The sequence below is a fragment of the Mastigoproctus giganteus genome, chromosome 6 (genome assembly GCF_048544385.1).
Source record: "Mastigoproctus giganteus isolate SK-2022 chromosome 6, ASM4854438v1, whole genome shotgun sequence".
NCBI classification, from domain to species: domain Eukaryota; kingdom Metazoa; phylum Arthropoda; class Arachnida; order Uropygi; family Thelyphonidae; genus Mastigoproctus; species Mastigoproctus giganteus.
Window position 1 is genome coordinate 2291259 of NC_143580.1, and position 60948 is coordinate 2352206.

The following is a 60948-nucleotide window of genomic DNA, read 5'->3' on the forward strand; positions in this document are numbered from 1 at the left end:
AATAATAAAAAAAAATAAAATAAATAAAAAAGTAAATAGATTAAAAAAAAAAGAGAGAGAGGGGCATAGAAAAGAGAGGATTTGAGGGGGAATGAATTTGGGTGGGTTGACAGGGGAGAATAAATCCACCCTAATTTAGGCGAAGTATAGGAAAGAGTGTGCGTTTAAAAGTCACAGAGGACAAGTGCCCCTGTGTAATTGCCAATGGCACAGTGCCTGTAGATCCCGCACTGAGGTCAGTGCCAGCAATCCCGCACCTAGATCGGTGCCAGCAGTATATCCTACCCATTTCGGGTTTGCGATGACTTTTAAATCCCGCACTCACTCTGAGGAGTGCCAGCATCCCGCACCATGGATGGTGCCTGCAATAGATCCTACCCTATTAGGGTTTGCATGATTATGTCTGCATTTTTCCGGGGGAATGGAGAGTTATCCCACGCCGGTCCGATTTAGTTCTTGGGCTCTGAGTTCTGCAATCCTAGCTCGCCTAAGTGCAAAAAGTTTCTTGCGCGTAGGTGGTTAATGCCTTATAGGTATGTTCCTCGAGTAGAAGAGTGGATTCTTGATTGCTAGGGTTTCTCTGTATTGTGGTGAGGAATTTAAGCCTAATGTTGTCGTAGCTGGGGCACTCATACATGAGGTGCCCCCAGGACTCCTCTTCACCACAGTGGCAACGTGGATCATTCTCGATTCCCATGGTGGTCAGTTTTTGTTGGAAGGATCCATGGCCGGTGATGATAAAGGTCACATGGAGGCCAGGCGAAAACCAGGGTGGAGGTTCTGGGTGAGTTGAACTTATGGATGGAAGGAATCGTTTTGTGATGGCCCCTTTGGTTGTAGTGTCCCAGTCATGTTGCCATATCTCTTGTAGATGTTGGGTTATCCGTTGTCTTTCCTGCCTGGTGCCGTTTGTGGTGTCAAGTTGAAAATTTAGCAGTTGGGTTGGAACTCCCTTCCTTAAGTGATAAAAAAGCCCTCTTTTAACTACTTCTAAGTATAGTGGCTGACATCCAGTTAATACCTGCAGAGCAGAGGTGCTGACGGTGCGGCACGCCCTGCAAGTTGAAAGGAGCATGAATCTCTGGATTGAATCCAGCTTACGTTTATTTCTTGCTAGGATGGCTTTTCGGTACCAGATGGAGGCACCATAACACACAATTGGCACCTATGCCGCTTGGTATATCAGAGTAAGAGCTTTGTGCTCCAGCCCCCAGTCTGCCCTGCTGACCCGCCTTATCATAGCACTGTACCTTTGAATTTTTGTTGGCTAGATACTTTAGGTGGTGGTGGAAGGTAAGCCCCGAGTCTAAGAAGATACCTAGGAGCTTGACTTCAGTGTGCAGCCGTATGGGCATAAAGTTTAATTTTATTGTAGGTGGTCTTGTGATTTGTAGCCTACCTTTAAGGAGTATGGACTTTGTTTTCTCTCCTGAAATGGTAAGGTTGTGCAGGGCTGCCCAGTTCTGAAGTTTTACCAGTGCTCCATTTGCCATTTTCTCCAGGTTCATCCTGGTGTTAGCACATACCAAAAGGACAAGATCATCTGCGAAGGCCAAGGACTCAACATCTCCCAGGTCCATGCCCAGGAACTCATCCAGGACAATAGACCAGAGAATAGGGCCAAGCACAGAGCCCTGCGGACAGCCTCGATCGATGTACCTACTCACTGTCTGGAATCTGTTGGTAACTTGGACTTTTCTACCAGTTAAATATGACCTTAAACTGTTGTATAGGTTTTTGGAAACATCTGATTGCCGAAGCCTCCGAAGAACACTGGGCCATTATAGTCGATCAAAGGCCCCAGCGAAGTCTACCATGATTGCAAGAGAGTACTTTAGGTCTGTGTAAGTTGCTTGAGTGATTAATCTGTTAATGGCATCTTCTGTGCTGCTACCTGCTTTGAATCCAAATTGCTTGTCACTTGGAAGCTTTTGTTCTTCATATCTGGCGGTTAAGCGAAATAGGAGCATGCGTTCTTGTAGCTTGGCCATTACAGAGAGCAAGGCAATTGGGCGGGAGAAGGTTGGAATTTGTAGTGGCTTGTCGGGATTTTTCAATATAAATTTCAGGGTTGCCGTTTTCCAGGATGTTGGAAAGATACCTTCTGTCAGGCACCTATTTAGAAGGCTTAGGAGAGTAACAGGATAGCATTTTGCAAATTTTTTAACCACATCCACTTCCAGCAGATCAGCACCAGGTGTTTTTCCTACTTTCATTTTGTTTATTGCCAAGTCCATCTCAATGTTAGTGAAGAGGGATTCCACAGAGGCAGGATGATAGTTGTGATTTTCACCTACTATTTCTTGTTGTTGTTGAGTCATAGCTGCAGCTTCAATGGGATAAATGGTGTCTAGAATATTGTTAATGCTATCCTTCCAGGTGTAAGTAGAGGAGCCATCCATCTTTAGTGTCGTACCGAATACCTCTCCTCGCGGCAGCTTGTTTGTTACGATCTTGAAAACGATGCCCCAGGGATCCTTATTCCCAGAAGTGGATACCAGGGTTTGCCACGTTTGCTTTTTACTTTTACGAATTAGCTTTGTGTATTCATTTCTGACAATGCGGTAAGCCTCCCTGGAGGCATCTACCTCATGGGGAGGTAGCCTTGATCGAGCCTGCTGGAACACTTTTCTTGCATGGTGGACTCTTCTTCTGAGATCCTGCAGCTGGGGATTCCACCAGGGAACTGCATACCGGTAGGGCCTTCTGCATGGGATGGAGAGATCACATGCAGATCTTATGGCAGTGGTAATAATCTGTACGCAATCGTCTGAAGGGAGTGCTTCAGGGAGTGGAGTGTCTTCAGGGAGTCTTCTTGTTAGCTCAGTCCGAAAACGTTGCCAGTCTGCCTTTTTTGAATTGTACCGTATCACATCTCGTGGGATCGGAGGGGTCCGTTCCACAGAGCGAACCAGAGGAAATGATACCGCTCTGTGGTCAGACGTGGTCCAGGCTTCTTGAACAGTCCATTTGGCTAGTTTGTTGGCAATGTCTGGGGTGGCTGCTGTAACATCTGTGGTGCTCTCCCAAAGGGGGCCGCTGTAAGTTGGAAGTTCACTGAATTATGATCACCCCTAGGGAAACTGAATGCGACCCATTGACCACGTGAAGTACGAGAGTGCGTAGTTAGCCGACCAAAGTAGCATAGATAAGGTGTCAGTGGTTCAGCAGTAAAATTCCGAGTGTGATGGGCAAAAGGAAAGATATATTGGACCGGAAATGTGTGATGAGAAATAGATGAGGTTTCAAAAGAAGCAAGTTTCTGTTCGTCAAGGTCCAGAAGAATGGAAGAGTCAAAAGCATTCCAGTCAATATTTCTGATGGAAAATCTTGTTAATTCTGGCCGTGAGAAAATGTGTGAAGATGGAACGGGAGAATCAGGAGAAAGCATATAATAGAAGACTTTATGGTCACTGGTGCATCAGTGCGTATACACAGTCCAGTCAATAAGCCGCAAATCGAAGTGAGAGTTTGTCATCGTTATATCTATATTAGATTCTCCAGCATAACTTGAGAAATGAGGGTGATTAGGCTTGTTGTGAATTTAAACAACACAATGATCAATTATGAAGTCCTCCAAGAGAAGGCCACCTGCAGCTGTAGAAGAGCCGTGCCAAAAGTTTGATTTTGCGTTGACGTCCAATGAGATCAATATATTGCTATTCGGTCCCAAAGTATTTATCACAGTCTCGAGGTAAGCAAGATAGTTATTAAAGTCCTCCGATGGAGGGCAGTAGAGAGAAATTAAGTAAAAATTCATTAAAAATTAAAAATCACAGTCCCATCTACAGTTGTCCAGCCTGACTATGAAAACCCTTCAGATGTCCTAGGGACTATCCAGATCACGAAAGAGGAGCTCATACGTGCCATCAATTCCCTTCCCACAATAGCCACTGTTGGAGAGGATGGAATTCCGCAATTTATGATCAAATGCTTGAGCGCATTCATCATAGACCCTCTTCTCTCGATCTACAACAGATGCCTCGCTGAGCATTATTTCCTACCCCAGTGGAATAAGTACAGAGTGTACCCTGTACCTAAAAACCAATGTGTCACAAACGTCAGCCAGTTCAGACCCATATCAGTTGCCTCTTGTCTGTTAAAAACGCTTGAAAAGGCTTTGCTACCCACAATCACTCAACAAATCCTCCAGACGAAACCACCTGAAATCCACTATGGCATCGCAGGAAAATCATCAATCACTAACTTGGCAGCCACCACAGAACGCATCCTCTCAGCATTCGAACAAAGAGCTGAGCTAGCAACCACTTATCTCGACATAAGCGCAGCCTTTGATGCCGTGTCGATCCCGGCCTTGCTCCTCCTACTTAAGGAGAAATTTCACATTCGAAGTGATATGCTGTGCTTTTTGGAAACTCTTCTCTGTCACAGAATACTTATTCTCCATCGGCAACAACACACCCTATCTTGCGACATTACTGCTGGAGTTCCGCAGGGGGGTGTCCTATCTGGTGTCCTGTTCACAGCTATCACCGTGCCCATTATTGCCTCAACGAATGGTCTCCTATGCTATGCCGATTACCTCAAACTGCTGACTCAAATTAACCCTAGCGACAATCCCGTTCAGCTCAGCAACAGGATCAATTCCCAACTTAAGGATCTAGAATTGTACCTGGCAAACTTCAATCTAAAAATCAACCCAGTGAAGTCTGCTCAGGTGATATTCTCCCTTAAATCCATGCCGACAGTACTCAACGTTTCACTCGCAGGGGTACGAATACCAAACGTACCCTCGCACACAGACCTTGGCGTTCTGTTTGACCAAAAGTTGTCCTTTGTCAACCAGATCAACAAAATCAGTACCAAATTCTCTCGTCTACGGTGGATCTCAAAGCAGCAGCTGCTACACGTCCGACATCCTGTCACTGTTAAAAGGTTCATCACCTCCACCGTCTACTCCGCCATTCTCTATAGTGCAGAAATATGGGCCTCTGCTGCACCTACAAACCTCAAGGTGTACGCCGCTGAATACTGGTTACTGAAATGGGCCAATAACAAGCTTTGGCTACCTCCCGCTACCACACCCACCATGATGGCACAAGCGCTCGACATCCCGAGGATGAAGTTCCTGATCGTGGAAAAGAGGCTGGTCTTCACAGCCAAACTCATCACGGGCCAGGTATCATCTCTAAATATTTGGAACGCTTGCTCTTGGAGGATTCCACAGCCAAGCCTAAGGTCGGTACCATCACTCGTGGTACCATCACCCGTGGCTTGTACTCACTGAGAGATTTCTTCCCAAGCAGATTCTCGCTGCCCTCAACCGTGTGGACATCGACAGCATAATAAGTAAGAAGAAGGACAGACACAACTTTCTCAAAGCCCTTGAACCCTGATATATTGCCAAGTTGTATTTATTTCTATATTTGTGTCTAGCTCTGCGTTTTTGTACTGTATTTGTATTTATTTTGCAATTGTGATCGGTATTTTGTAGCATTTTTCGTTGTTCGCTGTATTTTGTAGCCATTTGTATTTGTACGCCGTACTTATCTTTTCCCTAACTGCTTTTTTGTGAACCCCTGGCGCTCGTCGCCGTGATGGGATATTGTGCTGTAACTCTACTTCACAATAAAGATTTATTTATTTATTTATTACGGAGTGTGTGACAAGAACGCAGGTAGAGAACTGAGTGCAAAATCCATGAAGAACCGTGATGTCTAAAGAGTCATTAAGAATTAATATACAAGATTTGGGATTCTGGTCAACGGGCTGTATTATTCTCATTTTCAACGAGTAACCCAGGATTTTAGACTGTGGTCCAGACTGGACGCGTGCAAAATAAGGCTCTTGTATAGCGACAATGTCAATACAATTTGTCTGGGCAGAAAGCCTAATCTCGTCAGCTACTGCCCGAGATCGCTGCACGTTTATCTGCATAATCCTCAGACGGCCTTTCTCCCTCACAGACGAAACTGGCGTACAACCGTTCAGATAAGTAGTGTTGTTTACATTATGTGCAGAGTGATGATCCAAATTACTCTGTAGTATCTCACAGACCTCTGTAGGTTTGTGAAGGATCGGAGGTACCCACCGAAGACAGATCCTTAGGAGCCTGACCTTGGCCAGGCAAAGTGCACATTGATAAGGGCAGCATAATAACAATGCCCAATATATTGTAAATAATGTTGAAAGCACGATGTCTTTATGAATGTGTTGTAAATAAAGTGAAGAATATCTTATCTTTATGAATATAAATATTAATATAAGATAATGTAAATATGAATATCTTTATTATTTCATTGTAAATACTGTGAAAAGCATAAAATGTCCTGTAAATAACCTGACACTCATTTCATTTTATTGTTGGCTCTGGGGGATGAGCCCGAACTTCGATGTGGGCCCCGTCTCCCCAAGGCTATTATTGTCCACCAGCCAATGTAAAACCCCTGGCATTGCTGCTGTGAAGGGCCTATTGTATATACCATGTTTGTAAACAATAAAGATTATATAAATATATATATATATACTCATAAGCGGTCCTTATTTTTGCGGTTTCTAATGCTCTTTTATATTCAGGACATTCACTGTCCTTTACAGGATGGCTGTACTCCCGATTACGTCGCTTGCAGTTTGCGCAGCAAGCCGCCTCTCCCTTATGAGGGCACTCAGAGAAAACATGACCACTGCGGGCACAGTGACCGCCCGAAAGGGATTGGTGGGAACAAAACTGTGCAGTGTGCCCATATCCTAAGCAGAGGTAACACTTTGTTACAGTTATAAACCGAAAGGGGCCCGAGGGCCAATGAATCAGATGAACAATGGGCACAACAGACTACACTATACACGATCCACACACTTTAAATCTCTGGCTTGGCAGGGTACGTTCACTCGATACAAAGACCACCGCGGAGATGGGAGAAATCCCAGGAGCCGCAAGACCCTCAACATACCAAATACGAAATACCAAAATTGTAAACCGACAAGAAGAAACTTGGGAGCACCTGCTCTACGAATGTAATATATATGAAGACCTCCGTGGCCTGCTGTTTACCAAACTACGCTCCATCCTTAGAAATCAGGACATAGTGCAGCACGAAGAAGAAAACTATAAGGCTTTCACGCTTTTCACTCAAAATCTCTTCGCGAGGCAAAGAGCACTTCCACCACCATGAAACAAACTTCAGACTTTGGACCACCGATGAACACAAAAGAACACAACTGGCCATTGACGACCAGCTGAGTGACTACAGAACTTGAATTCGAGTGGTGGAGACAACCTACAGCAACTGAAAGACAACTGAGTCCTAACCGGATGCGACCAAACACTGGGACCTAGATGTAGCTGGCCTGTCACGTGCAGGTGACGCATCCCTCATCTGCCGAGACTAAGTCCACCACCTGGAGAGTCAAAGTGAACGATTTAGATTGCAGCCTTGGTGCCAACTAGCCAAATGGCGACCCAGGTCCGACACCTTTCCGGGCCTGCTTTATCTCCTTTTCCCAGCGGGGGGGGGACACTCCTGTCCCCACCTCTCACTGCAAAACCCACTTTCCCTCTGGTGTGGCATGGAAATGCGCACTGAACATTTGGGGGCCACCTTCTCTATCGGTCCCTTTCTTCTTTTTCTGCCCTCCAGCCTTCCTTCTCCCCTCCCAAATCTGTCTACCTTCACAGTGCACAGCCCCACATGTCAAAATTGTAACCACACAAAAATTGCTTGCCCGACCTTTTTCGGCCAAAAATAAAACTCATCCAGCGTACAATCCCTTCTCGCTCTTAAGGCAAATCTCTATGACCAAACAAAAGCACCAACAGCGATTAAAGCAATGTTTTTTTTTTTTTATAGGCCCTAGCCACTGAAATCTGAGGAAAGTAGGTGGCAGGACCTGCCAGAGTACTGATTCCTTACTGGTAACACCTGGCTAAGCTCCACGTGGCGCGGTATGGGCAATGTCGGGTCCCTTCAGGCGCCCGATGGCCAATAAGCCAGATGAACAATGGGCACAACAGACTACACTATACACGATCCACACACTTTAAATCTCTGGCTTGGCAGGGTACTGTCACTCGATACAGAGAACACCGCGGAGATGGGAGAAATCCCAGGAGCCGCTACATACCAAATACTCAAAATGTAAGCCGACCGAATTCGTGAGAACTCCAAGATAAGAAAATCCTTTCTTGTGACAGAAGACGTTTGTACATTCTTGGCGAGAAGCTTATTACCCAGTTCACAAGTGACGACGATCTTGCACGGGTAGTAAATCTGAGAGCAATTTCCTGTTTACATTCCTTCAAGGAAAATCCATTGTCAGCCAAGTTTTTCACATGAAGCTTTTCGATTATTTCTCTTTAGTTAAATCCACCAATTTTAAACACACACACCAACCGTTTATGACTGATTGAATAATGAAATAAAATAAAATAAAATGATAGAAAAGACTGTAAAATAATATTTACAAAAAAACTTTTAATTATTTACAAAAAACTAAACTATAACAAAAATAAAATAAGTAAATAAGTTAAAATGCATTAAAAGTTAAATCCTTTGGAACGTCGTAAAGAAGCAAAGGAGAGTTTCCCATGCGAGGGCGTCCGGGAGAGACGCCAACCGAAGTAAGAGACTCAGAAGCAGATAAATTTTCTAAGTCTGTCTTGGTAGCAGTTTCTACAATAACTCCTTTATTTCGTATCATGCGTAGGGACTTAATTTTAACAGTCTTAAGATCAGACTTGAGGGTCTTAGTAACGAGATTTTTAACTTCGCCACTTGTTTTGCACCCACTGGTGTCTGAAGCTCGAAGAATAATAACATTATCAGTTTTAACTTTCGGTTGTCCAGTCTTTTGTACCGATATTCGAACAGTGTCTGCATATGATCTAGGAACAGGAGAAGCAGGTAGTAACTCAGAATGATTAGGTTCTGGACATGACAGGTGTGGCTCCCTTATCAGCTGAGAATCAATAACCTCGGATCCCATCAGATCCTTTGATTTCTCTTGTCTGACCGTATCTGAATTCATCACGAATGCCGGGCAGGTATTTATAATTCTATCAAGCAGATCTGTTCTGTTTTGTACCTCCTGATTAAGCGCCTTTAGTTTTTCGTTTTCAATGAGAAGTGACATTGTCAGGGTTTCCAAATTGTGCCACTTTTCTCTTAGGATGTTACCAGCTGTTTTAGTAATCTTGTTTCCCTCTTGGGAGAGAAACCCAGAAAAATCATTATGCAGTTCAAATATGGTTCCCAGAATGACAGGTGCGTACCATTTCATTTAGCTTTATTTGTAAGTTCAATTCAACTTCGGAGCCTGTATCCAACTTGTCATTCGTTGCCTCCCCCTTGAGATATCACTATCCAACTCTGATTGTATAATTTTAGCCAGTGTTTTTTGCGATTCAGAGTTCTGCAATGAGCGATCCAGTTCCATCTGTTCAGTGGAAAGAGATTTATGACGAAAAGTTTCATCTTGCGAAGACTCAGAATCATCCGATCCCTAGAGGGCAATTTGTAGATTTCAGAACTTTCAGCCGTAGATACTGACGGAAGAAACTCCTCAGTATTAGTAAGGTGTTTGTCATCCATGTGTAGGTTTAAGCGGGTTAAAGAAAACGCACGAACTAAATCCAGTTTAGTTATGTCCTCTTCAGATGTCTTCCAGCTATAAAGTTTGTCCCTTAAGGCACACAAAAGGCCACAGATTCCTAAAATATCTCACAGCAAAGCAACCTCCTGCCTGTGAGAATAATAGAAGAAAGGTACAGTTGGGATGGGCAGGATTTAATCCCTAACTTTGTCACCACGTGACGTTGTCCTTTCCTTTCAGTTATTACACAATCATCTAGATCACTTCCAGAGTTTAAGTCACCTATGGTATTCCTCTCCCTGAATAACTCCAAATGGGTGAATGTAGATGCAAAATACTCGTTTAGTTTGTTAGCCACCTGAGCTGGATCATCATCAGTTGAACTAAGGAAATCAAGTGGACCAATCTGATTCATCCCTTTCCTTCTAGAGTTTACATAAATAAAGAACTGTTTGTTGTTTTTCTTTGCATCCTTTGCCAAGGATTTCTCATAATCTGCCTTTGCCTGCTTAATCTCCTTTGTGACTTGGTTGCATACTAGCTTATATCTATCGTAGGCTTCCATGTGACCCATTAATTTATATGTATCCCATGCATTTTTCTTCTCTGCCATATGTCTCATTAGTTCATCTGACAGCAATTGAGGCCTAAACCTTGAACAGTATTTCTTAGTTGGTATGTAAAGCCTAGTAGCTTCCAAGATAAGTTCTTTGAATGCTTCCCATTTTGAATTTGCTGTTGGTAACATCATCAGTTGGTCCCACTGTATAGAATTCAAATACTGTCTCAGACCATCGAAGTCACCTTTACGAAAGCAAAAACCCTTCGCTTTACCCCTGATGGTAGTTACCTCTTTGAGTAAATCCCACTTCAGCACACTGTGATCACTGCCACCTAGTGGTTCATTTATCTGCAGATTCTTAATGCATGAAGAATCACTGCTGATAATCAAATCAAGAGTATTACTCCCTCTAGTTGCCTCCCGAACATGCTGATGTAGAAAACAATCATCCAATAAATCCACAAAAGCCCTGCTAGTGTGTGAGTAACCAGCCCCCAAATTCCAGTCAATATCTGGGAAATTAAAATCTCCCATTATAAGACTCTCTGATTTACTGGCCCACTCTATTTCTCTGTACAGTTTCTTATTATACTCATCAGTGTCATGAGGCCCATAGCACACTCCTACTCTCAAATTTGATCTCCCAATGTTGATGTCACACCAAACTGACTCGACACTGCACTGTCCAGCGATGTCGACTGGCATCACTTCCTTGAATTTTATGTGTTTCTTACCTAATAGAATAATTCCTCCTCACTATCCTATCTATCCTCCATGTACACATTGTACTCCCCAAATTCCAGTTCTGCATTCCTTATATCTGTGTGACACCACGTCTCTGATATCTCAACAATATCTGCCTTTGACGTTTTGAGCAATACCTCAAATTCATCAAATTTATTTACCAAACTCGTAGCATTGGTGTACACGCAAGTATACATGCACCTGTTCCTATTCTCAGCTACCCTAACACAACCCATGTGTTTACTTGTACCACAATGATGCCCAGCAGTCTCTGAAATACCCTGCATCTTGTTTTCCAGGCTGCTGCTCATTCATTAGTTATTATTAATTCATTATTATTATGGTTTTTTGCCATGCCACTCCCAGACGACACACCCTGTCTCCTGTGCATTATGCAGTAGCCATTGACAATCTCAGCATCAAAAACACCTTGTTGAAACCTTGTCTCAGTGAGGTGGATAGTTTTTTAAGAGAAGCAGTTATTTATTATCTGAGTAGTTATTTCAATAATAACTACTTAGCTAATGAATTTGCCTCTTTCTTAAAAGTCGTTCATCAACTTACTCGTAGTAGAAAAAAGTATTGGTGCATCATCCTACTTCTGCTGGAACCATGATCTAACAACTTTACTTTCGGAAGGCTTCAGAAAGCTCGTTTTCCTGAACGGGACAGGAGCTTGCCCACTGCAGATGTAGAGGAGTGATTCCCTGAAAACTAGTGAGTTCGCATTAATTTTTAGTTGAAGATAAAAATCTATGATTATGTGTTCCTTTCTAAATATCGATAATTTGAATTTATTTTATCGTTTTCCTAGGCTTATAGGGTGAATGCATCCAGGAGGTACAACCCACGAAATTTGTTCTGCTTTGAACTCGAATTAACGCTTGCAATGAAAACTGAGTGGTACTGATGCTAAGAAACATGGAATTTTGTATTTTTTCTGGTTTAAATTATTTACAGAATGCCCCCACATGTTCTATGACATTAATAATTTTGACAGTTGTAAATGTGGTATTTTTGAAAGATTCGTTAGTTTGAATCACAAACAAGCAACCACAGAAGGCGCTGGAATCAGCAACACTCAGAATATCAAATTTCACCCATTTCACTGAGACATAAATTTTATTTGGAGATGGAAATAGTTGAAAATGAAGTGAATAATAGCTGCTAATACGTACATATTTTTAATTTTTGTTTAATATTTAGACATACAATAAACATAAATGTATGTGCATTCTCATCTTTTATATTTCACGCCTTTAGTATTAGCGCTTCTTAAACTGGAAACGGAACAGTTTTTTTTCTGTAGAATTAATTCTTTTTTTTGCTTTTATCAGAAAAAGAGTATGAAATAGAATTTCTTAAATATTTCAGTTAATTTTATTAAAACTTAAAAAAATACACGCAATGTGTGTTACAGTCATTAAGAAAAGATGAAATACAGGTATTATACTCCCAAAATTTGGACACCTGTCAGGTGCAGCCCAACATTTTACAAACTTACGGAAACAACTTTTCTTCTTCCTCATTTATTCCTTCAACTTCCGTTTTTTGTAACAGCCTACCTTCGTTCGTATTTCCTAAAAGTTTAAAGGAAATGGACCTTTTTCACAACCTGGCTGAGTTAGTCGATCTCAGGTGGGGGTATCGTGGTTTTTTCTCTCGAAAATTCTGATATTTCGTCCAGAACATCGACCGCAGAACACACGCAATTTACAGACAGTATACACGGAGCAATACTACCTTAACACACTTAACACAACACTAACACACTGTGGTTGATAGTGGACTCAAGGAAAATAAAAGCTGTTTTCCAAAAGGCTGGAAATCAGCTCCCTTAAAATTCATACCCAAACCATCCAGTACATCAATCAAGTTTTACCGGCTTATCGCACTTTCGTTCCATTTGGGGAAACATTGGGAAAATTAATTTCTTTAAAAATATCTCATATTTTCCGAAATTTCTCATTAACATCTTTTGATGAGTTTGGCTTCGGCCCGTTTGGGAAATTTAGGAGGATCTTGGGACAGGAACTGAGGCGGATTTATCTCTAGCATACATTACAACCAATAGAACTACGTTGCTGTGTTTTTACACCGTGCCTTTGGACGGCCTCCTGAAATGGTTTCTAAATCTTTGTTCAAATAACAAATTATAAATTACTTTAAAAACGCTGTTGTTATCATCCTTTCTAGGTTATATTCTATTTCAGGTTTTGGGCCGACCTCAAGGCTCTGTACTTAGAATCACTTGTCAATGTTTCTAAACTAGTCTGTAATAATGATTTGGACGTTGCTGTTGAGGGAAATTCCGATCCTCAATCGGATTTTCTGCTAATTCTGTTATGTGCGACCTTTGTACGTGGTCAAATACAAACAACTTGATAATCTTCACTTCTAGATCGTAGATGATGACGTCTATTTCTCCGCCTTATTAAGGGTAAGTTACTGAATAATTCTTTAACCACCAATTTTACTGTTTATGAATTAAATACTTTGTGAAAATAAACTGATTTTCAACTAACATTTAGGTCACCTGCTTGTCAGGATGAGGAATTGCACTTCAATGCTGCTCGTAATGACATCCAAACAATTCTGGGAGGTAAATTATTTGAACGTCCACAGAAAGACGTGCTGAAGCCAGTTGCGGTCAACCATGTTCAATTGTTCGCGCAGTTATAATGCCGAAGCACCATGGGAGCTTGCCACACGAAGGATATGCCTCGATAAGCGGAGTTTTTTGCAAACGAATGTAGGTTAGCATCCAATTCTTGGAATCTTTTGAACATCTGATTGAGTGGCAATCGGTATGATAACGAACCAGCTGGTTAGAATCCATAATGGGCTTTGGATCCACTTTAAATTAATATTCAAATAAATGTTCATACTTAATGTTAATGTTGATGCCACTTAGAGCTTACTCGTCTTTGGGATCATTGTCTTTGGTGTACGCAGGCTCAATAGTTATTATTACAAAAGGAGTAATTACACAATTTCTTTTACCACAGTGTAACTCTGTCATTCAAAAATAATTTCGAAAATGATTCTTCACAGGACTGTGTACAATCGTTTCGTAATCAATCCTTAACCTGCTGCAAGCTAATCAATTTTAAAACAGTGGACTTCTAGATTGCAGGAAAAATGCCTTCAATGAAAACATTCAATAAATATTCATGAAATTTTTTTAAGATTTCTTCATCAATGTCAGATACAGAAGCGGTGGAATTTTTCATCTTAATAACAATCTAATCAACTTCGATTTGATTTGTGAGCGAATGGGTCAGAAGTAACCGAAGAGCAGTAGTTGTTATTATAACGCATTCCATGATGTTCTGGAAGATCGTCCTGTGGATTGCCATGATGTAGAAGGATAACAAGAATAGAACTGACTGTTTCTTTACAGTTTGTTTCACAGTCAACAAAAAAGGCGTTATAAAGAGTGGGGAGAGGAACAAGGTTCCATGGACCATGTCAAATGGTAGACAAGGCACAATGGATTATAATTGCGTAACATCCTGACAAGAGTTTCCCGTGCTTGGAGTTTGTGATCAGAAATGGGTTCAACATAACGACACCTTAGATCTTGATGCCTTTTCTACTTTCTCACGTTCGAAAGTCTGCCATACTTGATGTCCTTGTCGTAAAACAACCAGTTAATGATTCCATAGGGAAGGGGGATGTAGGCTGCTTCAGTAAAACCTTCTTTCGTAGCAGACGGAAGAGAGGTGGAATGATAAAAGAAGCGAGCTCCATTAAATGGACTGGCTCGGAAGTTGTAGTAGAGTTTTTTAACGGCATCATCGACTAAGGCCATATCGTTCCGCATATGCTGTTTATAATTTGTGTGTGTTCTGTATTTTCTGTTTCCTGGACGAAAAACTCGAGTTTTCGGAAGAAAAAAATATTGCTGCCCGCGCCTGAGACCAATTAACTCAGCCACGTTGTTGAAAGGTCTCCCATAGATCTCCTCACGTCATCGACAAGACTTGAACTTAGGTCTTTTACACCCGGTGTGGGGACGACGATTTTACCAACTGTGCAACCCAAGAGGGCCTCGAATGAAAGCTAAAAATCGTGAGATCATTACACGCAAATCGGAAAATGCCCATTTCCGACTTTTCCCCACACTCTGCAGCCAGGTCAATTCCTGCAAGCGAATAACGAGCATTTTCCAAAACTGTCATCGCGCTGCTTGTTGGCTCGTCTTCCGAAATGACGTGTCGCGTCACGTCACGATGTTATCTGGAGGAAGCCGCACACTCCCCATTCATTTTCCACCGAGAACTCACTGGAAGACAGAAGCTGTATTAGAACGCAGACACTCCGGATAAACCTTCACTGAAGATTAGAGGTATATTTATATATCATCCTTGGATCCTCTTCAAAAGGAAGATCCAATGCAGTTTAGAAATAATAATTTTGAATCAAAATTGCAATGAGAAGAAATAGTATACATTTTTGGAATTTGAAAGTTTGTTCAAAAAGTGGTGTGTTTTTCTGTTTATTTTCGTTACTGACTTGCAACAGAAAATAGACAGAAAAGAGTCGAATCGCGTAGTTTTACATTTATTTTCTTTTTTTAAAAGTTTTCATTCTGTTCTGGTCTCGGTTAGCAGATGATGTAGATCCCAAGAACTGGCCAAAAATGTAGCGCTGAATCCTTGTATGAATCCATCGATTTAACGTAAACGATACCAAAATTCCGTAATTAGATACGTGCATCTAATTACGGAAGCCTTGTAATTTTTGGAATTTAAAATCTTATCTTTGTTGTGTCTTATAAAGAGAAATATCGTATATCCATTTCCCTGTTAGGTGGGATGGAAAAGTAGAAAACTGAGAATTTTTGAAAGCGAGCCCAAAAAACCACTAACTCTCGGGAAAGACGTTCTAACTGGACCACGCCATAAAAGTCCGCCCCTTGCAGAATGAATTTATTTTTCAACTTTGGCTGAAGATGAACCAATCCTGTTCCAGGCCATGTGAAAGGACCGCAAGCTGGCTATCCAAGACCAGTGCATCTGAATATGTGCAAATAGCAGTTTATGGTCTGCATTAAAGTTGATTTTATTCTGTGATGAAAAGTAAAGTAACGTTTGTTTATTTTCAGAACTGTGTCGCTGACAATGCGAGTAAAATTATTCTTGCTGGTTGCTGTTCTACTTGTGGAATACCACCGAGTGTCGTCAGAAGGTAAGAATCTCTTTGGTGAAATTAACGTAAATTAAAACCAGTCATTCTAGCTTTTTTTATTTAAATTAAGTTCAAAATAAAGGATGTTAGACTTTTATTAGTTGGCCTCAGTTCTTATCAGAAATGATTATGTTTTGCTTCGTTAGTGAAGATAATCCGCTAGGATAATTCTACCTTCCCATTCTGCATTTATAAACCTTTTTTCCTTTAAAATTTTACATTTTCCGAAGATATGTTTTGATAATTAAATAGAAGAAGACATTCAAAACAACATTTAATGTCGATAAAAGTTTGTCTTCCTCTTTTACTCCGTACTGGACATCAACTACGAATTATTAACCTTCTTATGCAAATCAGGACGCAGCTGACTGCGCATACGCGAGAAGAGATGCAAAATATTATTAGATTGCTGAGGCCAAAAGTGTCAAAGTATGCTAGGGAGAAGTATCATCTGCGCCAGTGATTGCCAAACATTTGTTCGTTAATTGGACAGGCGGATAAGATCGTTGTAAGAATTCGACATTTCGTAAGACTGAGGCCACAACATTGCCTCAACAAACCACAACATTGCCACAACGGCAATGTTGTGGTTTGGATAGTTTTGAAAACCCTCTACTTACTGCGCTTAATAAACTGCTTAATAGTGTTGGTACCGAATGTGTTCGAATTGTCTTATTTATGAGGAGGTTGGCGTTTCTCTTGTTCTTACAGTAACTGAGGCAACACTGAAGAGGCCGATGCTGTCCCTCGAAGAACTGTCGGATAAGAAAACTCAGGCATCTTGCACCACCACCAATGGTTCAACAGGAAAATGTACGAAGGTCACTGAGTGTTCTACTTGGACTCTGAACACCGAAGAGCCTCCCTGTGACTGGGATGACGATGTGCCTTTCGTGTGTTGCGCAGCCCTGTCCAGTCAGAGCTCGGTGCCGGACTTACGAATTGAAGGTATGAACAATCAATTGCGATTTTTTTAAACGGTTTTTTAAATTATTTATTTTAATTTCCAGCTTTGCACCTGGATTTCAGTGCAGTGTTGGACTGTTTTATTACGATGCTGTGACATATGGATGGCGTATAACGTGAAATAATATCAAAAATACATTCGTAACAATTTAACTAATAACACTCTTCGAAGAAATAAAGGTGATGGTTTAGGATCTGCTATTTTTCTTCTATTTCTAATCTGCTAATTTTCTGCTAACCAACCTAATTTTTCTAGATCTTGTTGCAGTAGCATACTGTCATTACTGTTGTTAATCATCCTGCCATCCTTTGTATCACCTGAAAACTTAGGCATTAAGTTCTATATACCTTCATCGATAGCATTAATACATTTTCAATTTATGTATGAATGACAGGCCCAGCAATGAACCCTTGGGACACCATTAATATTGTTAGTCCACGAAGAGCAGAGTCCACTGATAACCGTAAGTTGGACACAGATTAAATGTAATGCAACACACAACTGCCAATGTGATGAAAACAGTTTAAGAAAAGCCAGGAGTTTTCATGGTCCCGTAAAATTTCTCTGCCCACATTGAGTCAGTTGCGCACCTTGTGGTCCATTGCGACCACTGTACTATGAAACCAAATCCAAAGGTACATGGAATCGACTTCATACATAAGAAAATCAGGGGTGATGTCAGCATGTCCTCTGACAACAATAAAATACAAATACAGTCGTGAAAGTTATAAAAGTGAAACTTTTATTAAACTTTTTCCATCTTTATATGGAGGGGGGACGTCTGGACTCATTTCATGTTTGTCTTAGCAGTGGCAGTTCTTCAAGTTCCACGATGTCCATTTATCAGTGTTAACTCAATTATCGGTCGTCTGTTTTACCACAATTAACGCGTGATCTGTTGATTAAGAGTTCGCTCGTTTCCAACGTTAGATGTGTGTCTGCCTAACTTTTCAGACAGGAAGTCGAGAGGTAGGAGGGGTCACGAGCAGTGTAGATAGAAGATGTTGGGCAGGAACTGATTTCTAAGAAGCAAACGTTAAGAAATAAACTTCCGGATGGGAATTGCTAAGGTGACCTCGCTTCCTCTGCCGTCTTCCTCGATCACAACTCAGCAGAAAGAGCCTTCAGAAATCAGTTATCTGCTTGTAAGAACTTCCTTACTATTCTTAGTAAGCAGTTCTTTAAGTTTCCTGCAAATGACTAGTGACCTCGAATGTAGTTGAAGCGCAACTGACATTTCCAACTGCACAGCATTTTGTCGGCCATTTTGAAATCTTCATATATTCACGCCTTCCCACTCCGGGTGGAAAAGGGCCAGGTTCGAAATGCCACAATGTCGCTAGCAACTTTTATGGGCTTTACGCAATTTTTAAGTGGCAACTGAGTCACAATTTTATGGAATTTTTACGGGCCGACAAACTAAAGCCACGTTGTGGCTCAGTTATTCGGTCTCAGGCGAAGGTTGCATCGATTTTTTTTTCCAAAGTGAACTCACTGGTAGACTTGTTGCAGTAGAATACTGTCATTACTGTTGTTAATCATCCTGCCATCCTTTGTATCATCCGAAAACTTAGGCATTAAGTTTTCAGATGATAACAGTTTCTCGGTTTTTTTGCCGAGAAAACAGAAAATCATCCGAAGAATATACACAATTACAGTACACACTGTACACTGTACAGATACTTCATAACCCTTGGCGATTAACGCACGCACGCACACTCCAAGTGTGCATGCGAGTTAATCTGACCATTATCCTTCTTCTACAGTTTTGAAATCCAACTCCTTTCCTCCATCTGCAGTCCTGGAGCTTTTGATTAGCCTGGATTGCGAATGGACACAGACCATTGTTCTAACACTTCCAATCTTTATCCGGATGACGTGGTTTTCAACAACTGAGTCTTCCCAGTATGAAGTGTCCACCATTTACTCACGTAAATTCACCCAATAATATGCATTTGCGTATTAGCTCTGCTCCATTAGTGATAAATATCCCCTGACTAGGGTTAATCGAACTTCTTTCGGACTGACCCCTTCTTCTTCATCGTGCAGAATGCAAATCTGAACGCAGTCCAATTTCCTTCCGTACACAGTCTTCAAAGTTTGGGAAATTAAACTAATTAAACTGTCAACGTCCGCACTTTATTTTTGCTGTTTTAGCTCACCATATCATTTTATTTCCCTTTTCGTATTTTATAACTGTGTTTAATTTTTTCTTCCTTTCAGGCTGTGGAATGAAATCATTAATTCCAATGAAACGCACAAAAGGTATGAGTCGCTTGGAAAAGCATTTTTTCCACTTTTTTTAAGGTTGCTTATTTAATATTTTATATAATTTCCTCTATTATTTAACGCATTATAAAACTAAGATTCTTACTCTCATACTTCAGCTGCACCCCAAACGCATTAAAAATTATTCGGGCGTTTCATTAACCCACATCTTTGCAAAGTGGGTGCCGCGTCGTACCTCAAAGGGTATCGCCAAATTTTGGCATCACAGCAGCAGTTTTCACTCTGACTTCCTTCCATAGAATACAGCGGTGTAGCCGATTCCTTCAAATGCCACGAATAATTATATAAAATGTTAAAATTTTAAGACTTATTTCTTCACTTGCTTTGCACCGTGCAGTTGGTGAACTCCCGGCAGGTTCTTTCTCATTCAAACCTAATAACTGACGTAGGCGGTTTCAAGTGGCTTTGCTTAGTGCCTCACCCACCTGCCCAATATACATTTTCGGCTCGAAACGAAGCGCTTTTACTTAAATACAGGCTCACCATTTATTCCATGGAATGAACTTATCTTAATTGCTGAGGTCGTCTGTGCTCTCTCTCTCCTCTTCGAAAGAGATTATTTTAGAAATAATCTTGCGCCTCTGCTAACCCCACTCGCTACAGTGGTGATTACCACTGTCCTTCCCGAAATTGGGCTGTCGTGGGTAGGACAGTTGCTAGAATCGCCGTACTCCCCACAGCGGATGGAAGGGACCTGAGTTCGAATCCCGCCAATGATGAGCGAAATTTTTATTGGCTTTTTTCATATGTCAGAGTTAGTCGGTCTCACGGGAGGGAAGAAGGGTTCTTTCTCCAGAAATGTCAGGTTTTTCGTCCAGCAACAGCAAACCAACCACAAAACACACGCAGTTTACCTACAATGTATACGGCTCCACATGGTCGAATTCGATTCACTGCTGACTTCCCAACCATTATTTACAGGAACACTTTGGAAGTTAACTTTCTCCGCATATCAGCACATGGTACAGCATGTCACCAACCACCAATGGATTCCAAATCATTTCCTCCACCTCCAAGACAACTCTGAATTTAAAAAAAACATAGGGATTTTTTTTAAATTAATTAAATCTTAAACTTAAAATTAGCATAGGCTATTAAGCGTTTAGGGCGTAATCCTCAAGCTATGGAAAAGTTTAGACTATGTATAAGTATACTGCGAGAGCATCAATAATACACAGCCAAATCTGAATGAACAGAATATTGGCAAAGCGGCATCGTTTTAAGTTATATCTCATATTATGAATACCTTCACAACGAGTTGCCATGATATTGGACTACTTCGAATAAATAAAGCTTCACCTGAGGAGAAGACTAATGTTACTTATTCTCAGATGGATACCACCACCACCACCCACATGGCACCGTTTTGAAATATGGTATGGGATAAAGTTCTCGGTTATCCTCATACTATTCCTATTAGACTTAGAAAAGAGATAAAGATGTAGGAAGGTGATAGTAGGAGAGGTAGAGGAAGGAAATGCCGTAGAAGGAAGAAAGGGACAGTTGCTCCTTCGACTCACGCTCAAAGCTCATATATTCTTCGAATAGGCAGCGCTTCCCCAGAAGAGATGATTGTTTTTACCTATTCGAAGAAACTCAGTGGCCATCAGACTTAGAATATTAGACTTAGAAAAGAAAAAAGGTAGAGGGACAGTAATAGTAGGAGTGGAAGAGGAAAAGAAACGGTGTAGAAGAATGAAAGGGACAGTAACTCTTTCAACTCACACCACTCTAAAACTCCTCGAATAGGCAACGCTTCCCCAGTAGAGAAGGACTGTTGTTACCCATTCTTGGAAACTCCGGACATTATCAGGCTCCCCATGGTGCCGTTTGAGGCCTATTTGTCCCTTCTTCAGTGGGTGGGTAGGTACCCGAGTGATGCAATGATGGCAAAACAGTTATGAAGTATAACTCCACAATATGAGAGATGCCTGATGGTGTATCATGTATTTAGACTATAAACCGTTTAGGGCGTGAGCCTCAAGCTATGGAAAAATCTAGACTATGTATAAGTATTTGTATAGTGCGAGAGCAATATGAGATATAACTTAAAACGATGCTGCTTTGCTAATATTCTGTTCATTCAGATTCATTCAGGCTATGTATTATTGATGCTCTCGCACTATACTTGTACATAATTAGCACATTCATATGATGCAAGAAAGCAAGCAATGCAGCATCAACCAATAAAAAGAAAAAAAAAAAAAACACTTCCCATTTCACCCCCATCCATTCGCTCCAAATATTTGTCCAGTTCTTCCTCGATGTTATTTAAGTTACCAACTTTCACAACGACAGATGGAAGTCTGTTCCAACAATCAACTACCAGATAGCTAAAGGCAAATTTCTGCACATCTGTTCTACAACTGTCTTTCCTCAATTTGAATTTATGTCCCCTCATGCGATTAACCTGGGCAAGAGGAAGAAGCTCATCGGCATTGAGCTTTCTCAAACCATTCAAGGTCTTATACACCTCAATCAGCTCACTCGCAGTCTCCAGGCGCTGAAATTTACAAAACTAAAGCTTTTTTACATAAGAGCACCCCTTTGTTCTCCTTACTAAACTCGTTAGCCTTCTCTTTACTCGTCGCAGCAGCTCTACATCCTTCTTAAAATGAGGCCTCCAGACCTGTATGCAGTACTGAGGGTGTGGTCTGACCATTGCCTTATACAAGGGGAAAATCGCCTCCTTATCCCTGTTAGCAAAATTTTATTATTATCAATTTATTTCTCTGTTGTAGAGACACCCCTGGGACAGCCATTGGCTAGAAGGGTCAGATTAGTTGCATTCTAAGGTGTGAAGCGGACCCATGAGCAAAAGATTACAAAGTCCATGGGACGTTCAACCTGAAAGGTTGAATACAGAATTTTGGAACAGATGAATAAATATGATTTTATAATAGAAAATTTAAATTTTTGGCATCTTTGAATATCGTAGAATATTTAAAATTTTGACATCTTAGTTGGCATTTAGACTACCGATGGCATTTAGAATACCGAGAATACATACTTAAAAGGGATCAAAATTAAATACAGTTTTTGAGCCGAGTGGCTGTGCACTACTTTTGCACGAGACGATAGGAGTCAGCAAAGACTTGCAATCTGGGCTTTTTCGTTACAGGGCTTTTCCGGTTCAATTCTTAGTTGGATTGACTGGAAAAAAGTGACTTACGCTCTCCAGGTTTTTTAAGTTTCTTTGAAGAGAATGTCTTGTTTCAGAAATCCTGGTGGCTTATCGACGAGAATGAAGCAGGCCGTCAATATTGGGAGCGTTTAATCTTTCTGTTAGCAGTTGGGCTAACGTAGAAACGTTTCTTGTGTTGATTGTCTGTTTCCAGGGAGGAATGTCGAGATTGGAAAGTAGGATGGTTCTAGAGATAGTAAATGGGTGATTGGAGACCATGTTCACCCATCTCAAGAGCCAGTATTCAATACTAAGGAACGCTTTCAGGTTGCTCGGTGGGGCAGAGCACCAAATCTGTGAAGCATACAGTGGGGTGGGAAGTATACATTTCAAGATATACTTTTTAACAAGATCCGGGTTTCTAATGCCAGTTAACTTCTGTTTGGTAGCACACAGCGCTGCATATGTTTTAGCTTTGATGTATTCAAAGTGCTCGGAGAATGTTAGTCTCTCATCCCATTTTAGGCCAAGGTCTATCAGCACCAACAGTTGCTTTATTAGGAAGTTCATTTATGGCTTTCATGAGATTTTCTTTGGAAATTGTGATGATTGCTAGAGGTGTCTTTCTCAGTAAGTTTGAAAAAAATTCTTCTTTTTCTGCGTTTCGGTGAAGGATTGCACTTATTCTCTTCATGTTTTCTCCAGTTGCTAACTGGTTGGGTGCGGTAGGTTGTCCAAATGTCTTCTTGGACCATTCGGTAAAGACCTCGGCAGTCACGAGACAATTTTTTCTGTTATCCCCAACTATCTTTTTTCCTTGTTTGAGGTTTGATAATACAGCTGCGCAATGTACTTGTCTTTTCAGTCTTTTCAGAAAGTTAACACTTTCTTTTTTTTGTACAGAATGTAGTCATTAGGATGTCCTGTCTTTAATCACTTCCTTTAAAGTCTCCCATGTGAAATAGTATCAAAAGTTCCCTGAAGCTATTTTTTTTATTTTTTACATCCAATTCTTTTGTGAGCACATCACAGTATCCAATCAAATTGGTCAGACAAGACTTACCCTTAATAAACCTATGCTGTGTCCGAACTATAACTACAGTCTTGTCTAGATGATCTTTCAATGCTTCTTTAACCAGTGATTCCATTATTTTTCCAGGAACAGAAGTTAAACTAACTGGTGGTCTGTAATTACTCGTCACATTTTTGGTTCCCGCTTTGTGAAATGAGGACACATCTCCACTCCGTGGGGACCTTCCCTGAATTCAAGGATGCCCTCATAATTGTGGCTAAGGGTTTGCTTAATTTCTTTACCGCCTCCTTTAGTTAAATAAGATCTTTATTGTACAGTTCACCGGTACACGCAGGTACCACGACCATACAATACCCTTCACGGCACCATGCCAGGAGTTAACAAACGGCAGAGATAATAAAGGAATTGTAACGATTAATTATAAGCAAATTATATAATAAAAAAAAATAAAAAAAAAGTACTCATAGCGGATAACATTGACTTGAAAGGAAAACTAATACAAAATAACAAAAATAACAAATTGTGATAACAAAAGATTTTCCTCAAGTCCAGTTTTCTGAGAGTCTCTTGCCCCGCCATAACGATCTGAGATCAGTTGGTAGTTCTGGAGACCACGTGCAGATCTAGGATGATCCGTCTATACTTTTTATCATCTATGATTTTAGACAAGTCCGCATCCAGGGATTGAACCAGATGGAGCTTCTGATAAGGGAGGAACCGATCTTTCAAATGTAGTCTCGAAGGAAGAGCAAGAAGCTTGGGAGTGGAGCGGAGACCTGGTTGGGGAATCCGCCAGCACACGGTGTCCCAAACGTTGGGTGCTGAGACTCTCCCGGCAATCATTTTTACGGTGAAGATGAGTCTTCTCTCGTGCATTAATGCTGAAAACCTGGTTAAGTTCAGCGCGTTGGCCATCGGTGTTGTGCGCTGCTGTGGTGGGAGATGACACTTCCAGGTTGCCCACTTCAGGAGCCAGTATTCAGCGGCTTTTAATGGTTTAATTGTGGTGTCTGCAGCTGAGCCCCACAACTCTACGCCATACAGTACACTTCCAAAAATCATCATCCTGATATACATTTTTATCAGGTTTCTGTTGTGAATGTGTAGCAAATGCTGCTTGGCAACCCACCGTTTCTTGTTGAATTTAGCACAGAGTTCTTCTATATGGTGATGAATCGTAATTTTCTGTCGAAGATTACACCCAGATCTCTTTGCTTTTCAACGCAGGGGATCGGGACTCCGTCAATCGCAGGCTGAATTATGGTTGGTATGGGTTTAAGAGAGAATACCATGATGGCAGATTTCTCAGGGTTCACTTGCAGGTCAAAATTCTTGAGGTACTGCTGTACTTCTGATAAGGTCTTGTTGATGGTTACTGTGGTGTTTTTGGCTTCATCGGTCAAATTTAATTTTGTGAAGATCTTTAAATCATCTGCATATGATATCATATCTGTTCTATTGTGTATTAGTGGGTAGATGATAGCAGTGAAAAGAATTCCGGACAGGACTCCTCCTTGTGGAACGCCTGCATGTATTTGTCTAGTATACCTTTGTTTTCCTATGTACATTTGGATGATTCTATTCTGAAGAAAGGATGTCAGAAACTTCAATACTGGGCCTGTGATGTGATAGTAATTTCGAAGGAGTTTGAGCAAGGCTGGGATGTGAACACTATCGAACGCAGCTTGTAAATCAAGATATATGATTGCCATTTCTTCTTTCTCCTCAAATGATCCAAGGATTGCATTAGTAGTCATAATCAGGTTACTAACTGTTGATCTGTTTTGCAACGAATAATGAATTTGCTGGGGCCTGTGCAGGAGAATGTGCGTGGTAAGTGTTTTCAGTACTGTTTTTTCAAGTAATTTCAATAGACACGAGGAACGAGAGATGGGTCTAAAGTGTCTGGCTTCAGTTGCTGGGAAACTTTTGGGAGTGGCCTAACAGAATATAAATTCCATATTGGAGGGAAAAATTCTCCTTTTAATATGCTATTGAAAATTATTAGGAGGGGATCACTTAGAAATGGGCTCGAACATTTAATGATAAATTGTGGTACTTTGTCGATTCCCGCTGTACCAGTTGCAGGCAACTTATTAATCGCAGATAAAAGGTCTTGTCTTGTTAATTGAATGGTTTCAAGTACATCTCTGGGCACATCATCATCAGACATGGGAATATCACTAAGCTCAAGTTGGTTTTGCTGAACTCGTGCAATAAAGTCCATCCACCTTTCAGGATCAAACTGTGGAGGGAGTTCACAGTATTTCTGTCGGTATGATGGACATCCCTTATGAAGTGTGGTTTCAATGTGATGTTTTATGGCCTGAGACTTCAGGCGGTTGAAGCTTGCTCGTCCTTTGGAGTACGCAATTCGGTCCGGAGCTAGTCCTGTCATTTTCCACTGTTTGTACAGTTCCTGTTTAAGCTTAAAACTGTTACTCAGCTCAGGAGTCCACCATCCTCTCGTACGTTCAGAGATCCTTATTTTCTTTGAAGCTGCATAATTAGAAATTGTGATGAGCCAGCGAGTTAAAAGGTCTAAGGCAAGTTGATTATCACATTGCTCAAGTGCATTCCAAGGAATTGCAGTGGCTGCTTCTAGACATTTAGTATTGTTGAGTAATTTTGGGCTCGTTATTATCTTGGTGTGGACCTGAGTCGAGACGTTGTAATTTGGAGTCGGAAAAATATAAGGGGATGGATCCCATTTTAATATAAGGGGATGGATCCCATTCACCCGAGGTGCGTTTCTTATGTTTATCTTCAACAATTTGTCCTCCAATTTGCTCTCAGTTAATACAAAATCATTTGACTCCCTCTCAGATTTTGATACGTTTCTGTCATCCACTTCCCTACAGAATTCCTGATGTGTGAATGTAAATGCAAAATACTCATTCAGTTTTTCAGCCCTCTAAGCAGGCTCATTTCTGAGGGAAATATGAATTTATTCATAGTTCCCTGAAAATGTCTCTCCCTCATCAATTTGCGAATTTGTGGTCCAACAAAAATACCTCGATTTAGCTCGTCTGATCTATTGGGTGATCAATAGGAAGTTTAGTAAAAAAATGGGAAGTAGTGGAAAATATTTAACTGAATGACACAAATTTATTCTGCAATTTCGTTAGAAGCGTAAGCAGCTTTTTTCATGATAATAAAACTGCTCATTGTGCAGATCACATCTGTCAGTTGTTTGCAGATTACTAAGAAAACCTTAACTTATATGATAACGGATCTGTGTACTCATCAGAGCAATCATCTAACTTGATTATTATCGACCATGACATCTCAAACGTATTACTGAATTTTAAAAAAAAAGACCATTTCAGGGATCGAAACCAAATCCCTTTGTTCTTCTAGAAGAGGTGTTCCTCCTCTTCTTCCCTTAGATCATGTTTTTGATTTATATTTTCAACAAATTATTAAATAAAGCTAAATATACCAGTCATCTTATATGAATATACATCCCCTGGTTAATAGCTGTAAGCGGGTGTCTCTTACGACAAAATAAAGATAATAATAATGAAGCCATGGTTCCCGACTGTCTCGTGTCCACCATTCAAGTGCTTATACGGGGTATTATTGTCTAGGGTACCTTTTGTTTTTTTACGGACTAGGTTTGCTTACACAGTTAATAGGGTGGTGTCACCTCCAGTGAATATCCTTCTGTCATATGCGACTAACTTCACCCTCAATGCTTCATTTTTAGCTGGATTGCGATGAATTCTGTCAAGATGGCAACGCAACAATCCATCCTGCAACAATCATATCTCAGTGGCTCGAGGAACATTGAGAAAATTCACATCTTCACTCCGGCCCTTAATTGTCCGGATCTGAATCGAAATGAGAAAGTGTAGAATATGTTTTATAAATCATAATTCGTCCGCAAGTATTCGCGGTTCTCTACTGCAACTGACCAGAATCGCAATGGAAGAATGGCCAAATGTGGAGCTATTCCCTCAGATAGGACATGAAGTGAATGGGCTAAAATTCGCGTTAAAGGTGGCTTTGCTAAATAATGAATAAAGTTTTCTAATTTTTTTCCAGTGAGTGTATATGAAACAAAAAAGGATAATTGAAATAAAACAATTTTATTCACACAACTGTAACTTTTATCCTTGCAGTGAAGCGGCCGGTGGTGGGAGGGGTGACGGCAGAACCTCGCACCACCCTTTCAGTAACTAAACTAATCTTTCTTTTTTTTTTTTTTTAGAAAATTGTTTTATATTTTCTGTTTTCTCTTCCACTCAAAGTTCCACCCACCTCTTTAAAGGGCACGTTTTGTGGAGCCACTTTCGCATTCGATCCAGTTACGCTATCCTTTTAAAAGTGAAATCCCTGTCCACAATTACTGCTGCCAAGTCCGCATGATTTTCAAATTCTTCTTTCGATACCCATCTTTATTTAAACCTGTTACGTTATTTTATTTTATTTTATTTTATTTAATTGAGACCTTTGTTTTAGGACCGTTCTAATATATAATTACTATAGTAAGAGTATAATTGGTACTATTTATGTATTCAAAGTGTATTAAAACATTGGCATAAAAGTGCTCTGCGCGCTTCTTCTTTGTATGTTCTTTTGGCCTTATGGCCCGCAGAGTGCTTTTATGCCAAACTTTTAATACATTTTGAATACATTTTTAGTACCAATATGGCCTTAGTTGCTAATGCTCCTAAAAACCAAATAACAAACAACAAACAGATTACAGACTGATGTGAATCAGTTCAATTGATGGCATTATTCTGATCTGACATACATTTTACAACTATTCCAATATTTCATAACATATATATATATATATATACAGGGTGTTTCAGTTAAACGTTTCAGAACTTCTAAGAGGGGTAGGGTACATCCTGACAACTCGAAATCATATAGCAATGTGGGGTCGGAAATGCTTTCCTGAAGCGGTCTTGTACACAGAAGCACCATAAAGAAAAGAGACCGTAAGTGAGAAATCGTTTTAATAATACATGAAAAGAAGCAAAAGGTACATGGATTAAAGTAAGTGTTCGAAGTTTCTTCAACCTCGTATTGCTTTCGCACAGTGGTACCTTGGAAAATGTGCTACAAATCCCCTTTTTCCTGCTGAAGTGCTGTGGAGCTGGTTGCAAGAATCGCAGTAGCCCGTGGAAGAAACTTCGAACACTTACTTTAATCCATGTACCTTTTGCTTCTTTTCATGTATTATTAAAACGATTTCTCACTTACGGTCTCTTTTCTTTATGGTGCTTCTGTGTACAACACCGCTTCAGGAAAGCATTTCCGACCCCACATTGCTATATGATTTCGGGTTGTCAGGATGTACCCTACCCCTCTTAGAAGTTCTGAAACGTTTAACTGAAACACCCTGTATATTAGAACGGTATACATACACACCGATGAGCCAAAACATTATGACCACCTACATAATATGATGTTGGTCCTCCACGTGCAGCCAAAACAGCTCGTACCCGATGAGGCATGGACGCTACAAGATTTCTAAATGTGTCTTGTGGTATCTGGTACCAACACGTAACCAGCAGATCCTTTAACTCTTGTATGGTCCGTGGTTGAGACGCTGCAGATCGGAGTTGCTGTTCCAACACAAATCACAGATGCTCGATGGGATTGATGTCTGGGGAATTTGGAGGGCAGGGCAATACCTGGAAGTCTTCCTTATGTTCTGTGAACCAGTCTCGAACAATCCGGCCGGTGTGGCATGGCGCATTATCCTGCTGAAAGACGGCACCGCCAGAGAGGAAGACCGTTGCCACGAAAGGGTGTGCCTGGTCAGCAATGATGTTTAGGTAGGTGGTAGACGTCAGAGTGTCCAGTACATTGATGACTAGACCCAGGGATTCCCAGCAGAACATCGCCCAAAGCATGCCACCGCCACCATTGGCTTGTTTTCGTCCCACAGTGCATCCAGGCGCCACACTTCTCCAGATACGCACACGTACTCGGCCGTCCACATGATGCAACAGGAAACGTGATTCATCCGACCAGACGACCTTCTTCCAATCACTCAAAGTCTAGTTTCGATGCTTGCGTGCCCATTTTCGGCGCTGTCGCCCGTGAACCGTGGTTAGCAGTCGAAACGGCCTGCGGCTACGCAGTCCCATTTTCAGCAGGGTTCGATGCACCGTGTGTTGTGACACATTATCCCCGTCACCAGCATTCCAATTACTGGACATCTGCGTCGCAGTTGCCCTTCTGTTGCCACGTACCATCTGGGAGAGCCTTCGTTCACCTCGAGCATTGATGAGCCGTAGTCATCCAATAGCCAGCGGTTCGTGGGTTTTCCCTCCTTAGACCACTTTCGGTAGGTTCTAACCACGACTAACCTTCAGCATCCCACCAACCGTGTTGTTTCATATATCGTCTGACCGTCTGCGTGGGTAGCACAGTGGTATCGTCACCGTCCTCCCCACACCGGGTGGAAAAGGCCCGGGTTCGAATCCCGTCAATGACGGGAGGAACTTTAGTGGGCTTTTTTCACTCCGTGGCTGAGTTAGTCGGTCTCAGGCGTAGATAGCAAGGTTTTTTCCCTCAGAAACTGGGGTTTTTTCGTCCAGCAAAACAGGCAAATCGACCAGAGAACACACGCAATTTACAGACACGAATACGGGTTAATGTAATTTAATTTGTCTGGCCATTGCAATTTGGACTTTGTCAAACTCGCTTAAGTCCGTTACCTTTCCCTATCCGAAGAACAAGAGTAATACTGATTAAACGAGCTCAGTATTATGGGGTTTTTCATACCGTGTCTTGACCAGCGCACGCGCCGCAGTTCACTTCCAGTTGCTTCGATTTGCATAACGACACGCTGGTCATAATGTTTTGGCTCATCGGTGTATATATTTATATATGTAAGCGTCTGTAGTCTTCACCATCTCCGTCCGTCCGTCCGCATGTAACAGAAGTACTCCGGTGGACAAATTTTCATGAAATTTTATATGTGAGCTCATTAAAAATACTGGTGGAGCCAAAACTAATTTTATTAATATCGATCAAATACAAATCATGCGATTATTTCTGCATGATTTTTATTTGAACCGATACATATATAGAAAGAGAAAAGAGACATGTAAGTACACTGAAAGGACAGAAATCATGGGATACTTGTTTCCTGCACAACGCGACGCTATCATCCCTCTCGGTAGTGGAAGAACCCACCGCTTGGCGGTTATATAGGTGTACTGCATCACTGCATTCAGGTGGCGCCTCCGTAGCCAAGTGTGAAGGAGCAGCAATAACACGCCTCTTGATTAGACCGGGGTTCGAGCCTGTCACCACCAAATACGGAGGATGCGGAAAGGTCAGGGAATGACCACCGCATATCCCGGAACAATATAGCCTTAGTTGCTAATGCTCCTAAAAACAAAATAACAAAATAACAATAGCATTCAGATAGACGGTAATTCGATGTCAGTATGGATAAATGTCGTGAGTTAACAGACTTTGAAAGAGAGATGATAGTGGGTGCCCCATATATGGGTCACTCTAACGCGGAGGTGGTTCAGAAATTGCATTATCCCCATTTGGCAGTACGAAGAGTGTATGAGGAATTTCAGGAATATCATCTCATCGTGGACAGCAGTGTGGGCGAAGAAAGGTGCTGGATGAACGTGGCTGTCGACGTCTGTCTCGCATTGTTTCAGCCAAATTGAGAGGGACAGTGGCACAAATTATCCGCGATTTCAACAGGAGGGGTGCCAGAAACGTCGCTCACGTTGGGACTTCTGGTACGTCTAGACGCATCTCTGAACGGTCCAGGTTATGTGTCCATCCTTGCAGACCATCTCCATCCCTTCATGGTCACCCACGGGGCAATGGACTCTTCCAGCAACACGATGCGCCTCCCCACAGAGCCGTGGTGAACCATGACTAGAACATGGTTCAAAGAGCATTCCACAGATTTTCCACCGTGGAATGGCCTACCCGTTCACCGGATATGAACCCTGTAGAGTATCTTTGGGATTCTGTGGAAGGTCCATTCGGACTTTGGATCCTCCATCCAGGAATGCGAAGGAATTGTGGACGGAGGTGCAGCAGCAAGCATGGATGGAAATACTTGTGGAAAGCTCTGTGAGCTTTGCACAAGTATTTCAGCGAACTAGTGAGCTGAATGCCTCGCCGTGTGACTGCCCTTATCTGGGCAGAAGGTGGGCCTAGTTATCCGATAATTTTTGCGCACTCAGTGTATATGAACTTAGTTGCAATTAATATTTAATAAAGAAATATTTGATGGGGAGATACCTACAATCAATTTTCACGTCAGTTAATCGCAGAAAAGAAACAAATTCAATAAATTTAAGGAAAAAATTGAACCAGAAATCCAAAATACCTCGTATAAATTTAAAATATCCTTTTTTACTTATTAAAAGCAGCCAATAAGAATCGAAATTGAATAGTTGAGGTGATTCGTGATTGCAATCGATCTCCATTGCGCTGGAAGTCTGTTAACGGACTTCGAGCGCGGAACGATAATACGATGACACGTGAGCAGTCGATCTGCACGCGACATTTCGGTGACACCGAGATCCCAAAAATGACGATTATTGCAAATAGAAGGGGGTGGTCCTTAATCATGGACGATCTGAAAACCTCCGAAGCTGTACGAACTTTAAAGGAGAGTCCCGCGAGGAATTGCCATTCGGAACTCAGGCTTGTATCTCAAATTCTTGTACAATTAAAACACTCTCCTTTTTGCCATTTTTACTCTCTGATTGCACGTCGTCTTTGCTTTGTGCTTGCAGGCCGCCCTCATGAGAAAGACGAGTAGCAGAAGTCGGTTTCTGTGCGGTGCCGTTTTGATCAGCAAGAGGTACGCCTTAACGGCTGCCCACTGCTTCGTGGGTCGGTCCCCCCTGTGAGTATTTCCATAATTCTTTATTTACTATCGATGGGTTCTGTTTTTTTGTGGTTTCGTGAGCAGCAACTGAGGTTTGGTTTTGCCGTTTTAAGGCGCGTAAGCTTATATAGAAGCCGATGCGCCTACAACTAAATAAAAACCAAAACAAAACACACAGTATGTGTGTGGGGGGAGGGGGGGGGAGTGTACAAGGAATGTATTGTGATCGTGAAAATTTAAGAAAGCGAGTCGTCGGATCTACTCATCTGGATTTATTTATTTTTTACGTATAACCAAAAACGTTTAGTATTACTTAATATTATTCTAAAAAAGGTGAAATATGAAAAATTAAACTTTTTTTAAATTTTTATAAACTATTTTAATAATGCGTTAAAAATTTGTGATTTTTCCTAATATTTTATAAAAACTTCATTTACAAAATACAGAGAATTAATAAAATTCTTTAATTTTAAAATTTTTTATATAAAAATTGTCCAAAAGAAAAACTGAAGACGAAAATACTGTAAATAACAAAACTTGCAAAAAAAAGGATTTTTAAAACAATTTAATGCCGAAATTCCATCATCAAACCAAAGCCTAAAAGTAAGAGATATTTGTCGATACAAGGAGGAGAAAATGGTGTACTTATCGTGCAGAAGCAAAAGTTTCGGGAGAATTTTGTACAGGAAGAAAATGGGAAGAATGGAAAGGAGATTATTTAAAACGGCATCGAAGTGAGAAGATACATAAAAAGGAAGATAAAGAAGTGAACGATTGAAATCGAATTTTGATATGGTTAAGGCTTTAATTAATGACGCGATACAAGCCATAACAATTAATGCATCGATGAACTCTCTACAAGACATTCATGAACACGTATCAAAATTTAGAAATACACCTAAAAACTGGAGAAGCAAAAATTTTTCATTTGAATTTGTTGAATGTATAAATTCTGTTCTCATAAAAAATATCCTGAACGAAATAAGATAATCTACACCTTAATTGTAGGCGAAAGTACTGATATTTCAGTACAAAAACTATTAATTTTGTATTTTAAATTTCGAGTGAAAAATTAAACTTATTACAAAACAGTATTTGGAGGTATTTTGAAGCTTACAAACTGTGACAGAATGTCTATTTTAAAAAAGATAATTTTTTTTTTTTTTACGACGAATATAATCTTGATATTCTAATTGATATGTGGTACTTGATGTTGTCACAGACATTCTCTCAGATAAGCCAGACAAGCTGTACTTGCTACCTGGGAGTATAAAACGCTGATGGAACTGATTTTCGGCGGATATTCAAGTCAAGTGGACCCAAGTGGACCAGAGCTAAGTTCCAGTCAACCCTTCCCCATCTCTTGCATCATGCAGTATGACTAATAACTTTTGAGTTTATGTTGGACATCATGGCCAGATCCAATAATCCTTACATTTAGAGGGCACAGCCGTTTTACAGCTTTTTTACAGACCGGCCGCTAGTTAGCACACCCAGAGAGTTACCTATTGGTACTCTAGGAGGCTTTCGGATCAGCTAGTGTATACTCTTGCTACTTCTACTCGGTGAGTTACTATCTGGAAGGAGTCTGAGTAGTGTGTATGTGGGGAGAATTGTCAAGGCCACGTTATGTCAAGGATATGGGTATATTCTTACCATGTGTAAGCCATATTCAAAAATTTCATTACTTCTTACAGCATGTCCCTCCACTTTGTTTTACTATTGAATACACCATGAATTGTCAAACTAATAGAGCAAGCTTATCTGCAAAAAGATTTAAACCTCCCAAACACTTCCTAGTTAATTTCACAAATATGGGTGGTCTCAATTCTAATCTCAACGATGTAAATTTCCACTTGCAGTCTGCCAAACCCCATGTACTTTTTCTAACAGAATCTCAGTTATCGGTTAATTCAAATACTGCTCATCTCAGTTGCCCAAATTATTCGCTGTATGATTCCTTTTGCCTCAAAGGTGGCACTTGTGCATATGTACGTCCCGATATTCCCTATCAGCGAATTGGTAATTTGGAATCTTCCCTCTGCGATCTTCTCTGCCTTAAAATCTCTCTACCTCATTGTGTCAAATTCAACTGTTGTCTCTTCCGTTCTCCCAACTCCACTAATCACTTGGAGCTCTTTGACTTCCTCTCTTTGCAACTTGACTTTCTCCAGTCCAACTTTCCTAACAGTGAAGTAATTTTCCTTGGTGATTTTACTGTTCACAACTCCAGCTGGCTGCCGTTTACTAGTCACACTGATCCAGTTGGTCGAGATGCCGAGGCTTTTGCAATTACTAGTGATCTTCCACAGAGTTTCATTTACCTAAAAGACAACCGGACAATCCTAACCATACAGCCAATACGCTTGATCTTTTTCTCACAAACAACCCTTCTAAGCAGACGATCGAATTGAGTGGTCCTTTAGGCAACTCAGATCACAACTTGATGATTGTCCCTTCTCCAATGGAGCCTTTATCTCATGTCTATTGCCAACCTCGTGTTGTTTGCATTACAAGAATGCAAAATGGGATGAATTGCGAGATTTCTTTTCTTCTTTTCCTCGTTCGGATTACTTTTTCAAAACTTCTGATGTCAACGTTTGCTCAGATCGTGTCAGTGAAATTATTCTTTCAGGAATGGAGTCCTTTATCCCACACTCCACTTTAAAATCTCGTCCTTTATCTAAACCTTGGTTTTCTCATAAATGTGCTAAGGCTGTTCAAGAGAAGAACGTTGCATATCGTAATTGGCTTGTTTCTAATTCTTCAGTTTCATTTTCTGCCTACACCAAAGTCCGCAACAATTGTAAAGCAGTTATTAATCAGTCCAAACTAGAGTTTGAACAGGCTAAGAGTAGAAAACTTGCTTCTTGCCTTAATGTAAGCGGAGCATTCTGGTCTCTTGCCAAACCTATCGGACGCAACTTTGGCCCATTTTTCCTACCACCGCTGTCAAAACCAGATGGTTATGTTGTCACTTCGGCCAAGGATGAAGCTGACCTGTTAGCCTCCCATTTTTCTTCCAACACATGTATTAATGATCTTGGTAAAACATATCCCACCATTCCCAACACGCTCCATTCAATGCCTCCTGTGGTCTTCCGTGAAAAGGATGTCAGCAGGATTTTGACGAATCTTGATGCTAAGAAAGCTCCAGTACTCGATGGTATTTCTCCACTTGTTCTCAAAACCTGTGCTCCTTAACTTACTAATATTCTTTGCCGTCATTTTTCACTTTCTTATTCTAAAGGTGTTTTTCCTTCTTCTTGGAAATTTGCTCATATCCAGCCAGTTCCTAAAAAGGGTGACAAATCCCTCTCATCCAATTATCGCCCCATTGCAATTACTTCTACTCTTTCTAAAGTAATGGAGAAATGAATTAACCGCAAACTCTTAAACTACCTAGAAACCTTCCGTCTGATCAACGTTCGCCAGAATGGATTCCGTCAGTGTTGATCCACTGGTGATATTCTGGCTTATGTTACTCATTTATGGAAAAATTCAATGGAAACGTTTGGTGAAGCATAAGCAGTTGCTCTTGACATCTCAAAGGTTTTCTTAACAAGCTTCCATCTTATGGTTTTCCAACTGCTTTTTGTAATTGGTTATCCAGTTTTCTCTCTGATCGCTCACTGAAGGTTATGGTAGATGGCTCTCTGTCCTTTAACTACTCCACTAATGTTGGTGTCCGCCAAGGTTCAGTTTTTTGTATATCAATGACCTTCTTCCATTTACTGGAAATCGTATCCATAGTTTTGCGGATGATAGCACATTGTATTCCACTTTCCATTTTGAGAAAGCTTGTCCTGCTCAATCAGCTTCAATTTCTCGAAAATCTGCTACCAATTCCTCAAATGCCGATCTTCGGGTAATTCTCCAGTGGGGCAAAGACAACTTAGTTGATTTCAATCCTTCTAAAACTCAGTCTTGTCTTTTTTCTCGCAGAAAGGATTCTTCTGCTCCTATACTTACCTTTGGTGACACTCTGATTTATAGGCTAAATGATATATCTCTTTTGGGGATTACCTTGACTTCTAATCTCTCTTGGTACGAGCACATTACAAATATTGCTTCCTCTGCATCTAAAAAACTTGGTTTTCTTTTTCACGCTCCGCGTAACATTTCTTCCAAACAGCTGCTCACTCTGTATAAATCGCAAATCCGCCCTGCCATGGAATATTGTTCCCACATCTGGGGTGGCGCCCCCAAAACCTCTCTCAGGCTTCTTGATTCCATTCAGAAGAGGGCAGTTAGGTTAATTAATGATTCATCTCTAACAGAGTCTCTCCACTCTCTGTCCGATACACGTTCTGTTTCTGCTGCATGCCTCTTCTACAGATACTTCCATGGGCACTGTTCTTCTGAATTGGCTTCTATAATTCCCGCTCTCTCTTTCAAAACAGTCCGAACACGTGCTGCCACCAGCCAACATCCATTTACTGTCCAACTTCAAACCCACAGAACCAACTTTTCATCTTCCTCATTTATTCATTCAACTGCCGTTTTCTGGAGCAACCTTCCTTTATACGTGTTTCCTGAAAATTACAATCTACAGAAGTTCAAGTCCAATGTCAACAAAAATCTTTCATCTTCTCAACCTCCAACCCAAGCACGGTACTGAGTACTATAGGTTCTAATACCTCTCGTGTTTGGGGTTTACATAAAAAAAAAAAAAAAAAGATGGTTATGTTCACATCAGATGTAGCAAGTTTTATGCTTGGAAAGAAAAAAAAATGGAGTAACAGCAATTCTCAGAAAGGAAATATTACATCTATATGAAGAACATTGTGTTGCACAAGATGATTTAGGGTTGGACGACGCGTGAAAAAATGTATCTGTTTTGCAAGGTGTAGAGACGTTGCTTAAAACTTAATACACAATGTTTAGCAGGTCTAGCATAAAAAACGGAAAATTAGAAATATTAGCCTGGTTACAGAACACGATGTTGCAAATAGAAATCTTTATTGCAATAATAGTAATAATAATAATAGTAATACAATGGATACATTGCAATAAGCCCTTCACGGCCACAAGGTCAGGGGTTAACAGTAATATTACAATATGTAAGAAAAAGAAATTAATAAATTAAATATGAAAATACATATGTGAACGAATAAAAAGTAAATACAGCTCAACACTCAAAGTATAATACAATTAAAAACATCACAATGTACAAAGAATATACAGGTGGAAAACTGCAAGGTTGGTTGGTAAGCCATCTTCATGTCGCATTGCTGGATGGTGCCGAGATCTTTCCAGTGATCATTTTTACAGTTTTGGTAAGGCATTTCACCCTAATCAGCGTGGGAAGCCTGTGAATCTTTATCAAACTGGCCATTTCAGTTGTTCTTAACTGTGGAGGAAGTTTGTGTTTGTTTATGGCCCATTTTAAGAGCCAAAACTCAGCAGAAAAGAGTGGTCGAATTGTGCTAGGGGCGGCAGATGCCCATACTTCTGCAGCATATAGAAGCGGAGAGTATGCCGTGCTTTTTACATATCTTCTGGTGGTCGTTACTTCATTAATATAATGCAAATGCTGTTTGGCCATCCATCGGGGTCGAGCTGCCTGGGTGAGCAGCTTTTCCATGTGGTTACCAAAGCAGAGCTTAGGATCAAAAACAACCCCCAAATCAGTATGTTTCTTGACGATGGGAATAGGGGAATTGCATAGTGTTGGCTGAATATAGGAAGGCGTTTTCTTTAATGAGAATATCATAAATTCAGACTTTTCTGGATTTATTTTTAGTCCAAACTGGTTGAAGTAGTTTGCAAATTCCAGGAGTATATTGTTAATTGATGCTGTTATCATGATAAGATCATCATGTGGAGAATTCAGTGTGAGGAGTTTTATAACATCAGCATAACATAGAGTATCATGCCTGGACTCAACAAGCGGCGAGATAAGCGCTGTAAATAAGAGGCCGGATAAGACACCACCCTGTGGCACGCCTGAAGAGACACATCGCTCGTATGTTTGGCCGTGGACAGTAAGCCGGATTATTCTATTTTGAAGGAGTGAAGTGAGGAACTATAGAGTGTCTCCCTTGATTTGATAATGGTCTGAAAGTAGCTTCAGCATTGCAGGAACGTTTATTGAGTCGAAAGCTGCTTCGAGGTCTACATAGGTGACTGCAAGCTCTGCATGAGATTCAAACGCAGAGAGGATAGAGCTGGTGGTGGCTAAAGGATTAGTCAGTGGATCTATGAGGAAGAGAGTAGTGGATTTGATGAGGCTGATGTGGAAGAAGTTGTTTAGTTAGAATGGGGAGAAGTACCTTTTCTAGGAGTTTTAGAAGACTTGAGGCGTTGGAGATTGGCCGGTGATTGAAGTTTTTGTATAGGCTTCACAAGGTAGATGTTCCACTGCTGGGGAAAGAAATTACTTGACAAAATAGCATTAAAAATAGTTAGAAGAGGACCCAAAATGTATGAGCTAAGACATTTAATAATGAATTGGGTTATTTCATCTGAACCTGCCTTAGCAGAAGCCGGTGTAGAATTTATGGCAGCAATAAGCTGTTCCCTTGAAATTGATACTGCAAATAGCATGTCAGGTGGGATTTCAGTTGTTGGTGTCTCAAGATGAGCACATTGTTCCGAGTTCGAGGCAAATGTAGATATAAAGCCAAGCCACTGGTTAGATTCAAGTTTTTGTGGGAAATCAGAGGGCCGTTCAAAGTAGGGGGTTTTTCCTCTACGAAGGGTGGTGTCCATATAATTCTTAATTGTTTGAGTTTTCAGTCTGTTCAACGTTGCACGGGCTCTAGAGTAGGCTATCCTGTCTTGAACACTTTGCGACTGCTTCCACATGTTGTGGAGTTGCTGTTTTAATTTGAAGCCCATATTAAGATGGGGAGTCCACCATGCTCCGGACCGAGGCATAATAGAAATTCTCTTTGATGCTGCAAATGTCGCAATCGTCTTAAGCCCATTAGTAAGCAGATTTACTGCAATTTCAAGATCACAGTTTTCTAGGACTGACCACGGGATGGCAGAGGCAGCCTCAACACATTTAGCAATGCTCAAAAATCTGGGACTAACTCTTACTCTGTTGTTAATTGAATTCTCAACATTGAAGTTTGGAGCAGGTATCTGTAAAAGAACAATAATTGGCTTGTGGTCCGAATTAAAATAAGTCTCTGGCATGTAATCAGGTGTGCAAGGAAAATAGGTAAGGATGAGATCTAGATGTTGTATCTATCTTTTAGACGGTTAAATGAAGTCAGATAGTTAACCAGATATTTTGCAATGGATGCTTTAATAAAAAATTGCGAAATATTAATCGAGTATTGCAATGAGCAGATTAACGAATATAATGGTCCTATCAGTAAATACTGTTTACAAATTTTGACAAATTCGCAAATGATGTGACATTAACTGTGCTCAATAATGTATTAGGAGAGCCTGCATCGCTTTGCAAATATCTACAAAAAAGTTGTTTAAACGTTATTGATGCACACGTTAAAGCTAAAATAAACAAATTAAGAGCCAATATCTTGGAAAAAATATTTTCTGCAGTGAAAATGTGAAAGACGTATTATCAAAAATTCAAATGCAGCCATAATTCGCTTTATCAAACGTGTATGCGATCACTTCGGCAGGCGAAGGCGGATTACGAGAAATCTTTGGCAAAAGATGCTAAGAAAAACAGCCATGATTTCTTTACTTATATAAACTCTAAAAGGAAGGGGATGAAGCTGATTGGTCCACTTGACATCGATGGTTCTACTGTTGATGATCCTGCTCAGATAGCAAACATTATTAAGGTTTGAAAATGGAAGAAGGTTATCAAATTGTAGCAGGTTGCTTAATGATTTTGTAATAACTGAGAGCAAAGTGGAGGAGAAATTGTTGAAGTTAAACATAAGAAAGGCACCCGGGGTGAATGGGATCCATCCAGTTATATTAAAGGAGGCGGCAAAGCAACTAAGCAAACGCTTAGCCATAATTATGAGAGCATCCTTGGACTCAGGGGAGGACCCCACGATCAGGGAGATCGAAGGGTGACATGAGTAATTACAGACCAGTTAGTTTAACTTCTGTTCCGGGTAAAATAATAGAGTCACTGGTTAAAGATGCATTGCAGGATCATCTAGACAAGACTGCAGCAATAATTCAGACACAGCATGGGTTTGTTAAGGGAAAGTCTTGTCTCATAAATTTGATAGGATATTATGGAACTGGATGCAAAAAATAATTTTGATATCATATATTTGGATTTCAGGAAAGCTTTTGACACTGTTGCGCATGGAAGACTACTGTACACATTTGAGCAGAATGGTATTAAGGGTACGTTGCTACAATGGATAAAAGGATGGTTAAGTGGGAGAAGACAGAGGGTGGTAATCAATGGGTGCTGCTCTTCGTGGACTAATGTTATTAGTGGAGTCCCACAGGGTTCGGTGTTGGGGCCACTGTTGTTTTGTATATTTATCAATGATATTGATGAAGGTATATCAGGCTTAATGTCGAAGTTTGCAGATGATACAAAGGTTGGCAGGGTTGTTAATGACAGTAATGGCAGTGTGCTACTGCAACAGAATCTAGATAATTTGGGCAGATGGGCTAAGAAGTGGCAACTGAAGTTTAACCTTGACAAATGCAAAGTACTGCATATGGGTAGAAGTAACCCCAGAGAAACGTACCAACTGTGTGGTACTATACTTAAGGTGGTAGAAAATGAAAAATACCTGGGAGTAATTGTGCAGTTAGATATGAAGTTTTCTGAGCAATGCAGACAGGCTGCCAGGGCAAGTCATGGGGTGTTGTCAATGATATATAGGAATTTTGCTAGCAGGGAAAAGGAGGTGATTGTCATTCTGTATAAAGCAATGGTCAGGCCACGCCTTGAGTACTGCGTACAGGTCTGGAGGCCTCATTTTAGGAAGGATGTAGATTTGCTTGAGCGTGTACAGAGAAGAGTAACAAGATTGGTGAGGGCATTGAAGGGATCCTCTTACCAAGAGAGGCTTAAGTTCTGCAAATTGCAGTGGCTGGAGACTAGACACCTGCACGGTGATCTGATTGAGGTTCATAAGGCCTTGAATGTGTTCAGCACGGTGAATTCTGATGGGATCCTTCCACTTGTTCAGATTACGAACCTAAGGGGGCATAAATTCAAATTAAGAAAATACAGATGTAGAATAGATGTGCGGAAATTTGCCTTTAGCCAGAGGGTGGTTAATTGCTGAAACAAACTTCCGTCTGTCGTTGTGGAAGTTGATAGTTTAAATAAATTTAAGGAGGAACTGGACAGGCATTTGGAGGGAATGGTGTGATTTTTTTTTTCTTTGGCTGATGCTGCATAAGCTCGTACACTTGCTTTCTTGCATCACATGCCACTAGTACTACTACTACTACTACTACTACTCTCTCGCAAAAAGTATTCTTCTGCTCCTATGCTTATCTTTAGTGACACTCCGATTTCTAGGCAAAATGATATATCTCTTTTGGGGATTACCCTGACTTCTAATCTCTCTTGGCACAAGGACGTTACAAATATTGCTTCCTCTGCATCTAAAAAATTTGTTTTTCTATTTCGCTCTCGGCGTTACATTTCTTCCAAACAGTTGCTCACTCTGTACAAATCGCAAATCCTCCCTACCATGGAATATTGTTCCCACATCTGGGGCGTTGTCCGAGAACCTCTCTCAGGCTTCTTGATTCAGTTCAGAAGAGGGCAGTTAGGTTAATTGATGGCTCCTCTCTAACAGAGTCTCTCCACTCGCTATCTCATAGACGTACTGCTTCTGCTGTATGCCTCTTTTACAGATACTTTCATGGGCACTGTTTTTCTCAACTGGCGTCTATAATTCCTGCTCTTTCTTTCAAAATAGTCCGAACACCAGCCAACATCCATTTCCTGTCCAACTTCAAACTCACAGAACCAACTTTTCATCTTCCTCATTTATTCATTCAACTGCCGTTTTCTGGAACAACCTTCCTTCATACGTATTTCCTGAAAATTACGGTCTACAGAAGTTCAAGTCCAATGTCAACAAAAATTTTTCATCTTCTCAACCTCCAACCCAAGCACGGTACTGAGTACTATAGGTTATAATACCTCTAGTGTTTGGGGTTTACATAAAAAAAAAAAAAAAGATGGTTATGTTCACATCAGATGTAGCAAGTTTTATGCTTGGAAAGAAAAAAATGGAGTAACAGCAATTCTCAGAAAGGAAATATTACATCTATTTGAAGAACATTGTGTTGCACAATGAGATGATTTAGGGTTGGACGACGCGTGGAAAAATGTATCTGTTTTGCAAGGTGTAGAGACGTTGCTTAAAACTTAATACACAATGTTTAGCAGGTCTAGCATAAAAAACGGAAAATTAGAAATATTAGCCCAGGTTACAGAACACGATGTTTAACTTTTAGACAGTTAAATGAAGTCAGATGGTTCTCCAGATATTTTGCAATGGATGCTTTAATAAAAAATTGTAAAACATTAATCGAGTATTTCAATGAGCAGGTTAACAAATATAATGATGCTATCAGTAAATACTGTTTACCAATTTTGACAAATTCGCAATATGGTGTGACATTAAAATTGTGCTCAATGATGCATCAGGAGAGCTTGCATCGCTTTGCAAATATCTACAAAAAAGTTGTTTAAACATTATTGATGCACATGTTAAAGCTAAAATAAACAAATTAAGAAGCCAATATCTTGGAAAAAATATTTTCAGGAGTGAAAATGTGAAAGAAGTTTTATCAAAAATTCAAATGCAGCTATAATTCGCTTTATGAAACGTGTATGCGATCACTTAGATAAGAGATTTCCCGATGAGGAGTTAAAGGATTGAAAAGTATTTGATATCAAGGCTATCACAAATGAAAGCAGTAATTTTGACTTTGGGAAACTTAATGTGATACGCCTTGCAAAAAAAACATTCACAAATAACGAAAGTGATGTTATTTCTAAAATATCAGAAGAATATTCAGAATTAAAATTTATAATTGCCTAAAACACTAAAACTGGAACATTTAAAACTTTCAGTGACGCTTTCAATTTCGTACTTTTTTGTAACATATCCATTCTGTAGGATATTATAGGAACATTTCAAGCATCAACTGCAGACTGCGAGCGAGGATTTGGCACTGTGAACTCAATTAAAACAGAAAATCGAAATAGAATAGAGGAAGATCATTTGACAATCAAATTGCATTTAGCTAATGTAATGGTGGAACAATAAATGTAGATGATGTCTACAAAGTATGGACTTCTACAAAGAACAGAAGAGAAATATTCAAAGAAAAATAAATAGATAACTGTAAATTGTAAATTTATTGCTAACATTGTTTTATTAATAATGCAAGTCCCTACTTATAATGAAAACAATTTTTGCGCAAATTTAATCTTGTCCGAAAATCTTTTACTCAGGTGCATTTCTGCACCACGCAGCTATAAGAAAAATTAAAGGGAACATTGGTAGCAACTCTACTCACAGTGGGCGATTTTCATGAAAGGTATATTTGGTTGCTATAGTCTGCTGAGTCATCCGAAATTTATTAAAATCGGTTAAACAGAAATCCGGCAGTTAATATTTATTTATTATTTTTTTTTTTACTCCTAAATTAAGTGTAGTTTTAGGGCAGTATTGTTAGCTTTAGACAGCCCGTGCACGCTTCCCACACATTGCTGTGAAAGACCCTTTAAAGTGGTGTGAAGAGGTACATATGTATATACAGACACTTAAAATAAGAAGAACTCTTTGTTGCATACAAAAGGCACACGCCCTACACAATACCCTTCACGGCTACGAGTTAGGGGTTTACAAGAGAGGATAATACACGGTAAAAAACAAGGAAAAAATAATAGCAGAAAACAAAACAAAAACAATATTATTACTAATTATACGAGTGTAGGATTAAACATTGGAGAAAAAAATATATATACACAACAGCCTATCATCAAGTTAGATTATTCTGCAGGGAGCAGTCCCTTTACAGTGTTGGAGTCATCTGAACAGGCGCAGAAAGTTGGAACAATGTAGTGAGGGATCCATGGCAGTGATGGACAGGTCCTCGAGAAGAGGTTCTAATGTCCTGTGACGTGGTCCTGAGAATGAAGTCGATGGAGTAAGTTCTGCCTGTATTTTTTATCCAATGCGAACTTGTAGAGGTTGCCATCCAAGGAGTGTATGAACTGCAGCATTTGAACGAGTAAGAACCGATTGGATAACTTTAACCGGTTTCGGGTGGCCTGAAGGACTCGATTGGCCCTAAGGCTTGGTATTGGAATTCTCCATCCGCAGTTAGCCCAGAAGTCTGGGTCCGAAATAATGCCAACCATCATTTTTACAGCAAAGACGAGTTTTCTCTAATGGATGATGGAAGGAAGACGTCTGATGTTTAGAGCTGCCGCCATCTGGGCTGTCCTTGGTGCAGGGAGAAGACGAAATTTCCATATGGCTCACTTCAGTAGCCGAAATTCGCACGCGAAAATCCGTTTAAGATGCGTTGTGACAGTTGAGATCCAGACTTCTACGTCACAAAGTATGACCGGATAGATACATGTCGTGATGTATCTGCACCCAACAGCCTGGTCATTGACGTGCACAAGCTGTTGCTTAAGCATTCACCACAGTCGGCAGAACTTTATTTGCAGGTGATCTATGTGTGGTACAAAGAAGAGCTTCAGGTCAAAAATAATGGCCAGATCGCTACGTTGCCGAACAGCAGAAATCGCGAATCCTCTTATATTGGGTTGCACCATTGTTGGGTTCGTTTGAGCGAGAAAGTCAACTGTTTAGACTTATCAGGATTGATATGAAGGCCGAAACCGGATAGGAAGGCCTCGGTGTTCTGGATTTTCTGTACGATTAAGGCATTTGTGTAGTTATCAGTGTCTCCAGCGTTGATACAAGTGAACAGTTTTATATCATTATGGAAACTAATCTTTTCACTTTTCGCTGGTACTCTGGTATCTTTTGTTCTCAGCTGTTCTCGAGCCCGTCACGAAAGACACAAGAACAGCTGAGAACAAGATACCACACAGGACCCTGGTAATAGTTCTGGTGAAGCGCCGATTGGCATCGCGAACAATAATAGTCCTGTTCTCAAGCATTGTCTAAATAAACCAGAGCACGTCTCGACGAATGAGGTAATACTCACCAAGTAACCTTGCCAACGAGTGAACGGATACAGAATCAAATGCTGCCTGGACGTCGATTTAGGTAACGGTGATTTCCGAACAGTGTTCCAATGCCTCGAAGATCTTGGTAGTGGTGGTGACTAGATTTGTAGCGGCGAATCCTTGACTGGGTAGCATAATGGATTTGCGGCTGATGCGGCATTATTTGGGTGGTTAACGTTTTCAGAAGAGATTTATCAAAAAGATGCAGAAGAAACTGGACGGAAGTGACTGGGCTGAGAAGCCGAGTGTATTTTTGGCAGCGGTCTTACAAGATAGACATACCATATAGGACGGAAGAATTTTTGATGAAGGATTTTGTAAAATAACGACAGAATGGGATCAACAATAAATCTATTCAGGCATTTCAACATAAACTAAGGAATCCCATCGGCGCCGGGTGCGGCCGTAGGTGCTAAGCTATTCATTGGGTCGATCAGTTGGTATTTGGTGAGGTGAACTGAATTCAGGTGGTCTGTTGAAATTGGATTGATTGGGAATTCCATTGGTGTAGTGGATTCTGGCTGAGTGGCGAATCTAGTTATGTGGTCGAGCCAACTGCTCAGATTGAGTGAGTCGATGGCGTCCTCTAATTTGCTTCTATGGAAAGGCTTCCCCTTATTTATAGCAGAACAGGGGTGATGAAGTTGTAAGGAATTCTCATGTAGTAGGGGAGGGGAAGAGTAGGGAAATTGCCGAGTCTAGAAATGTTAAGCCCAGGGTTAATAATACAGTAATTTTGAGAGCTGATAATGATGCCAAGTTTAGCACCAGACAAGAGGTTAAGGATGCAGTGGTCACTTCTCTAAAAAAGGATTTCAGAGATATTTTTACACCTGTTACGGTCACGTGCGGTAGCGGTGCAAGAATTTGCTCATGTTAATTCCTTCAGCTTTTATGTTTAAGTATGAGTAACCGAACAACACCTTACTCTTGGATTGCCAGAAGGGAGCCCTTTCCAATGGTGATGTCCTTTTTCATTTCGCTCTTTCAAGTAAAGCACCTTTTTACATTTTTAATATCTCATATTGCTTGCCTTTGGCTCGTTGCATATAGCTCTTGAACCACCACTGTTAAGATAATTCTCGTACAAGGCCAAGGATAGTCCGGGGCAACAGAAAGAGCTTCTGTAAATAACACAATAATCGGCGTCTGTTGCTATTTACAACCCCCCCCCCCCCAACAGAGCTAATTAAGGGTGAGCATTGTGTTTCCTTCTCCCTCATAGTGACAATGGCTGAAGCCAGCAGCGCGACCATTGAAACAATTTTTTTTTTTTTTTTTTTATGAAAATCCCAAACACGAAAGGTATCAAAACCTATAGTACTTAGTACCGTGCATGGGTGAAGGAGAAGTATGGGGGGAGGGGGATGCTGGAAACTTTGCTCTAGAGACTGAACACGGGTTTCACCACTTCAAGCCTCCAATAAGCAAAGTGATGGTATTTCACCGGTAGCGTATGTCTTAAATCTGAGATTCTTACAATTAAATGTGTTATTTGTGACCAGTTTTTTGGAGGCTGCTGCATCTCCTTGAATATTAAAAAGATTAGCAAGCAAAGAAACCAAATTTTATTTGCTTTTCGTGTGCAAAACAACAAAACAGCTCGAAAGAATCAACTGATCTGATAAACGCGGTTGAAGGCATTCAAACTACAGAGCAAAATTTGTCTGAAGTAACGGAAACATCCCTCTCTTTCCGCAAGGCTGCGGACCAAAACAGCTCCTCCATACTCGAAGACTCAATTCAAGACATTCTTGGATGTAATGCTTGCCCAGAAAATTGCGGGCATGGAATACTAACGTCTCTCCCAAGGCAGCAAGCTGAAACATCACCTCTAGTTACATTGCTAAAAATAAGCTTACAAAGATGCTCAGCGAGTCCATGGAATCTATTTTACAGCAGTTTAGTGCTGAGATCTCTACAAACTTCTGTGACCAATTACTTACCATCTATAAACTCATATCCACCCTGCAAGAAGAAAACAACCTGCTTAAAGAGCAAAATCTCAAAATCCTACACAGTGTAAAGCGACTGGTGGAGAAGATGGATAGCCTGGAAAATTACACCCGCATGAAAAATAAGGGCTACAGGCCCCTTCTTCCCCTCAGTCATCCAGTGATCAACCAGGTGTAAAGATTAGCAAAACAGTCGATTGCTCTCTACATCGTGAGGTCAACTACACTCCCGCCACTCATAACAAAGCCAATTGTCAGTCCAGCGGTTTGATAAGTGCCACTCGCAATATACAGGAAGATTGAGCCAACTGTCAGAGCTCGGCTGCCTCAGAGGCTCCGCCCCCTCATGTCCGGAAATTCCTCATGTCCTATCATCATATCCTCCTCAACCTGCTTTCGTTTCAATCACTGCTGAGAAAATCATCAGGGAAAACTTAAGAGAAAAAAAAAAAAACAGGACACAGAAGTATCCTACAGACTGCTCGACCCCAGTTCCAATAGTATTAAGCATTCGCCTTTGCCAGAAACAAGTGGCAACACCTCGAATGCGACCCACACTACTGGTAATAATGTATGGCAGTGTACAGCACCTTGCTTTTCTAATCGCAAGAGTCGCGGTACTGACGTTCGTAGCACATCCAACCGAAATTTGAATAGGCTGGCCAAATATAATATTACAGCTGTTCCTACACGAGAGAAGATCTTTATCTCCAGATTAGGTCTTGCAACGCAGCCCAGTATCATTAAAGACATGTGTGACACTGAGTTTGGATTAAGAGTGGAAGTTAAAGAGTTAAAGACGAGGCATCCTGCTTACGCCTCATTTGTTGTCACGTGTCCAATGGGACAGTCCTCGTTGCTACTGAATTTTCAGGACTGGCCGGCAGGGTCACTGGTCAAACTATACAGGGATAGATGGATGATAAGATCAAATAGTCCTTCTGAAACGTCACAGTAGCAACCAAATCCTCCCCATTCTCTGAGACAGGGGACTGGCAGACTGCGGTGTTTTTTATCCAGAACGTTCAAAGTATTTCCAACAAGCTTCCCGCGCTACAAACCTGCATGATGATGGCTGACTTTGACTACATTTGCCTTGTTGAAATGTGGTTACGCAATAACAGAGAACTAAACATTTTCGCTAATCCCCTTGGATACAAATTTATTAGCACTGGAAGAATTGAAAAACGGGGTGGAGGAACCATGATCCTGTATAAAGGTGAATATCAGTCTTCAAAGGAACACCTCTCCAAATCAGATAATTTTGAAGCCACCTGTGCTACCTTTTTAAACGGAAAAATAAAATTATAAATCTGCCTTATATACCTTGAGCACACCAGAGATTCAAGAAATGAACTCCTTGCATGGCTTACCGTTAACCTCAATCCAGGTGTAGATACAATCCTTTTAGGAGATGTTAACATGCCAATTCCAAAACATACCGACGCAACAAGAAATCTCGACTCAATTCTTGCACAACTAAATCTGAAACAGCTGGTTACTCCAGCAACTGATTAACAACTAAATAAACGGATGTTAAAGACATCCGTTTACCATCCAACTTCAAACTCACAGAACTAACTTTTCTTGTTCCTCATTTATTCCTTAAACTTCCTTTCTGAACAACTTCCCTGTACACACATTTCCTGAAAATTACACTATGCCTAAATGTCCACAAGTACATTCGTTCATCTTCTCAGCCTTCCATCCACGCAGGGTGTGAAGTATCAGAGGTTCTGATACCTTTCGTGTTTGGGACTTCATTAAAAAGCATAAAAATGATCCAGAAATGTAGCATTGTGTAAATTACCTAACTTGTAAGGGAAGTATGTTATCGGGTGTTTAGATATTACTTAAAACAAGAAAGAATTAAATGGATATCATATTTTCAAAATTTATTTACACTTGGTGAGTGGAAAGCTTCTAAGATCAATTGTAGCCTCCTCGACACTCATTCCCCCTCCGACAAAATAGTGACTTTTCCACTTGTCACTCCATTTTAGACAGATCTCTATTCCCTTCCCTTTGAAGGCTGCATTTTCCGGTCTCTGGTGGAGGGAGCTCCGTGTATCTGGGATTTCTTTCGGTTTGTTCACTTCCTTCCCTTCCTCAACAACCATCAGCTTGATGCCAGAGAACACACTTGTATAGACGCACCTTTGATAAAAATCGCAGTCCCATCGCATTGCGACCAAAGTACTCGATGTCAAAATAATCTCAGATCAATCAAGCAGCTGTGATAACATCTTTTCTACTGAATCTTGAGGTGGACACCTTACTTGTACATCCTGTAGCAATCTTACCTTGAGCAAGGTGCACCACAATCGCAACGGTGTTAGACAAGGTAGCAACAAAATCATCTTATCTAATGAAGACAGAAATATTCGCCGCTTTATGGGCTACCAGACAGGAACTGGTAGGAATTAGGGATCCTCAGCTAGCGACCAAGTACATTTTAATGTGTGTCCTGCCAATTGCAATGTATGCCTCGCAAATCTGGCTTCAGCTCCAGATTCACATTATAAGTCCGTCCTTGGGATCGAGTACTGGTTCTTGCGATGGCTTAACAGAGTTGCTGGCCACCCTTTTACTATCTCAAGGGCCATTCTCTACTCAAACCTTAACATCACACCCTGGATGCAGAGGACAATTAACAGGAACATACACACTCTCGCACAAATGCTCACAGGCAGAGTGGATGCTCCAGTCCTGGATAATATTCTAGTCAAACCGCGTGCCACTGCTAGACGTTGCGGAGAAGTAAATAATCCACTGCGTTCAGTCCTGAACAATCTTAGTAGCCTGCAAAGATTCTTCCCATCAAATGCAGCGAAAATATTTAACTCACTACACATAGATGCCGAAAAACTGTGTGAGGATGCAACATACCGGAAAGAGATCTTCCAGGATTCGTATAGACTTACCGAAATATGAATCGGCTGCAAAGTACCAAAGAATTTAGAGTAAAAGAGAAACTTTCTGCTTTCAGAACAATAATAATTTGTTGACTGTAAAAATATACCTTCTGTAACAGTTATGTAAATATGTAATTTATAGATGGAATTATTAGTGAATTGTAAATATATCAGTTGTATAATGTTTGTACAGAATCATCAATGTGTAAATACTGTATATATTAAACATAAAATGTGTATAAAATGTATTTCGGGACGAGACTACGTGTTCAGTAAATGTAACCCACTGCACGTAGTATCTCGTACCCTGATATGTACTTAGCACCCTCCTGGCACTTTGCCGTCCCGGGGTGGTTTCCTTTTCTGGAATAAACAGACAATAATAATAATAATAATAATAACTTCTTGAACGAAATGTTAAGCAGGAGAATTGAAAAAAAAAATTAAGAATGTATTTCCCATTTTATTTATTAAAGTTTTCTGCCGTTCTTTACCAATCGCAAATTAACGCTGATGACCCGGAAGGGTAGTCGTCCTTGAAAAGTACGTTTAAGTCAATAGAAACAAACTGTAATTCAACGCTCTGCATACCACTTAGTTGATCAACTCTTATCATCTAATTTCACGGCTCCTTTCACACTCGCGTACATTCAACGATCTTTGAACTGTGGTTTCCTAAATTAGAAGAAAGTTCTAACGAAGCAAGTACAGTCCGGAAAGACCCCACTTGCTATTTTGGTTAAAGATCGAGACCAGATTATTTTACTTTAAATGTCTGAGATCAGTTGCACATTTTTTTTTAAACTTACAACTGCACTTTACTTTTAAATTTAAAGGTTTTCACACGAAGAGAAACATTGGAGCCAATCATAAATTACAGGCAGAAGAAGTTGAAGTTTTCAGGATTAAAAAGACAGCGGTTAAGTTTCAGTCAGTCATGAAATTTTCCTGCAGTGTAAGATGGTCTCGGGCAACTTCTTTATAGTTATGTACTTTGATATTAAAATAGATTAATGTATTTTAGCGCTCACCTTTCTAGTAATGATCTTTACCACCATTTTTTGTTTGTTTGCTTTCCTTCCAAAAGGAAATAGTGTGCCCGCGTGCAGATTCTTTTGCGCTGAATTAATTAATTAAAGGAAAGGCAGAGTAACCGGCCAACTCTGTCACTCTCTTTTTCAGCAACGCCTCGGAGTACAGGATGGAGTTGGGGTCCAACGAACTAAAGTGTGGGAATGAGTATTCAGTGGAAAGCATCAAAATACACGAAGAGTACAATTCTCGATTGCACTACTTCGACATCGCCCTCATTACTCTGGATGGTGAGGCTCCCTATAATAACGAGACTCGCCGGGTGTGCCTTCCCACCCCTGAAATGTACGGCAAGGACATCAGTGGTTCGTTCGTGACAGTGACCGGATGGGGAGACACATCCTTTGGTAAGTGCTGTTTTCATTGGTTGCGTGACTTCCACGTTCTCTTCCATCGTAATTCAATGCGCAATAGCAAAACAGAGAGTACGCGCTCTCTCTCTCCAAAATCTCATCAGAAATTAGGACTGAAGACGCCAACTGCACCGAATTTTCAGCTGGGTGGAGACAAATGTCAAGGGACACCCCCTATACGACTCGTACACATCTCTCCCGTGTTTGAATTTCATTTTATAAAAGTGAGGAACAGTCAGAGGTCATTTTCCTTTCTTCTCTGAAGCCTGAAGAGCACATTTCACAAATTATTGTGTTTTTCTTTACCATTCCGCGCATGATGGAAAACTCTAAAAAAACTGAAAGAACATTTTCGGCAACGAATGTTCAGCGGTCACGTGAACGAAACCTCGGTGTAAAAGCAATTAATTTCTTTGTTACATCAATTTAAAATAAATCTAATTTGCATAGAATTTTATAAGATGATCTCAATGTCATTAGGCAAGAAGAATTTCAAAAAGAAACATTATTGAATAAACCCGTTGGCTTCCGATTTATTTTAATGCGGTGCTGCTGAATTATTCTCAAGTAAGTTAATTATTTTTTTTAAATATATTAAACTATATATAAACATTTTACAAGGAAAGAAATGAATTTACCACTATAAAATGTTAGCATAACGCAGTTAATTTACAATATGGTCTTCTAATGGATCTTTCGAATGGCCCATCAACTTGAAATTGCTTTTCTTGGACTTCCTGTCCTATTAAGCAGTTTTTAAAGATCTTAATTTTTATAAGGTCATCTGATCAACTCATAGATTTGCTGCGATGCAAATCATCCAGAATTTGTTTCCTACATTTCGCGTTATCGAGTAGCTTTTTGTGGGGAATTTGAAGAGTGTTGAACTTGTAGTGTTTTAGGATTTCACTACTCAAGCCATGTTTCTCCTTGTATGTTATTTGTAAATTGAGTGTGTTCTTTGGTGGATTTTCTGTTTGCTGGGCGAAAAACCTGAGTTTCCAGGAGAAATCACCACGCTACCCACGTATGAGACCGACTAACTCAGCCATATTGTGAAAAAAGGCTGATGGAAATTCTCACCGTCATCGATGGGACTCGAACTCAGGGTTTTTCCACCCGGTAGGGGAGGAGGAGGCCATCCATTCCACGAACTGTATTACCCACAAGGGGTAATAGTAAAGTATTATGGGGTGTTTTCGGTGAGCACGTCTGCCCCGTAGATGTGCTCACAGAAAATACGGTCAAGTGAGACCGCAGTGTAATTCCTTATGGAATTTAATCTTAAGTTCTTGGTAGTGAGTTGAGCTAGTTCTAGGGGAATGTGCCATTTTCCATGTTTAATAGAATAATGCGCCTATTATCGATAAATAAAACTGCGGAAATAAATGGTAATTCCTAATTAATTTACCTTAATTTTCTAAGCCTTCTCTAGCGGTCACGAGATTGCAGGAAACATGTTTTCACTCTGCTTATATATTTTTTTTATTCATACAAGACGCACTACTTGTAATCAAACCCAGTGTATCTGAAGTCGAGGAGGTAAACTGGGCTGATACCCTAACTTATGAATCCAAATGAATCCAACAGAACTTTAAACCATTAAAAGAGGTTCCAAACAGTAAAATTAAGTGTTCAATCAGAACTTATTAAGTTTACTTACCATTAGAAGAAGGAAAACAAGGCGATAAAAGAATTTAAAAAGGAGAAAAAATTGCATCAGTTCAATGGGACATTGATTTTGCAGTCCAGGAGAGGTTTTGCTTGTGGATGAAATTCACCGGAATTAAGACTTGTAAAAACACACAAGATTCAATGATTCTGGTCAGTGGATTGGAATAGTTAATAATATCATATACAGTATTAATATAAACATAGCTGCCACTTCACTGACTATCTTGGACGTATGTTCAAGTCAGCCTGAAGGAGCGCTGCTTGGAACTGATCATTGACGACTCTACCCATCTTAAGCTCATCTGAAAATTTCGACATCACGCCTTCTATCCCTTCGTCGATGTCATGTATGAAAATTGGAAACAAGAGTGGTCCAAGAACCGATCCTTCAGGGATCCCCGCTGCAGACGTTACACCAATCTGAAGAATATCCATTAATCAGAAACCTCTACATCTTCTGCCCTGCAGCCACAACGCAATTCATCTTAGAATCTTTCCAGTAAGTCCAACCTGTTCAAGGTTATACAAAATAACCTCTCATGAGGGACCCAGTCAAATGCCTTGATAAAATCCAAATAAACCAAAGTCGAAATTGTTCCCTACATCCAGCTCAGGAATCACGGTGGCAAAATAACGTACTACGTTGTTTAAACATTTTCCTTAACAAAGTCATGTTGCGTGTCCTTCAGAATTCGAAATCTATCTAAATGTCCCTGGATTGCACTCTCTTAGTCATTGCATCTGAGATTTTTCCTACCACTCAAGTTAAACTAGCCGTTCTAAACCGGGTATATGCCATCAACTCCGGGAACCTTACTTGCCTTTATTCTCAAAAGTTTTTTTCTAATAAACAATCATCTGTAATTAACGACATCACTAAATTCATATGGCCCAACCTCACTTGCACAGCCTCTTCTCAGCATTAAAGACCGGTGAAAAATACCTATTCAATTCATCCGCACTATCACCTAGATTATCTAAAACCCCCACAAGAATCCGCTCTGATTAGCTTTCTTCTTCGTTGTCTTCACGTACATGGAAAATTCCTTGGCCGCATTCTTTGCTCTCTTTTTTAATATGCAGCGTTGGCCTCCCTGACCTTGTTTGTGCACTATTACAGATCAACTTGTACCTGTTTAAGGCTTCAGTGCTTGTCATATCTTTTTTTGCTCTATTTCGGCAGGCATCCTGCAATTTTTTTTTTTTTATTAAGGTATATATTCGTTCATGGCTTCTGTTATTTTTGTTTTAAAAGTTTAAAATGTGATTCAAATGTATCCGCCATCTCTAGGCAATCCGCCTTTATTCCATATAGCACCTTAAACTGTCAAGTCCTCTCTTCTGAAGCCAAAACTCTTGCTCTTTCCTTTAACTATTGCAACGTCTCTCTTCATCTCCCAGCTGACGATTCCATGATCACTTCCTGACAATGGTTCCTGTACTTTATATCATCATTTGAATCATTAGCAATGATGAGGTCAAGAATGTTTTCGCCCTTGGTGCATTTTTTAACATTGGTACAAATAATAATCATCTAGTTTATTTAAAAACGTTTTTCCCCATTGTGAGTTTCCCTCACCTTTATTCCAGTCAATCTGGGGTAGATTAAAGTCACCCATAATAAGACATTCACGCTTACTTGCCCATTTCATCTGCGTGTAAAGACTCACATCATATTCTTCACAATCTTCTGGTCTGTTGATTACCCCCACTCTCATTGCATCTTTGCTTCCGACTAACTCACAGCACACAGATTCTATGCTTCAAACTCAGCAAAAGCTCTTTTCGCGCTCAGGCTCCTTTTGATAAGAAACACGACCCCTTCACCCCTTAGTGTGACCGATTCATCCCTTGAAGGACGGAGAGAGTGTATTGAACCATTGACGTTAATTATGAGGGCATTTCTGTATTTGGGAGAGATTCCTTTGGATTGGAGAAGTGGCAAAGCATCGGCAATTCACAAAGGCGGCTCTAACAGTGACGTTGGTAAGTACAGATCGGATTAGACTTACTTCAGTGGTAGGAAAAATCTTCGAGGCAATAATCTCAGGTGCAGTCCAGAAATATTTAATAAATAAATAAATAAATAAATATTCATTTATTGCAAATACAGCAAGCCCATCACAGCACATGGCTAGGGGCAGGTAAAAATACAAAGGGAATGATATAAAAGTATATGTACATAGCAGATTTTATATAGATATTAACAACGCTAGGAATTTTAGTTATGATTTAGATAGAAATGCCATTCTGAAGGACAAGCAAAATGGTTTTATTAAAGGAAAACCAAGTGTAACTGACTTGGTAAGCAATTCTTACCCAGCTACTCATGAGCTGGATGTAGGGAACAATTTTGACATTGTTTATTTAGATTTTAGCATTGCAGGGCAGAAGGTAGGAAGGTTGTAATTAATGGCTATTCTACAGATTTGTGCAATATCAGAAGAAAGGATGTAAGGATCGGTTCTTGGACCACTGTTGTTTCTGATTTCCATAAACAAAATGGATGAAGGGTTGAAGATGGATGCTATACTTTGTAGATGATGAAAAGAATGAGAGAGTAGTTAATGATCAGTGCCAAATAGCGCTTCTTCAGGATGACTTGAACAGATTTCAAAGATTGCCAGAGAAGTGCCATCTGTGTTTTAATGCTGCTGAATTCAAGGTCTTACGCTTGGGGAACAGCAACCCACAAATAAATAATACATTTGATAAGGTTGAATTAAAAACAGTGGGGGAGAAAGAGATTTAGGAGTTACAATACAGTCGCATACTATGTTAAGTTCTCTGAACAGTGTAAACAGGGAACTAGGAAAGCCATTGATGTCCTATCAATGATTTAGCTAACTGTAGAGATAGGGATGTCATAATCCCACTGTATAAGACCATTTGGAATACTGTGTTCAATGGAGACCTCATCTGAAAAAAAGACATCGAGCTTCTTAAAAGGGTCCAAAGACGGCAACTCGAATGGTGAGATCGACAGAAGGACGACCATATGAGGAAAGACTCCGATAATGTGGGCTACAGAGCTTGGCAACCAGAATTTTCACTGTTATTAAGAATTCCAGTACCTATAAAGCGTTTAGGGCGTAAGCCTCAAGCTATGGAAAAGGATAGACTATGTATAAGTATTGTGCGATTCAGATTTGGCTATGTTCATTCAGATTTGGCTATATATTATTGATGAATTACATTATCATAAATTGAACTTAGAGGGGAAGCGGTTTAGAGTGGATTGTACAAGTTTTATTTTAGCCAGCGAGTCGTTGACTACTGGAACAAGTTACTTCCGCAAGCCGTTGAGGCTTCCAACTCCTGAACTACTTGGAGTTGAGGAGTTGTCAGCCTGAGCTCTTCTTGACTTGGTCATTGTAGCCTCAGGCTCTAATGCGCCATAAAACCTTTATACAACCAATCAACCTGAACTCGTATTTTCTTATTTGCTTTTATTTTATTTTTTATAAAATAACGTGAGTTATTTATTATCTTCTGTTATTATTATTTTATGAATTTTTATTGCTGTCGATTATTATTTTTTATAATTGAATTATGATGATTTTATTTTTAATAATAATAATTTTTTTTTTATTTAATTTTTTTTATTATAATTTTTCTTTTGCCGGTTGAGCAGGAGTCTTTGGCTTCCTTGCACCATTATGACTAATACTAATAGAAATACTGATGGCAGAGCCAAGGCGAAACAGCGTGAGATTCCTAAATTTTTATGAGGAACATAAATGATGTTGCGTAGATGTCAGTTCTTCATAGATTGCTTTTGTAGAGTTCTGTTCTTTTGAGCTTAGAGGTGTTAGATCAGTGTAATAACGCAGCAATTACCGCTCCTGCGCGTGATTATACATGTTTCTAGAACCGGCCAGTGAACACTGGAGATTCCACGGCCGCCTCATCACAACTTTTGCCCAAATTCTCTTACCAACGGTCAAGATGAAAATAGACACTTTCATTCTGGGAGACTTTCGCTGCCCTAAGGGCCGATCCAGAGCGCTGCCTGGGTTCAACAAGGATCCATCTTTTCAGACAGGTTTCTGTCTCAATAGATACTCCAACAGACACAAAATCTTGATGCTGACCCGAAAAAATTCGCTGTTGATCGGAGGTAGAGAAAAGTAGTTCTGAAAAACGGGCCACACCTCCCATAATTCAACATTACCTTGAAGTCTGCGTCTTCTGTTTGATAGAGGATGAGCTCTTTATCTCGATGTTAGACCAGATCAATCAGACGTTACCTCTGCGAGGGGATTTTCTTATTTGTTGTTGATTTTTTGTTCGTGACCTTCATTTTTTTTTTTTAATTTCTTACATCATTCGGTTACTTTTATTTTGCTTTTATATTTGTTATTTTCCTTATTACGAATCCTCTAGCATCGGAGGGTGTGAACCCATGGTATTACAGCCGTGATGGGAAACCTTGCAAAAATTGGCATCTACGTATTCTGAAATTGCGGTAATGATCTCTCTCTCTCTCTCTCTCTCTCTCTCTCTCTCTCTCTCTCTCTCTCTCTCTCTCTCTCTCTCTTAAATATACATCATAATTTTCTTGTTCTTTCCATCGTTGCAGTTTCCTTTCGTCTTCTACCACTCCCGAAGTGGGAGGCAGGAAAGAATTTTAATTTTTCCGTTGCATGACTTCACTCGTTGATGTGTGCTCCTCTCAGCTGTTTACGATCATTTGCTTGTGTGAACCCGAGGTTTCCATTCAACTGCTAGCAACTAGGAAATCCAAGTCGAGTATTGACTACCCGGGTACTTGCAATTTGGAAGCGTTTTTTTGAGTAGTATTCCAGTTATTTTAGCAGATATCGATTGAATGAAATATTAGCGAAATGTGCTGCATAGCTCTGTAGTCAAAGGAAGAATTAATGAGTTCGGAATCGATATGGATTGTGATGTTGTCGCATCAGAATCATGATGGACGCTATGGAAAAAAAAAGACTCGATGAAAGGCGAAACGAAGATATATTTGATAGGTTGTTTGGTGAGCTGAACATGAACAGGAAGAAATAGGAAATGAAACTTCTGCTACTTCTGTCTACAATGATATGCAGAAAAAAAAATACAATCTGTTATAGTTATAAATTATAGTTATAGTTATAACTATATAATTATATAGTTATAATATAAACTCAAAAAAATCATTTTTGGACTTTCTTTGCTTGCATTTTATCCATTTCCTTTCTCTAACTGATTTTTAATTTTAGGTGGCACCAACAGTGAAGAACTACAGGAAGCCTCTTTCCCGGTGGTTTCTAACAAAAACTGCAATGATTCTTACTGGACCATTGGAAGAAGATCCTTCCCTAATGGGATCACAGAAGATCTGCTGTGTGCAGGACTCTCAGAAGGAGGAAAAGATGCGTGCCAGGTGGGTGCTGCAGTGCCCTTCTTACTCTAATAAACGAGCGAAATATGCAGCAAGTAGTGACAGTCATCTTTTGTTTTTAAATCGTGTAAGCTTTGCCCATTAATGAAGTACCTTTTTCATTTCAGGGTGACTCTGGAGGGCCGTTGGTGTTAAGAGAGGGATCGTCGTGGTTCGTGATGGGAATTGTATCCTTTGGCTTTGAGTGTGGAGTTGCAGGCTTCCCTGGCGTTTACACCAGGGTAAGCGAATACCTCTCGTGGATCGCTGATAACACAGACCTCCCGTCACAAAAATAAAAGCTCCTCATTGCTTTCACCCGCTGCCTCTCTTCAAACATCTCAAGTGAACGTCGAGTTGGAACCTCCCTCAGATTTCTGCAGCAGGACACTTAACATCGCCTTACAGAAGCTAGCGCTTCATTTGAATCTGAAATCCTTCCCTTAAGGGTCTTTTAACTAATAGAGTTTTCATTAAAAACCGCCTCGAAAGTAAAAATAAGTTGATGACGAATTCCTCATCAACTTATCGAACGGTTTATGATGCGCTGTCACTAGAGGAAACTGAATACATTTGAGAGGCTGGAATGATACATCTCACTCGCACACACAAAAAAAGTGAATCAGAAGCAGTATTTGGTACTGTTTTTTGGCGATTTAAACATTTTTAGAAATGATTTCAGAATTGCAATACCCATTAATTTCTGTACAAAACTGTGTTGCGCTGTATAAAAAACAACGCAAGTGTCCACAATACTTCTTTTTTCCCAATTCAAATGTTATTATGAACTCTAACTCCCTCGTCGCAACGGCTTCTGTTTCTTCCCTCGGTTTGCGCTTTCAATTAATGCGAGAAATGTTTTTTGAAATTTCTCCGCAATGAAATATCGGGTAGGAAGAATTCCAGCGAATGAGGAAGGTAATGGATCGTCACCTCAATTGCTAATTCGATGTCTAAACAGAAGCGTTTCAAAGGAGCAACCACTGCAACGCAACAACATTCCACAGTTGCCTTTGGCGAGTGTGGAATACCGTATTTGTTCCACCGCGAGTTCTGCAATAGATCGAACACAGCCATTACTTTACACACGCCCTGTGGGTGAGAAGACAGAACTTTTCCGTTGAATGTTGCGAAATTATCAGCATTTTTGTTTAATATAATAAAAAAGGTTCGATTTGAATAGATTTTATACAGCGAGATCGCTTTGTTGTTTTACTTTCAGTTGTGTAGCCAATACTTGCTGGTAATGAAATCCACGATGTTCTGTAGTTATTGCCTCTAATAACGCGTTCACAACATACACCCTACACTGACTGATTATCCCAAAAGGTCGGATGGTCAACTTTGAATGTACAAAATTTTAAACAGAGTTAAAAAACCCTTTAGTTTTTAATGGCCGAAATTGGTGGCCACTGAAAGCTTTTCCGAAATTATAAACATGTACTCGCCAGGTTTAATGAACGACATATGGCGTTTCTCAGTTACGAGTGCGTTGAAACCGGACAGATTATTCCTTAAAACAGATGGAGCCTATCCAGCAGGAGATGGGGTATCGACAATTTGATGTGTGGGGACGAGATCATCTCGGCTCCAGCAAACAGAGCGGTTTTTCTTAAATTTTTACCATTTTGTTGACTAAATTGCCACATTAATTTATTTTCCAGAAGTAGCTTTATATTTCTAGTTACAATACTTCTCGTTTATTTTAAACTTAGACAGAGATTTTGTGGGTTATTGCTTAATATCGGTAAAACTTGTACAGTTCGAAACTTGCCGCCATTGTGTAGGATCGAAACAGAACAGCATTACGTAATCCCAACTTGATAGTGTAAGGCATAACGTAAAACGTAATACGTAGCACTGTAATAGGAATCTGTTAGCATAGTTTACTATTAGCAATTAATCAATCAAATTTATAAAACCTTTTAATTTTTAACGTTAATTAAATTGTACTTAAACGGAATCATGACCCAGACTAAAGCAGCAAAGCAACTTGCGCAAAGTAGCGAAACTGCTGGGGTTCGTGGGAGAACAGTAGGGGACGATTCTCCAATGCATCCCAGTCTAAAAAATTGTGTAAAATGCGACATGTTTGCGGACTCTCTCGAACAGGACATGATCTAGCCATGGAGAAT

At 40.3% G+C, this 60948-nt stretch overlaps 1 protein-coding gene across 2 annotated transcripts; it reads left to right on the plus strand.

Moving 5' to 3' along the window:
- The first annotated feature begins 15131 nt into the window (after window positions 1-15131).
- LOC150083796 (plasma kallikrein-like) lies at window positions 15132-59217 on the plus strand. 2 transcript variants are annotated; one of them, XR_016547042.1, is made up of 6 exons: window positions 15132-15206; window positions 15966-16048; window positions 16760-16996; window positions 19239-19280; window positions 32206-32318; window positions 58653-58764. XR_016547042.1 is itself a non-coding variant. In XM_090374887.1 (5 exons), exons 2-5 carry the CDS (start codon window positions 15982-15984, stop codon window positions 59110-59112), a joined length of 639 nt encoding a protein of 212 aa, XP_090231013.1. In that variant the 5' UTR covers window positions 15132-15206; window positions 15966-15981; the 3' UTR covers window positions 59113-59217. The 2 variants fall into 2 exon arrangements, 1 of the variants encoding a protein (XP_090231013.1); XM_090374887.1 differs by lacking the exons at window positions 19239-19280; window positions 32206-32318 and adding an exon at window positions 58942-59217 and having other exon boundaries at window positions 58653-58816.
- Window positions 59218-60948: the final 1731 nt, after the last annotated feature.

Bases quoted from the DNA above. Each gene is read 5' to 3' on its own strand.
- LOC150083796 (XM_090374887.1), top strand. From the start codon at position 15,982: ATGCGAGTAAAATTATTCTTGCTGGTTGCTGTTCTACTTGTGGAATAC. The intron at 16,049-16,759 runs GTAAGAATCTCT...TTGTTCTTACAG, and splicing joins CCACCGAGTGTCGTCAGAAG to TAACTGAGGCAACACTGAAG. The intron at 16,997-58,652 runs GTATGAACAATC...TTTTAATTTTAG, and splicing joins GCCGGACTTACGAATTGAAG to GTGGCACCAACAGTGAAGAA.